At 41.0% G+C, this 72,089-nt stretch overlaps 1 protein-coding gene across 1 annotated transcript; it reads left to right on the top strand.

The window, feature by feature from the left end:
• The first annotated feature begins 41,786 nt into the window (after window positions 1-41,786).
• aqp1.S (aquaporin 1 (Colton blood group) S homeolog) lies at window positions 41,787-52,483 on the top strand. Its single transcript, NM_001094741.1, is given in 4 exon segments — window positions 41,787-42,324; window positions 49,116-49,280; window positions 50,980-51,060; window positions 52,019-52,483. Coding segments are annotated over 4 exon segments (825 nt in total). The 5' UTR covers window positions 41,787-41,919; the 3' UTR covers window positions 52,193-52,483.
• Window positions 52,484-72,089: the final 19,606 nt, after the last annotated feature.

The following is a 72,089-nucleotide window of genomic DNA, read 5'->3' as shown; positions in this document are numbered from 1 at the left end:
AGTTCTATGACCCAGTGAAAATCTCTAGTTCTCCCTCAGGATGAATTTTTTACTTACAAGGTGCAATTATACAAGATTTGTTTGAATAATCCATTAGTCTACCAGCTTTTAGATTTTTTTTTTTATTAGGGTTGGTACTTACTGTACACAGTGATGTAATAATTAAATTTTTTTTATTGAAATGATGTTTTTTCATATTTTCCAGAAATACCATTTTTATACTGTGCATGGACTGGACTATATTACCCAGTTAAGCTCCTTCTATTAAAAATGTCTCATAATTTCACATCATTCAGACACACAAGGTAGGGGCTTCAGAGCAGCCTGGTGGGCTCCAGCTGTAACTATACTCTGTGCTTATAGCTCTATCATAGATTGGAACAACAGGGCTGCCTTGACCGTGGTTTTGGGCTGTGCACCTTCCTCTGGATTATTTATCTGTTGCAAGTTGCAAAATACAGCCGTGTCTTGGGGTGCAAGCACTGTTTGGGGCAAATTTACTAAAGGGCGAAGTGAATAACGCGGGTGAAAATTCCCCAGCGTGACTTAGATTTACTAACGGCCGCCGGCGTTACTTCGCTAGCAAAGGAGATAGACTCTAGCGGTACTTCGCTCCCTAACCCCTGGCGAATTTGCGCTCTGGCGAATGGACGTAACTACGCAAATTCACTAAAATGCGGATTTTACTGAACGTTACCTCTTGCGCCGGACTTGCCTTCACCACCTCAGACCAGGCGAAGTGCAATAGAGTAGATAGGACTTCCTCAAAAAAATAGTTGAAACTTTTTCAAAAACGCTGGCGTCTTTTCCTTTTTCAGGGTGATAGGCTGAAAAAGAGCGTATTTTTTTGGGGGGTAACCGGCTTCCCCCCTACATTTCCTAACATATGGCACATAAACTATAGACAGGGCTCATGTGTAGGGCAATATAACAACTTTATTTTATTTCATTAAGGTTTCCCGGGCTTGTGTAATGTAATGTATTTGCTGCAACATATATGTCCATTCAACTTTAACTTCCCGCCGTATGCAAATTAGCCAACGCTAGCGCAAATTCAATTCTCTTGGCACAGTAACGCTAGTGCAACTTCGCCAGCGTTCGTTGCCCTGGACGCAACTTCGGATTTTAGTGAATTAGTCTTGTCCTGGCGAAGTGTTGCGATGTGAGCAAAGCCATCGCTGGTGTATTTTTGGAGATTAGTAAATTTGTCCCTTTGAATGAACACCATGGGGCGCATATGTTGTCTTCTGTAGTAGCTAAATTGAGCCCAGACAATGCCTTTGCTCATAGCCGGGTCAGACGAGTTTTGTAGAAATGTCTCTTCTCCTATATACTTTTGGAAGTCTAACCTGAAGGACGGTTAGCAAGAGATTTGGGGTGATTTATTTGCCTCCCCCATCTTGAGACTTGGAGTATACATGTTCCACAGTAAGCCTTTGAGAAAGTCAGAAGATGAAACGCGTCAGGCTGTGACGTCATCAGAGTGCGTCTGGGACTGTTGGAACGCCAGCAATTATACCGACTGATTTTAGCGAGTCCAGAACATTGTCACTTTTTATATGCGATTTTAAGCTGTGTAACATGTAAGAATAATCTTAAATAAAAAAGGGTTTTACATTGTTTTAAGTACATTCTTGCAGAACTACTGGTGGCTGAACACTGGAGAGAGACAAATGTAACAAGGCTTGTAGTAAATGAAACGCATGTGACTATCCACCCTAGAAGGGGTCATTGTTTAAGAAGATTGGTAAAGGGTATATAAACCCAAAGGTGAAGGAAACAGAGCATTTCCTCTCATTTTGAATCAGATAAAGGTGTGCAAATAGAATCTGGAATACTACAATTTATTAGGTTGTTTGGTTCTTGTATTGTCTATCCTCAAGCTGTTTAGATCTGGTTCATCTTTCAATTTGGTGCAACTGTACTACTGCCGAACAGAGGCAACAATGAAAAGCAGAAATCCCTGCCAAAGCTCAGAGGTTTGGACTTTATAACACGCCCGTATCACCTCCTGTACTTGGCCACCGACCCCTTGGTAGCTTTCTATTGCAGGTTATGTAAGAAATATGTTCTCACTGCCGAATCATTTCGGCTAAACTAGAGGTGACCCCTTCGGAGCCCTGAGGTCGAACGGCAGATCCTGAAATCTCTTGAAAAGGAAATTCCCCTGCAGACAAAGTTAAAGAGAATTCAGGAATGTCCGTCCAGAACAAAAGTAATATGCTTTAAACATCTGCGCTTACTGTCAAAGCATTAGGGCAGAGACACAAGCTCAGATTCGGGGAGATTTAGTCGCCCGGCGATAAATCACCTCTTCTTTGGGGCAACTAATCTCCCTAAACTGCCTCCCGCCAGCTAGAATCTAAATCGCCAGCGGGGTGGCACTTGGAGCACTTTGTTTTCCAAAGTCGCCCGAAGTTTACTTGTGATGCAACTTCGGAAAACAAAGCACTCCGAGTGTCATCCCACAGCATTGCGGGGAGATAAGTCGTCTGAAGAAGAAGCGGTTTGTCGCTGGGCAACTAATCTCCCCCAAATAGGATTGTGTGCCTTTACCCTTAGGGAGTTGGGGCTCATACTAATACAGGTTTATTTCTGATACCGTTTAAAGCCTGTTAATGGACATTGCAGGGGCAGAACCTGCTTTCTGCTTTGATAAAGTCTTAAATCAACGGCAAGCTCATGGCAACTGACACATTTAGCCATTTATCTACATCAAACATCTGGAAGGACATAATGTGCAGCTCACCAGGGGCTCATTCCTGGGGCTACAATATGTTAAAGGAAAACTATACCCCTCAAACAATGTAGGTCTCTATAAAAAGATATTGCATGACACAGCTCATGTGTAAAACCCTGCTTCATGTAAATAAACCATTTTCATAATAATATACTTTTTTAGTAGTATGTGCCATTGGGTAATCATAAATAGAAAAAATAAGGGCCGCCCCCTGGGATCGTACGATTCACTGTGCACACAAACAAGCCAAACTAACCATACTTGTTAGGTCACATGAGCCAATTAACAGACAGAGTTGTGTCTTTTGCTTCCACACTTCTTCCTGTTACAGTTAGAGCTGCAGTATTTCTGGTCAGGTGATCTCTTCCTGCTACAGTTAGAGTTGTAGTATTTCTGGTCAGGTGATCTCTTCCTGTTACAGTTAGAGCTGCAGTATTTCTGGTCAGGTGATCTCTTCCTGTTACAGTTAGAGCTGCAGTATTTCTGGTCAGGTGATCTTATCCTGTTACAGTTAGAGCTGCAGTATTTCTGGTCAGGTGATCTCTTCCTGTTACAGTTAGAGCTGCAGTATTTCTGGTCTGGTGATCTCTTCCTGTTACAGTTAGAGCTGCAGTATTTCTGGTCAGGTGATCTCTTCCTGTTACAGTTAGAGCTGCAGTATTTCTGGTCAGGTGATCTCTTCCTGTTACAGTTAGAGCTGCAGTATTTCTGGTCAGGTGATCTCTGAGGCAGCACACAGACCATCACCAAATGGTGGTTCAAGGCAAGAGATGTAAAAGGGCAAGATTTACTTAAATATATATTCCAGTTTGATAAGATTCTTTAATATGTCACTTCATTTGCTATAAACTCTCTGTTGCTCAAGTATTAATTTTGGGGGTATAGTTTTCCTTAAATGTTGGCTTTGCTGATTTATTCTAATAATAACTAAACCCTGAAATCTCTTTCTGTACTTTGATGCAGAACAGTGTATTACTAAACCATGTTTTTCCCCAAACTTGGGCAATATACTGCTTATTATAACATAATTATATGGTTAAGACTCCCCTGCTTACTTGTATGTTACAATCAGTGCCTTCCTGGTCTTCCATTTAATAAGATCAAATCCTGACTAAAACTGACAGTTTAATAAATCCCTGCTTAAGAACAGTAATAAGAGACTTTCAGCAGAGCGCTCTGCTCTCTTTTTTGGCTTGTGATTCTCAGAATGTGAAACCCAACGTACTAAATATGTGTTTTGTTTAAACTGAATATTATCATAGAGGTGTGGTCATTAATCCATTGAGACAGATGCTCCACTGTTACCTTGTAGCTTTAACATTTTTTTGTCATCGTTGCCCATTTTGTTATGGCAATATCTTTACATTACTGTAAACGATTTTAGAATGAATTATGGGACTGTGTATTTCCAGATGGACAAGCCCTTCAAAGCCCTTCATTCCTCTGCACCTCACTACATCTCATCTCTTGTTTCTCTATATGTTCCTGACGAAATCTCCGCTCCTCTCAGAGCAACCGCTTTCCCATGTCAAACCCTTGTCTCTTGCTGCACCTTATATATGGAATGTCATTCCTAAAACACTCTGGAGAGAATCCTCCTTCATTGTCTTTAGAACTAAACTCAAAGACTCCCTCTGGGAGCACCTGGATAACACCTGAACTTGGAACTGGCACTTATATATCAGTGTAACAAACTGTAACTAGTGATGGACGAATTTATTCGCCAGGCGCAATTTCGTGGTGCATTTAATCGCCTGCTGCAAAACCCGGGAATTCGCTGCGAAATTCGCCCATCACTAGTTATCACTGGTAACCGCCGCGAAAATGCAAAAAAACGGATGCCGGCATCAAAAAAACTGAGGGTTATCGAGGATTAATTAACCCTCGATATTCGACTAGGAATTAAAATCCTTCAAATATCAAAGTCGAAGGATTTTGCGCAGATAGCTCGATCCAACGATCGAAGGAATATCCTTCGATCAAAAAAACTTAGCCAAGCCTATGGGGACCTTCCCCATAGGCTAACATTGACTTCGGTAGCTTTTAGGTGGCGAACTAGGGGGTCGAAGTTTTTTTTAAAGAGACAGTATTTCAAATATCGAATGGTCGAATAGTCGAACGATTTTTACTTCGATTCGAAATCGTAGTCGTAGTCGTAGATTGAAGTAGCCTATTCGATGGTCGAAGTAGCCCAAAAAAAACTTCGAAATTCAAAGTCTTTTACCTTCGAATCCTTCACTTGAAGTTAGTGAATCGGCCCCTTACTGTAACCTACAGCACTTAATACCCCTCTAAACTGTGTCTGTAATTTACCCTCCCATTTAGACTGTACGATCCTCCATCCACTGAGCGATTTATCTGTATTGTAATTATATTTTATATTTACGTGAATTGCATTTCTAATAAAGCGCTTATTGTTACTTTTTATTTCAATGACCCCTTGTTTGTTACTCCTAATTTATTGTTTTGTTGTACAGTTCTTTGCCCTGTTGGAGCACTATACAAATAAAACTATACATATAAACAAAGGTGCAGTCATAGACTGGAATGGCATGGAACCCATTCTGTAAGCGTCTTCTTGAATAGAAAGGATAAAAGAAAACCTTTCGTTGGAGGACATTCACCTTCAATGATTCACTGGGTGGAACGGAAACCCCAGTCCCTCACATGATATTTCCTCAGAGCCTTACAGACATGTGATGTCATTGTTTATTATGTGAAACTGGCGTTTTTGTCTTCCAAACCCTTTTATTTTAGTTCTTTAGACGTCACATCTCCTAAATGTTCCATACTCCGTATCACTGTTATTAAATTGCATTTTTTTCATCTTGGAAATGGAGGAGGAATGGAAGCAGATTTTCCTGTGTCCCTACAAAATTTCCGCTCAATTCCGGCTTCCTCAGAACTGCAGTAGCCATAACTCCCTGGTGGTCTTGGGCCTTCAATTCATGGCCACCAAAATGAATGGTCAAAGAGAGGGCGCTGATATATATTGTGAGTTCAAGGACACATCCGTTGCCTTTTGTAGAACTTTTTATAGGATTTAGCCAAAAGCTTTGAGTTCAGATTTGGTTCATCAAAACATGGCATCATTTAGCCACCTTTAGTTGACAAGCTTTTATTGTATGAAAAAAACGTTATATTTAGTTAATAACTATCTCAACTTTGAATATTAGGGGTTCAGTTCATTTTGATATTTGGTACTTATGCGGAGGATTTTGTATTCGGCTTTAGTAGGTTTTCTTCATGTATAAATGTATGTATGTATAACTTTATTTGTAAAGCGCTGTTAAGTGCATAAAAGTATAATATATATAAGTATACATGGGGGAGACAAATCACATAATAAATATACAGAAAATCATAGGACAAAGAGCTTAAGCGCTATGTGGTAAGACATAGTGGGAAGGAGGTCGCTGGCCCGTAGAGCTTACAGTCTAAGTGGATGGGAGGCTAACATACAGGTACAAATTGGAGATAAAAATTGCACAAGGTAATGCATAGTCAGTAGGGACAGGACTAGGCTAATGTTCTAGTAGTCCAAAAAGGTAGACTCTTAGTTTTTCTAAGCTGACCAAGCTCTTGAACATGTAGAATTCTCTATTATATGATGCCATGATAAATGATTCCCCCAATATGCTTTGTCTATGCAATGCTTATACGTAGATGTTAAACTTGAAACCCCACAATTTCTCCCATTATGATTTGAGACATATCATCGGACTGGCCCACAGGGATACCAGGAAAACTCCCGGTGGGCCCAGGTGTCAGTGGTCCCTCATGTTGCTAAATATTTGGCCAATTTCATGGCCAATTTCATGGCCATTCTCTTTTTCTTTGAGAACAAAGAGGCTAAATAGATGGAATAATAGATTATATTATGTACAGAAAAGAGACTAGGAGAATAGAGGAGGTTTTGTGAGGAGAGGAAGAAAATAGTGGATGGGCCCCTGGTGTAAGTTTTTTTGGTGGGCCCCTGGTGTCCCAGTCCGACACGGGTTTGGTGCCTTACAGCTGACTGTCAGAAAGGTTTCCAGTGATGGGAAATTCAGTCATTGTTTAAGGGGCTGATGTATAGTATTTGATTCCTTGCAGCATTTGATCCCCATGTGATCCCATCTTTTGTCCCACTTTCCAGGGCAAAGTGGCAAAACTGATCTATAATGGTGGTTTCAAATGACAGACTGAAGCTTTTCATTTCTATTTGTTTCATACAATGTTGTCATTTCCAACAGTATCTTGCATATGATCCCCTCCTATTTAGCTACTCAAACTCAAATATCTAGAGCAGTGATCCTCAACCAGTAGCTCATGAGCAACATGTTGCTCCCCAATCCCTTGGATGTTGCTCCCAGTGGCCTCAAATCACGTGCTTATTTTTGAATTCCAGGCTTGGAGGCTGTAGGCTACCAGTCCACATAGGGACTACCAATAGCCAATCATAGTCCTTATTTGGCACCCCCAGAGACTTTTTCATGCTTCTGTTGCTCCCCAACTATTTTTACATCTGAATGTGGCTTACAGGTAAAAAAGGTTGGAGACCCCTGTTCTAGAGCATATAAACACTTCTTGTCTCAGCCAACAAACAGTGGAGTGCTATTGTAGAACTTCTCATAATATTAATGGTAACACCATACTTACACTAGAAAACATAAGTATTGAAGTGTGAATGAGCCACAACATTTGTCAATTTGTTGGTTTGATGGGATGATGACTGTTCCATTTAGTTTAAGACTTTCTTTAATATAGATGTTACAAAGTCAATGTAATGATTGGAAAGGAGAGGGAACCTTGGGTCACGAGCCAGGAGATAAAAGACTACCAGCCTTGTGCTTGCTATGAAGGCTTGATACGTGTTTAAAGCAGTGCGAGGTGCACACGTTCCTGCTGTCGGGGATAAGGAACCTTAATTGACTTTTTGGGATCACCATTGTGGAGCAGGCTGTGTAAGCAACAGCATCCCTTCTCAGCAGGGACTTTGTGAAAAGACTTCCTATGAACAAATGATCTCAATATATTTGTTTGCATTGGCCAGTTCAATGGAACCCAACCGTGAATAACTTGCATAAACCGAGGAAGTTATTTTGTGTGTACAGAAGCCGTTGTCTTTTCAGCGCGCGTCACATCACGTTGCCAAGCGTATTGCAGGTTCATTTGTTTCCTTTACCTCATAGTGTGTAAAATATCGGAACTAGTAATTATCATATTTATCAAAATGTAACTTTTAAACTTATTTGGATGTGGCCTGATTGAGTTGCACATAATTTACTGTACAGCACTGAGAAAAATAATGGTGCTCAAGACTTGTGCCAAAATAGTCCTATCAGATGTAGCTAGCTCTAGGAAGGAGAACTATGCTGGCCTCAAATACTGTTGATCTGGGGTGGGTACAAGTAAAAGTCTCTGGAGACTTGAGCAGTTCAACTACATACAAGTACAAGTACAGTTCATAGTACACATAGAGCTATCACGTCAAACCACTAGTCCTCAAGTTGAAAACTGAATGTCCCACACAGTAGCTGAGAAATTTGAGGGAAGATACTTATACAGGTATGGGAACTGTTATCCAGAATGCTTGGGACCTGAGGTTTTCTGCATAAGGGTTTTTTTTTCCCCATAATTTGGATCTTCATACCTTAAATCTGCAAAAAAAATCACTTAAAAATTAAATAAACCCAATAGGATTAATAAAATCCAAATTATTTGATTAAAATAGAGTCTATTGGAGATGGCCTTTCCATAATTCTGAACTTTCTGGTTAAAGGGTTTCCGGATTACAGGTCCTATTACTGTACTAGATGGAAATGTAAGGGAGAGAGATTATTAGGGCCAGGGGTTTCATATATCTGTGATATAATGACCGTTTAGCTTAGCCAAAAAGTACGAAGACCTGTACTTGAAACAATGCTCTTATTAATACCCCAGTCCTACTGTGTAGATGTCCAGAAAATATGCATTGCTCACGAGTAAATGTAGCAATAGACGTTACAATTACTTTCTGCAAAAGATCAATAATTAAGGTTCGAATGGTAAATTTGGATTTTCGAGTTGAATTTTTGGTCAAATCTCACAAATCATACATCGACCCTGGAAATAACTAAAATTCGATTCGATTGCGTTCAAATTAGATTTTAGTTTTCGGGTCAGTAATATTCATTCAAATATTAGACGTTTGAGTTTTTTCTTAAATAAGATGTCATTCGAGTTTCTAGGTCATTCGAGGTAAAAAAAACTCTACCTTTGATAAATCGGCCCCTAACTGTTAAGGTGGCCATAGATGCAAAGATCCGCACGTTTGGCCACATCGCCAAACGAGCGGATCTTTCCCCGATATGCCATTAACAAACATGGCTATATCGGGGGTAATCTGATTGTTTGGCCGTATGGCCAAACGATTCGATTACGATGTGCCATGGGCTCCGGCGGGATCGGTCGGGTCAAAATCAAACCTGACCGATCGACCAAACGACCGATCTCCGCCGGACGAAAGATGTCGGCATACGCCACACACGATCCGAAAATCATACGAATCCTCGATTCGTACGATAGGATCCGTGTGTCTATGGCCACTTTTAGAGCTGAATTGTCAGATATACAGACAGAAACAATAGAATTCTACTTGTATCTGATGATTCAGCTTTAACAATGGCTGATGTGTTGGTGCCTTCAAAGGGGTTCGATCAAAATCTTCCGGCCAGTCCGACAAGCCGACCGATATCCAAGTCTTCTGCTGATATTGGTCGGCTCCTCTCCCACCATACACGCACCAAATGTTTGTTTCTTACGATATTATTGGTGCATCTATGACCACTTTTGATCATTGAGAATCTATGAGCTATGAGATGTTTGTTCATTTACATGGATAGAATGCATGTATTGAAAAACAGATAATATTTTTATCTTTATAAGCCTTATCTTCTCTTCTTTGGATGATCAACATTGGGGGTAGTGATGTGCAGGTCAGGTAAAACCCACACAACCTACAAAACCTTAAACCACTCCCAAACCTAACCTGCAAAATGTTGCCATTGAAGGACCCGCAACTGGCTCGTACTCACGTCTTCTCTTGTGCACTTTTGGTTCTTAGGGAGCGGAGTAGAATTGTACTTTCCAGCCTGACCTGAACCCAACCTGAATCTGCAATGATTGGCCAAATTTCAACCTGAACCCGCCCAACCGTTGGTCAACACGTGTCATCATTTGTTTTGGGTCAGATTGTGAGTCATTGGCTAAATAAGATGGACATATATATATATATATAAATTACAAGCAAAGAAGATTAGCATTTCCGTGTCTCAGCATGGAGGTCTATGGCACATAGAGGCATAAGAACATTTTCAGGGGGGTTCAGAAAGAAGGCTAATTAAATGGAAGTGATATATGCATTATACATATACTCAAGTTCAAGCATTTGAGGAGCATGATATACAGAGCATACAAGGGAAACTCCATCCAAAGTGAACATTGATTGCATTGCCATACCCAGATTTTTTATTAAAGCTGCAAGATGTTGAAATACCAAGAATGCATGTCCACTACTCCAGACTTTAGTGGTGATAACCGTTACATTACATTAAATTACATTACTCCAACTAAAACTTGACTTTGCTGATGGTGATATTAAGTTTGCCTATGTTCCTTATAGGTTTGTGAAGGTCTGGAGCCGTTTCTACTCTACATAGTGAAGGACAAGTCTTCGTTTGTCCTATGGGCTAACAAGGTGTCAAGGAAACCAAACATTTTTTCCTTATTGAATCTCTTTCCAACATTATGACAAACAAGCTTTGTACAATATCAGGCTTTTCAAATCACCGGCAAAGAGTTGCTCCACAGCTTTTGTTTAATCAAACGTCATTTCATTTAATCTACAGCAACATTTGGTATGTGCTAATCAGTCCATAACACATTTTCCATTTCCAGACTTTATTCCCAGGCACAACATTTTCCTGAGCAAAGGAAAGTTATCTGTCAAAAAAAGGTTCATATATTTCATAATTCCGATTTTTGACGTCACACCACGGCCTTGGCATTTGGGATGCAGCAGAGAAATTCATAGACTTATTGAAAGAACAATACTCAGGGAGATCCATTTTTTTACAGAAGACCAACGCCTCTCTGAACATAAGCTGGAAAGGACAAACTAAAACAATGCACTTCCTTCATTTTATTGCTTTTTATCTTCATCTGGTGCCAAGCAGGGCCGATGTAGGAAATCCCAATAATTAACCGCTGATGTTTATAACTGGGTTCCCATGAGATCTGAGGCTACTTGTTACATGTTTTTTCTAGGAAGTTGCTTCTTGAGACCTTGTCTGTAGGTCACATGTAAATGACAATTTTGGCACAAGTTAAGTGAGGGGTTTTCACTAAATCTGTCTGAATTCTCACAACTTTCTGTGTTTGTCCCTGATAATGTTTTTTTATGGCACCTATTAAAGCATCTCTGGGAATTCTAAACTGGAACGCCAATGGGAAGTAGAAAAAATAAACTAATGTTGCTTTGAAGGTAGAAGAAATGAATTTCTGAAATACCTAAAGGAGTGCGTAAGTGTAACTTCCAAATTGGTGAAAACAAAGTATTGTTTGCGGAACATTTTTGGACTGATACATAATTTACTTTTCTCCGTAATGGCATTTAGGGAAAGTTTTATTTAGGCTGTTGTTGTGATTGTGCTGTTCCATAGAACAAGTGTCTTAAGTGGGTTTCATTCTGATTGGCCATAGACATGGAGTTAACGGCCAGAGCAGCAATCAGTGGGGAGTAGTGATGGGCGAATTTATTCGCCAGGCGCGAATTCGCGGCGAATTTGCGCGATTCGCCACCAGCGAATAAATTCGTGAAACGCCCGCGATAAAAATTCGCCGGCGTCAAAAAAATTTTTTCCGAAAAAACGGACGCCGGCGTCAAAAACGGGCGCTGGCGCCAAAAACGGGCGCCGGCGTAGAAAAAACGGGCGCCGGCATCAAAAACGAGACGCCGGCGCCGCTTCGCAAATTTTTCGCCGTTTCGCAAATTTTTCGGCGAACCGAAACGGCGCAAATTCGCCCATCACTAGTGGGGAGTCAAGAGCTCTGATTGACCGGATGACCTGGACTGACAAGGAAGCTAAAGAGGTGAATTGGGTTGGTTGGATTAGAGACATATGGTGTCCCATTACTTCTGACAGCAACCTTGTTGAAACGCAAAATATGACGTTGGAGGAAAAGGACAGAAAACGTTGAAACTGTTGGAGAAGTTGATGTCTACTCATAGGTAGATAGGTGCCTTATATTTACAAATACAGGTATGGGATCTGTTATCCGGAAACCCATTATCCAGAAAGCCCCCATTTACAGAAAGGCCATCTTCCATAGTCTCCATTTTATTCAAATAATCTACATTTTTTAAAAAATATTTCCCTTTCTACTGTAATAATAATTAAAAAAAAATAATCCTTATTGGAAGCAAAACATACCCATTGGGTTTATTTAATGTTTACATGATTTTCTAGTAGACTTAAAGTATGGATATCCAAACAAAAGAAAGATCCGTTATCCGAAAAAACCCCAGGTCCCGAGCATTCTGGATAATAGGTCCCATACCTGTACACATTTTAAACTGTGGCCTGATTTTAGATTACTCTTTTTTCCCAGAGAGAAAAGATAATAATAGTCTTCCAGAACATAAAACTGCTAGTGATGGGCGAATTTATTTGCCAGGCGGGAATTTGCGGCGAATTCCCGCGATTCGCCACCGGAGAATAAATTCTCCAAACTGGTGCAAAAATTCGCCGGCTAAAATTTTTGACCGGCAAATGTGCGCCGGCGTAAAAAAAAAAAAAACAGACGCCGGCATCAAAACGAGACGCCGGCAACGTTTCGCAAAATTTTTCACCATTTCGCGAATTTCGCTGGAAATTCGCAAATTATTTGGCGAAGCAAAACTCCACCGATTCGCCCATCACTAAAAACTGCCATTTTCAAGTTTAAACTTTGAATTGATAGATTGTTTTAGGCAACTCTTGTGGTGAAACCAACTACACTAGGAATAATTATCTCTGCTTGGCTCCAGTGCTCAGTAAATTTGGTGGTTGGATGTAGCTTCTACATTAAGGGGCAGATTTATCAAAAGTCGAAGAGTTTCTTTTTAATTCGAATGAATAGTGATGGGCGAATTTGCGCCGTTTGCTTCGCCGAAAAATTTGTGAATTTCGCGAAACGGTGAAAAATTCGCGAAACAGCGCCGGCGTCCGTTTTTTCGAAAAAAAATTTTTTGACGCAGACGAATTTCTGATGGGAATTTTCGCGGGCGATTCGTGAATTTATTCGCTGGCGGCGAAACGCGCAAATTCGCCGCGAATTTGCGCCTGGCAAATAAATTCGCCCATCACTACGAATGAATGACCTCGAAATTCGAATAGTATCTTATTTAAGAATATCTAACTCAAATGAATATAACCAACCTGAAAACTCGAATCAAATTAGATTAAACCCGAATCAAGTTTTTTCTCCGAAAAAAACTCTGATGTCAGGAAGTCTATTAACATCTTCAAATGGGTCACTGGACCTCTTCCATTGACTCCTACATGCACTTGGCAGGTTTTAGGTGGCAAATAGTCAAATTTGAATTGTTCCTAGGGTCCAGGTATGATAAATCTTGAGTTCGAATTCGAGTTTGGATTATTCCCAACTTTTTGTGAACTTTGACTAAAGATCCAACTGGAAAATTCGAATTTGAATTTCCAATTCCAACCTGAATAAATCTGCCCCTAAAATTTTTAAACTGCTGCTACCACTGCCCTAGGGGTCAATAATGTTATTAGTCTTGCCATATTTCTGCAGAAATTCTAGAAGCCACAGGAGGCTCCAAATGCATTTAAATAACATCTATGTTAAAAGAAATTAGCTTTTTTGGGGCAGGGATTTTTAAATGAATAATAGTCATCAAGGGATTAGTCTTTACACATTCAATAAAACATTTAGTAAAATCCCACTTTGCTATGTGTTAGAGCTGCAATATAAGAATCTCGTAGCCAGTGACCAGCACTACTGCCCCACCATCAACTCTTCATTGTGTTGCAGAAAAGTCAAGTATTTGAAAAACATGCGGCATACGGTACATAATGTAAACATTGAATGTAAATGTCTCTGGTCACTCCAAATGGACTCTTGCGAAAATATTCAATAAATAAAGGAATATTTCATGTGTTTTGAATTGGCATGAATATATATTATGCCATTACTCTCTAAATGTACTTTCCAAAAAAACACACTTTGGTGTATCTTTGGGTACTTAGAGTACTTTGCAGCAAGTTTGCATGCCATTCATTTCAATAGCTCATGACGTTGAAGAGGCAAGACATATCAGATGTGTGGAACTTGTTTTCTTTTCATTGGAGCAAATTAACTAATCTCTCCGACCTACTGTACTGTGGTGCCAACCCAGACTGCTGCCAGCAAGTGCTTAATGCCAAATCCCAGCACGGACATCTCTTTTGGACTCAAATGTAAAAGGGCTGTAGTGTAAAGCAATGTACTGTAGTGTTTGAGGCTTTGGCTTCTGGGGCTTCGTTGCTTGTTGGTCGAAGAATAAAGTGGCAGTTGGCTGCGGTACTGGATGCATGAAGCACAGAATAGCACAGCTCAAGGCTGGAGATCAGTACCCTGGTTACAAAATGTTGTTTCTCAGTACAGTTGCATTAAGAAAGTGATCCAAGTCCCTTATAATATGCATATCTAATCTGTATAGTATGATATATCTTTATAGCATCATCTTAGTTTTTAATTTGTAGGGGTTGTAGTATGGCAGAAAGACTAGTTTCCTTTAGAAGAACAGTGATTTTATGTGAGGTCTTAACCCTGAGGTTGGTAGCGTCCAATTGAACAGGATGAGATGTCTTTCTCTTGCAACTTAATACCTGGTGAGTGGTTTGGAGACCCATTGATACTTGTTAAGGTGGTCTCTATAAATAAAACCCTTGGTAAGGAATCCACCAGCAAATAAACTCTAGTGCATTTTTATGGACAAGTGGGATGCAATACTTTCACAACCATTATCTGCTGCAGACTAGACAAAACATCTGAGACAATGCTAGGAAGATGGCCATAATGCAAAGGGAATATATTTTTAAGATCTTCTGGTACCATGTGAGTTGCATAAGTTTTTCCTGACCACCCTTTGTCTTGCTGTAGAAACTGTGGAGCACAGGGCACTCTTCCACACATCTTTTGGGACTGCTCTATCATTCCAACCATCTGGACAGTGGTTGCTCTTCTTAGCCGAAATTTCTCTCTCCAAGTCCTTACGGTTGTTCCCGCTTTATTATTTAGCAAATCTTTGCCAAAATTATGCAAAAGTGCCAAGTTCTGACCAGTCTTGCCAGTCACATGACAATAGCATCCAAAATACATCACCTATGCTGAATTACTTGAACTACACAATTTTCCAACCAGAACTACATGACCCTCTGCTTATATCTTGAATTTCTCCCATGGAATTGACTTGAAGCATCCATCTGGTTATTGTTGGTGATATAAAATCCTTTATTTGTACTATATCTGGTTTATTTTATCTGGTCAATTGCCATGCTATGACAATTGACAAAAAGAAACTCTAGTGTGTGTTCCAATAGAAGGCCACTAAGAACGATCCATGTTAGGCTGTTGCCAAATGTTGCCACATTGATGATCATCAATTATTCTTGATTTACATACAAGTTTTGGCTCGGTGTTGATGCTTTGCTTATATATATTGATAACTGCCTTGATAACTGGAATTGAAAAGATCAAATTTTCTAACTTTGGTTAAAAAACTTGAAACCAATTTTTTGGCCCTTTGCACAATGCCTGTCACGTTTGGCACCGTATATCCAGAACCCGAGCTAAGCTCCCTGGTCTCGGCTCTAACGTCTGCCTTTAACCGCCGCGTTTCACCTCGGGAGGAGCCCTCGGCTAATTGGATGCTGACAGGTCTTAACAGAGAGAGGAGCAAAGCTAAAGGTTCTGGACGAGCAAAGGGGCACGATTGTCTCACCAGCATACTGGGAGGAAGAACACCACCAGGAACGGGCAGGCCGGGTCAGCACAAGCAGATAGAATGGTCAGACAGGCCAGAATCAGGATAGAGAGCACAGAATAGTCGATGGACAGGCAAAGGTCGGATTGGAGAGATCAGAATAGTCACAGACAGGCAGGATCAGGATTGGAGAGATCAATAGATCAGTCAGGATTCACAAGGAATAAACACCCAGGGCCGGAAATAGGGGTAGGCAGAAGAGGCAGCTGCCTAGAGCGCAACAATTGGGGGGCGCTGGGCAGCTACCTCTTCTGTCGACCCCTAGACCAGACCCTTCTGGAACTCTGCTTGTACTATTCGCCCTGCACATGCGCAAGTTCGAGGCGCGTTATGGTGCATGCGCTTGTGGCGTTACTGTGCATGCACACACTCGCGGAGTTACTGCGCATGCACATGCTCACTGAGTTTACTGAGCATGCGTGCGGGAACTACGTTACTACGCATGCACGTGTGATGGGGAAAGGAGGGGGGCGAGCTGGCTGGGCTGCCTAGGGCGCCCGGCCTTCATGGCCCGCCTCTGTAAACACCCAGGAACTTCTAAATAGAACCTAACAACGGGCAAGGTCCTGTAATCTGAATGGGCTTTTTATACACTTGAATTTCGCGCCAATGCGCCAGCGCAACTGCGCCTTTAAATTACGTAGAGGCGCGCCGCACGCGCCCTAAGGGAATTGACGCCTGAGGGGAACGGAGACATGCGGCGGGCATCCCTGCCGAAGACATGGTGGGCGCCCCCGCATGCCGGAAAAGGAGCCACTGGACCACCAGGGTAAGCGTGATACTTCATTACAATGCCTTTTTTTAGCTAATGAGACTGTGTTAGCCCACAGCATTTTAAGAAAGGAGTTTATACTTTACACAATAAAATGACCTGAATTCAAAAGTTTATCTTTTTCTTTGATTTAAAAATATGCTCCATGTTTTCCAGGATTAAATACCATCAAAATTCCATCCCTTTTTCCAAACCAATATGGCCCCTGTCAAAACACAATTCTGAAGGTTACACGCTTTTTCCATGTTATTGTCATAGAACTGCAAGTGTCAAATCGTGCTGCCACCCTCAATTACAGTGGGTCACATTAAACCAGATCCCTAACCTACGTCGCCCATCTCACAGGATAGTTCACATGCCTGGAAACCTCGGCGCTCAATAGGCGAACACATCTCAAACAGGAAGCTTTTTGGGTTAATGTGTCCAATTAAGTAATTCATCCAGAAACTATCATTTATTAATGGACCATCAGATTCATTAAAATGCATGGTACAAAAGATTCATGGGAGCAGATAACGAGTTTCACAAAAGTGGCAACCATTAAAAAGAAAGATTGGGCAAATATGTAGGACAAACTGAATGGGGTGGGGGAGTTGCAAGAGATTTTGTAAAACATCTGCCAAAATATTGGTTAGGGGCTGGGGAAAGTACTATAAAGAAAACTGAGATTTATATAACAAAATAAAGGTAAAATATACAAACATTTTGGATCCACTGAATTCAGGATTTAGCGATATCCTAGACCTTTTTGCAGCATTCAGATTCAGCCATTTCTTACAATTGAACTAGACCAAATCTAAACATTCCGAAGGTGGCCATAGACATAACAATTATGATCTTTATTGGAAAAGATCTTTCCCAGAAAGATCATTGGTTTCAATACACACGCGTAGAGCTGAATGGTCAGATATACATATAGAAACAATAGAATTCTACCTGTATCTGACTATTCAGTACTAACAATGACCGATGTTTGAGTGCCTTCAACTGCACCCGATCCAAATTTTCCATTCAGCCCGATCGACGAGCCAACTGATATCCAAGTCTTCTGCCGATATTGGTTGGCTCGTTTCCCACCATACACGCACCGGATACCATTGTGCGTCTATGGGCACCTTAAAGGGGAAGGAAACCTAGTCGGCGCAAACCCCCCACCCCCCCTCCCGTTTGTTGCCCCCCCTCCCTCCTCCCCCCTGGCCTACCCGTCCCACTGGGCAAATGCCCCTAACTTGTTACTTACCCTTCTGCGCAGGTCCAGTCCACGGAGTTCACAGACGACATCTTCTTCCACGCGATCTTCTTCCTGCTTTGAACGGCGCATGCGCAGTAGGATCATTTCGCCGGTACGATCTACTGCGCATGCGCGTGACTTTTGGCGCATGCGCAGTAGATCCGTACCGGCAAAATGATCCTACTGCGCATGCGCAAAAACGCCGTTCACAGCAGGAAGAAGATCGCGTGGAAGAAGATGTCGTCTGTGAACTCCCTGGACTGGAGCTGCGCAGAAGGGTAAGTAACAAGTTAGGGGCATTTGCCCAGTGGGACGGGTAGGCCAGGGGGGAGGAAAATTTTTTTTTTAAATTTGAATGCAAAAATTAGAGTTTGGTATTTGGTTGCAATGTTTGCCAGATAATTAATTGGAACGTATAAGTCCACGTGACTCTCAGGCTGCTTACTTTCCAAAGTCAGAAATCGTACAACTTTCCCACAAGAGACGTTCAGATCTGAGCAGACGGCAGCATTTTATGCTCTAATAAACACTGATGATTTACACTATGTAAGTGCTGTATGATTGCTTGGTTTAAATGTATAAAAGTGATGCGTATGACAAATACATTTTAAGGCCAGCACCAACTCACCCTCGTCCAACTGGAACTCAACTTGCCCACTGCAGCACAATTGTTATATACTTGTGCCCGACATGAGACTATCTCTAACAAGGGGCAAGGCAGGCACAAGGGAGACTTTCAGCAGTTGGGGTTGGGGCAACAGCAAATTTTGGCTGTTGGAAAAGGGGGTTGGAATGAGGCAACGGAAGGCATGGAATACTTAGCTGAGGAAGAGTCAGTCCTGCCACTCGGAGGAGCAGTTGGTTGGACCAAGCCCACCCTAATCGCAGGTTTCGGACTGACCTGTACTGCACCCAGGGGTGTAACTACAGAGAAAACAAACCCTGTGGCTGCAGGGGGGCCCCAGTAGGTATAGGTGCCCCATGAGGTCCTAATTTTTATACATTTTTTATAAATATTGCTAAAACAGGTCAACCTCTAGACATTTTGGGGGTCTGAAAAATAATTTGCTGTGGAGCCCCATAATATCTAGTTACGCCACTGACAGCACCAGTACAGTCATAAAAGTAAAAACTATGAACAAACTCACTTAATATAGAGATCGGAACAATCATGAGTTCATGAGACATGAGTTGGGATGTTTTTCTGCGGTTTTCTGCTGATGCTTCAGGAACATCAGAGATGGGTCTATGGAACTTGTTACCCCTGAAAGCCAGGACATGGGTGTGATCTTGAAATACTTGGAGTAAGTCACCATTGGCTACATCACACATCTCTTGAAAGGTATGTCTATATTACATAGAGAGCCAAAGGAATTGACAACTGAATATCCCTAATACAACAGGAATCTGCTACAGGTTAGAATGGCTCATAACTATTACCAAGAGAAGATGAACAATGTGATTACCAATCAGATGGCACAAAGTAATCTGTCAATGAGATCCAACACTTGTACATTCTATATCTAAGCAAATTGACAAATAGTTTCACCACTGAACTAGACATTTGTTGTAGCTGCGCTACAGAATATTTCTGCAATATAGATGAAGGTAGCACTTGATTGTTTGCTTATCTGGATTTAATCACAATATTTATAATATTTATGAGTCCAGCCAATGTTATTGTTGTACTAAGCTGTCACACAGGACTTTAGGGAATTTGCCCTGAAACAAATTATGTCAACAAGAGCCTGTTCCAAAGCAAATGTACTAAATTTGAGGTGCACCGTCAGGTGCTCCCCAGTCAGAGTGGCAATGACAAGTGTTTCCTATTCCATTGGTGTTTGCTCAACTCTGTCCTTATTCCCATGAGAGGACAAAGAGTAGTGTTTAAAGTTGGTAACGGACAAAGCTAGCACAAGCATGAGCTGCGGGACAAACATAGGATATAGAAAACATAAACTGTCCCCCCATGGGGATGCATATTGTATGTATATTTTGCATTTGGCCCCTGCTTGATATTTTCCAATATTTCTTGACTTAGACTTTTCAAAACATCTACATATTATCTAGAATCAGAAACATGGACCATCAGCCAGTATGGAAGCCATTCTACAACACGGTTGAACAAGTATGGTGGTGGTCATATTGATGATGAACAAACTGGTGGAGGCATTGGGGATTCTTCTAGGATTTCTTTCTCTTAACTTTGTCTTCTTGGCTCTAGTTCCTTCCACACATGACCACATGCATTGGCATCTTTGCTTTGTATATCCTGTACTTGGGTACTGTGTATTGGCTGTGTTTAGTTTTCTTTATCTTTCTTCTGTCCCTTTTCTTGTCATTTTTTTCTCAGGCACTCCTGTTGTTTTTTTTATCCATCTCCTTTTCAGTTCTCCTACTCCTTCTGGAAAGTCTAGTCCTCATTCTAGCTCTAGAACCCAGACAAAAAGCTATGAGATGGATGGAACTTTGTATCTCATCAGAACTTCTCTTCAATAAAAACTCCTCTTTGAAACAAATTTGAACTATAGAACTTAAAAAGCTGGCTCAAAATATGTGCCATGCTTCTCAGGACCTAAAATCATCCAAATAAAACCCTTTCTGCTTTCAGTAATCCTCTGTGTATGGCCAGGCTTGGCACATGTGCAGGACCAAACTATTTGGAAAAGTTCAGGTGGATCTTCTGTTGACGATTTCATGGAAAAAGATAGAAGATGGCAACTGTCCAGCCTGACATTATTATCAATAACGTATTTATAGAGCACCAACATATTTCGCAGCACTGTAAAGTAGATGTGTTTATAAAGCTATTACATGAATTACATACGTAGAACATATGAAGTTACATACATCACAACCAATACAGGTACAAAAGGTGAAGAAGGCCCTGTGCAAAAGAGCTTACAATCTAAAAGGAAGGGAATAAAACACAAGGTGTGGGAGTGAGCAAGATCAGAATTAAGTGTGTGAGAGATGTAGTACTATATGTGGTATTGCATTTGGTAGTTCAGCAGAATGAGTGTAGGCTTCTCTAAATAATCTTTTGAAGGCAGAAAAGTTGGGAGAAAGTCAGACAGACCATGGGAGAGAATTCCAGAGGAGGGGTGAAGCCCTTGTAATGTCTTGAATGCGAGTGTTTGAGGAGGTAATGAGAGAAGAGTTGAGTAGCAGGTTAGTAGAGGAGCGTAGTAAGCGGTTGGGTGAGTATATAGAGATGAGTTCAGAGATGTAGCAGAGTGGGGCAGAGTTATAAAGTGCTTTGAATGTCAGGGTCATTAATTTAAATTTTATTCTGAAAGGTAGCAGAAGCCAGTGTAGGGATTGGCAGAGTGAAGTGGCAGAGGAGGAGCGGTTGCTGAAGTGTATAAGTCTGGTGGCAGTGTTCATTATGGACTGAAGAGGTGACAGTCTCTGGAGGGGAAGGACAATTAATAGAGAGTCTAGACGTGATATAAATAAAAATAAGAATTTTGGCAGCATCTGGGTGATAAATGATCATATTTTGTATATGTTCCTTAGTTGGAAGTGACATAACTTGTTTACTGACATAAAGGTATTAAAGTTACTGGTGGTGCTTATTAGTGATGAGCAAAACTGGCCCATTTAGTTTCACCAAAAATGTAGCAAAATCAAGTGCATTGGTTCTGGGATGGCAATTTGTTTCTAGGTTTTGCGTGAATTTAAAAAAATATTTGCTGCTGGCAAAAGGTTTGCTCATCCCTAAAGCCAATCTCCCCGGTGAGTTTATCTTCTTTTGTCCATTAAAGCCATACCCCAAATTCATGAACTTATACTGAACCCACAGGAGTTTGGCTGGTTGGTGTGAACGTTCATCTCAGCTTGTGTGTGCATTTCCCTTGAGAACTTTTACGGAATTCTAGTCAATGAGCCGTCATTTAATTTGTTGTAGATTTAATACTTTCTCCCTTCCTGGTAAAACTTTCAAACCCTTGAAGTCAAGTATCTAGGAAAAAGTCACTCAATATTTCGTTTTGTCCTTGCAGGGGAGGCGCCGCTACTCTGGCAGCAGGACCCGTATTCAAATGAGCCCAGGCATTGTTTTCCTTCACCCGGCTTCTTTATGTGTTGGTACGGTGGGTTCCTTCTGGGAACGGCCGCTCCCTTCTTTACACGCAAATACTTCCACATCTTGCCAAAATATTAATATCTCTCAACACTTTCGCCTTTCTTTTTATTATAAAACAATGCCAAGGACGAACCATTGTGAATATTGTACACATTTCCGTTACGCATTCGTGGAAAAGGAAAATCTCTGTACAGTCATGTGCACTTGGGTGCCAGGCAGCCCTGCAACTATTAAAGTGGAGCAGGGTCTGACTTGGGTGCCAGAACTTACACTCAACATTTTTTTTCCCTAATAAACAATCTTTCTCACCCAATACTCTTGCAAGATGTGCAAAAACCACATCTTGCATACAACATATGCGCTGATGGCCAACAAAAAATGTGTCTCTTCAATTGTCCAGCAAAAGGTGTGGGCTATTTTTTCCATTTCTTTTTTTTATTAAGCACCTAGGCATGGGCCCACGGGGAACCCTATATATAAATATAGTACTGTCAGGGGAATGGCAGCTGTATAATTAATTCTTACCTTAAGGAGGTAAGTACAGGGAGTCTTTGTGTCCCCTAGTCTTCCCTTGCTTGTCTATTCTGAATAATTGGCAAATTTGGGCATTCCAGTGGATGCTAATATTGTGTCCATCTCAGGCAATGCTGCATACTGAGAGCTGCTACTAACACTAAACGTTGTGTCTTGGAGGGCAAGGATCAAATTCAACTGGGGAAATGCTCAAGAATGCAAAGGAAATATCTACTAAATAAAGGAGCGTCTTTGTTTTATTTACAGTTTTAAATTGTATACTGTTGCAAGCAGGGCCCTCATCCTGACGGTCTCATGACACTTTGGAGTTGTAATAACTTTTAAAGGAGAAGGAAAGCTACTGGAGCAGTTTATTGCCAGTAGAATAGCCACAATAGTGCAAGCTATAACACTATTCTGCCGAATGTTTACCATACTTGAGTAAACAGCTCTTGAAGTGTTCTGTGTTTGTTTAGGATAGCAGCTGCCATATTAGCTTGTGTAACATCACTTCCTGCTTGAGTCTCTCCCTGCTCGCTTATAGCTCTGGGCTCAGATTACAGCAGGGAGGGGAAGAGGGAGGGGAGAGAGGAGCAAACTGAGCATGCTCAAGCCCTAGCCCTGGAGGTTTATGCTGAAAACAGGAAGTCTGATACAGAAGCCCATGAGTACACAATAGAAGGAAAGAAATGTGCTGTTTCTTTTGACAGAGGACTCAGAGCAGCATTACTTTGAGGGTTTACTGGTGTATTTATATAGACCTTTCTGATAAAGCTTACTTAGTTTTAGCCTTTCCTTCTCCTTTAAAGGAACCGTTCAGTGTAAAAACTGGGTAAATATATAGTATGTGCAAAATAAAAAATGTTTCTGATATAGTTAATTAGCCAAAAATGTAATGTATAAAGGCTGGAGTGACTGGATGCTTGACAAAGAGTGGAGATCCGTTTGAAACGTTGCATTATGCTGCTGTCCTAAAAGCAATAAAGACGCTTTTATTAAAGTGGACCTGTCACGCAGACACAAAAATCTGTATAATAAAAGTCCTTTTCAAATTAAACATGAAATCCAATTTCTATTTTTTATTAAAACATTCATAGCTGTTATAAGCTCATTTAAACATCTCAGCTGTCAATCAAATATTGTCTGCCCCTCCTCTATGCCATGGGCATAGAGGCGGGGCAGACAATTACTTTCACTTTCCATTCAGCACTTCCTACATGTCACTGCTCTCCCCACATTCCCCCGTTCTCTTCATCATTTAATTGTGTAACCAGGACATGGGGATGGACATCAGGTCCCACATTCTGGTGCACAAACAAGATTCTGAGATGATACAAGACTTGTCTTAATAACAGTGTCCAAAAAATGGCTCCTGCCTGCTTGTTATAATTATGAATTCCCAGACTGAAGGAAACAAGATTCAAATAATTTATATAGTGCAATTAAAGTTCATTTTGCTTGACTAATGTGATAAAATAGGATTCTGAATATTTTTTTTTTGGGTGATGGGTCCCCTTTAAAACGGGAGTGCTGTCTACTGGATGTGTAACATAATAGCCAGAACACTACTTCCTGCTTTTCAGCTCTCTAACTCTGAGTTAGTCAGTGCCTATAAGGGGGGCCACATGGGACATAACTGTTCCTTGAGTTGGCAATTGATCCTCAGCATTCAGCTCAGATTCAAAAGCAACAGTTATGTCCCATGTGCCCCTCCCCTCAAGTCACTGATTGGTTACTGCCTGGTAACCAATCAGTGGAAACCAAGAGAGCTGAAAGGCAGGAAGTAGTGTTCTGGCTATTATGTTACACATCCACTCACTCCAGCCTTTATACATTACATTTTTGCATAACTAACTATATTAGAAACATTTTTTATTTTGTACAGCCTATTTATTTATGCAGTTTTTATTTTTACACTGAACAATTCCTTTAAGGATATTCACTGTGAATATGTTTTGTTCTTGTGTTTGTATCCCTTTACTTTGCAAAGCTCCTCAAGAGATGATGACCATGCCATATAAATTATTCGAAATATTCTCTGTATTCTGAATGCCTTATTCTGCCAATCCTAAATGTCCCCTTAACATCCGAGTGGAATTTATTGGGCGTTACCCAAAATAAATACAGAAATGGAATTCGTTTTTAACATTTCATCAACAAGCGTGCCCAATCCTGCTGTCTGTCTCCTTCTGGCCCTCCGGATGCACTTTGGCTGCAACTACAGGAAAACAAAAAAATAAACAAGAAAAAAACAGAAGAAACCTCATGAGAAGCCTGAAGGGAATAATGAAATGAAGACCATTATCTTGTGGTGGACCCACTATTTCCAGTTCTCATCTTGATTTTACCACCTTATTCTTTCCATGTCACACTAATGTTGCCATCTCAGTGTTGTGCTTTGTGTCCATATCCTCCCTATTCCGGTTTACTTCCACTGATAGGATGTCTCACAATGCATGGGTTCTTATGTGTGTTGTATTTTTACAACTCAGAACAGAAGTGGTAAAGGAAACATTAAAAATGAGGGAAGCCCGTGCTGTTTTTTTTTAGCACTGCACCTCGAATATTGTATTTTGGTTGGAAGGGAGGTAAAAAAAATATTGATTGTCTGTATCTCCAGATAGGAAGAAATGCAAACAGAGGAAAAGAAAAGGCCTGTCATCGGGCAGAAGGAATTTGTTGTTATGAGGTGACAGTTAGTGAGTGCAAATGCGCCTTTCTGAAATGTTCACAGAGATCGAGAAGAAGCCTGGAACGAAAACAATCAGCTCATTAATAAAAGAAGAAATGTGACCAATGCTAAGCAACTGAAGGACAAGAACGAAGGAAAAAAAAAACGAGGGCTTGACGGAATTGGTCGCCAACCAAGTAGGCACAGGAGAATCATTACCGCATCAAGTGGCCTCCATAAAATGACAGTGGCGTTCTGCTGTTTCCCCTTAAAGAAGGAGGCGGAAATTAAGCAATCTGATGTAATTGATAAAGAATGTAAGGAAAAATCACACACACACACTTACGGAGCTTTGGGAGCCCAGCCAAATTACTGTCCAGTGAGGGTCTCCAGCAGTTATTCACATGAGAACATACTCTAGATACTCCATCTATGAAGTGAAAGCAGCGCATTTTAATGAGATAGCAGCCAGTGCAAAATTGCACACACTTCTCCTGCCTGTTAGTCTTCCTCTGTATTAGTCTTATAAGCCTACCTTTAGCTTCTCCTTTCTTCGGGTAGTGGTGGACTCCTATTTGTAGTCCACCACTACCCGTACCACCTCTCTTCTTCTCTTTTCAGTCTTCCTAACAATTTTATCTGCCATCATATCCTACCTCTTCTGCCCACCATACCCTCTTAACCTGTTACTTATTGCTTTCTCCTTTCCACCTTCTTCTGATCTTCTCCTTTTCTGCAATGTTCTACTGATATTCACATGCCATTGTCTACTAACTTTACTGCCCACTGCCCTCTCTCATCTGTTGTACTTGCTATCCTCTCCTCCATCTACTGCTCAGTATATTTGCCTATGGTATATCATCTGCCTACCCTAAATGCATTGGTTCAACCAGCTTAGATGAATACAGAGTGCATTGATACAAGGGAGGCTTAGAATTAACATGCTAGAGGAATCATCTTGGATTCATTTATTATGTTCTATCTACACACTCAACTGTCTTTCAGCTAGAGAATCACACTCTTTGCCATTTACTGCATCATTAAAAGCAATTTGTAACCTATAAACCTGCCCAACAATGTGCATGCAATTTACCATGGTGCACAGTGCAGGGGGGCAAGCAAAACTCAGAAAAATAAAATGTTTTGCACATTTTACTGAGCTTTTGTGCATTCTACAAAAGGGATGGAAAACTCTTGGTCTTCATCTGTTGAGAACTACTGTATGAAACTAAAAGCTTGTTGAGAGACTAAATATTAAAGAATCTTTACTGGTAAGACCATTGCGTGTAGCATTGAGCTACGCCAATGTTTACCAATATGTGGGACTTGTCCCATAGGCAGACCTAGAGCCTTGGGTGGGGAAGGTCAGTCTGAAGACCATTTGGAATAGATTGCATATTTGCTGTCATAGATACTACTGGAGTCCCCTTTTGGAGGTCTACAGTGGTGAGATTGAAGGGGAAACACTTTTATGACGTCCTAAATAGTGTTGGAACTATGGGCTGATACATCCATGATCTTGTGTTGGTAACATTGTTATGAGCTAAGGGGTGCCCTAACCAAACATTGGATGTGACCTGTAACAAATAAGTCGGAAAACAACCTTCAAAAGTACCGTAGAAAGCCTAAACAAAGGCTTTTCCAGTACTGATGCTGAGCATGCCTATTTTCTTGTGTATCTACTCATTACAGACCATGGTCCATTCTCTAATCTCAAGCCTTGCCTGGCAAGGAGTTTTTAACTTAACTCAAAGAGCCTAACTAACTTTAACAGTGGATTGAACTAAAGCACATTGGGAAGCTTTGATTATTGCATGATTAGTTGACCTTTTATTTCTACAAGTAGTATATTATTCATAATGCTCTCAGAGTTTGAATTTTAAGAAAACGATTGTAAAATGTTTTAAATTCTTTCCACTTATTTTACATTTTAAAAATCCTACCTGCAGATTTTATAAGGCTGCTCCACTAAAATTAGTCTGACGTGCTATAATCAATTTGGTGAGCAGTATATCTAAGAACATTGACAATATATTTATAACAGTTTTTTTTTGGGGTTGTTATCCTCCTTCTTACAAATGCAAGATCCTTCCCACAAAAGAATAACAAGCACGGGGCAGTAAAACCCTTTCTGGGTTTTATTAGATCTGTTTAAAAAGGTCTGAACCCTTTACAAAATCCTTTACTAAGTCAACGTTGACTCCCAAGCAACATCAGTGAAAGAGATAATGGAATTCACATACGGTATTCTTGCCCTCAGCAAAGCAGCCCATAAATCTGCATGAGAAGATACAATAGTTACTTGTGTAGAACCTCATCTTTGGGGCTGCAGTTTATTTTGCAGCTTTTGTAAATGGATTTAACTGCTGGGCTCCTGGCGGGTAAATGTTTCATTAAGTCGCAAAAGATGAATGTTTTCGTGATGGTTTACGATAATGCAGTAAAATCAGTTTTTTTTAATTAACTTTATTGAAATAGGCTGTAATTTGAACATTTCATGTATAGAGATGTAGTTCTAGTTTACCACCATTGCATTCCATCAGTTGTTTCCTTGTGTCCTTTTCTAGGTTTCCTGCTCTCAGAACAGCAGACATATTGATTATTGTAATAAGAATTGGTGAACAGAATTCAGGGGATGGCAGATAAATGCAATTGCTGAGAATTGTTACTGTAAGGTTTACAAGTAGTTTGGGACTTGTTGTCAGATCTTGTGTGGTTGTTTCTCTTACCTGTCTCACCAACCAACTTTCTCACAATCCTCTGTGTCTCTATTCAGCTCTACTCTCATATGGATACTGTCTGTTTCTAACCCTCTTGTCCTGTCTAATGTCTCTTGTCCTTTTCAAATATTCGGCCTTCCATTCCCTTACATGGTAACATAGTAACATACTAAGTTGGTTGAAAAAAGACACACGTCCATCAAGTTCAACCTTTTAACTCTATTTTAACCTGCCTAACTGCCAGTTGATCCAGAGGAAGGCAAAAAAAACAAACATTTGAATCCTCTGCAATTTGCCTCAGAGAGGGAATAAATTCCTTCCTGACTCCAGTGGCAAGTGGCACCCCAGCCCCTCTGGGAGTTCCTCACACAGGCAGTTTCCTTCCTGCTCTGTGTCCTGCTCTGAGAGACCTTCCTAACAGCCTCACTAGAACTAAATACCTTTCCACAGGACAGCTTTCCTGTGGAAGGTGAGCTCCAATCCATGAGCTGGACTATTGGATCGGAGTACCTGGTTTGCCTGTTCTTTCCAGAATACTCCAGCTTCCAGGACCTGGCAACCAAAGCCTTTAAACAGAGAACCTATTCTCTGCTAATTAACACCCTTCCTGGTGCCTACCTCTCCTACTATGGTGAACTTAAAGGGAAAACACATCTTTTCCCACATTGTTTTGGTCACTCTACCACACCCTGTATTCCCTCACTTGCTAAACACCATCCAACCCCTTCTTATACCTATCTAATGTATCAGCCTGTACCCCTGATTCACTTCCCAGCTCTCCCTGTAACACCCCTTTCCCTCCTCTAATCTCAATGGCTCCCTCCTGTCTGCTGGGAGGAGCTACTGGTGAATAAAGCATCCGACCCTTCCTTATACCTATCTAATGTATCAGCCTGTACCCCTGATTCACTTCCCAGCTCTCCCTGTAACACCCCTTTCCCTCCTCTAATCTCATTGGCTCCCTCCTGTCTGCTGGGAGGAGCTACTGGTGAATAAAGCATCCGACCCTTCCTTGTACCTATCTAATGTATCAGCCTGTACCACTGATTCAGGGAGACAATTCCACATCTTCACAGCTCTCACTGTAACAAACCCCTTCCCAATATTTAGGCGGAACCTCTTTTCTTCTAATCGGAATGGGTGACCTTGTGTCAGCTGGAAAGACCTACTGGTAAATAAAGCATTAGAGAGATTATTATATGATCCCCTTATATATTTATACATAGTTATCATATCACCCCTTAAGCGCCTCTTCTCCAGCGTGAACATCCCCAATTTGGCCAGTCTTTCCTCATAGCTAAAATTTCCCATACCTTTTACCAGCTTAGTTGCCCTTCTCTGTACCTTCTCTAATACAATAATGTCCTGTTTGAGTGATGGAGACCAAAACTGTACGGCATATTATAGATGGGGCCTTACCAGTGCTCTATACAGTGGAACAATGACCCCCTTCTCCCGTGAATCTCTGCCCCTTTTCATACAACTCAAGACCTTATTTGCCCTTGATGCTGCTGACTGGCATTGCTTGCTACAGACAAGTTTATCATCTACAAGGTCCTTTTCCATTATGGATTTCCTGCTGACCTTTATTATCTCTACTGCCTGCCATCCTTCTGCTACCTCTACCCTTAACCTTCCCATGTGATGTATTTTTCAGAATCTCTGACCTGCCTTCCTCACCCATAGTCAAGTGCTATTGCTACACTTTTGGAACTGCCCCCACACTACGAGGACAGAAGATCACCCAATGTACAAATCTGGCAGTCAGCCACCTAATTTGTGTAGCAAGGACTTAGAAACTGCATATTTGGTTATACATGTGTATATAAGATGGTGTCAAGGTTAGGAACTGCAACTGTGGTATAGTAAGACAAGATGGTATCAGTATCATATTATACTAAATCTGTACAACCTGCTCCTTTCAGCTGATGATGATATACAACTCCTACATTGGCTGACAGGGCATGCTGGGATCTGCAGCCAACCAAAACATGCAGTGTTGTAAGTTGCATACAACTGCTTTATCTAAAGTGGCCCAATCCCCGCTAGCATTCAGGATTATTTATAATGAGTTTATTGTACTAATGATACAATAGATTTAATTTTGAAAAACACTATTTTTAATGTCCAAAATATTTTGAAGCCTGGCTCCTAAACGACTCATTAGTGCTGAAAAAAAGTGCCAGAAACCTATATTTAGTGCTCCATTAAATGCTCGTTATGTGATATTTCCTAATGCTTGTCAAGGTTATGTCTGCGAAAGGAAAAAGGAAGGAGTCTAACCGTAATCAGAGCAGTGTCTTGCCTACTTTACGTAATTTACCTCAACACTCCTTTGTTTATTTCAATTTTAATCCTTTAGGGGTTCTTGAGAAAGTTAAGATCTACGCACGGCACGGTGAATACTCCACAGGGACCTTATGTTTTCAGTAAAGGACAGGCAAATCATCTGAGGATTCTTTCTGCTGGCGGCTAAGGTGGGGTCGGAATGACCTTGTATCATTAAGAAAGGAACTTTACTTTCCATCAATGTGGGTCTTTATAGTGACAATAGCTTTAAAACTCATCAACAAACCTTATCACGGTGCTAATTAGTTTGCTGGTTTCCCTAATCTAGAGAACGTCTCTTACAATCAGTCTGGAACGGCCAAATATATTCACAGAAAAGCTGTAAATTACAGGAGTGGGCATGAGGCTGGGGCACTGGAATTAATGGTGTTGTCATGGAATCAATTCAGAGATCCTTAGAGTCCAAATATAGGAAAGAAAATTGGATATGTCTTTCTAAGGAAGTGGTTCTTAAACTATGGGCTCAGCTTGAGTAATTATTGTGAGATTAAGGAGGGGGTATTTTAATTGCCATTCCTAGATCTTTTGGAAAGTCCAGCCTGAAGGACATTGTGGTGAACAGTAGTCTTCCCTTTGGTAACACCTCCAGGGGTTTCCAGATTCTAATTAGGGTTATGCTGGGGTAGATTGTAATTGGATGGTCATGTTATTATGAGTCTACAACTTTGTAAAGAACTAAGGGCTGGAGACTGAGCAAATGGTGATGGAAATCTCTGCTCAAGGGTACTGCTAGTGGTTTATGGAGTAGTAATGGCACAGTGGTTTAGACACAGCTAGATCTGGGTTCAGTGCCTGGTAGTGATTCCTGTGTCATCCCTTGTGGCTTTTTCCTTGGGCAGGATACTTTTGCCTCTGGCACCAAACAAAAAAAGGTCATCTCTAGGGGGCAGGTGTTATTTGTGCCATGATAATGGTGTACACAACAGTGCTTACATATGAATAAATCATTAGTTCTAGCTGAGACAGGCATGGAGTGCTTTTGGTCAGCAGGGACACCAAGTGATGAAGGTACTCATCCAAGTTCAGAAGAAAAGGGCAATGGAATTCCAATATGGGCCCAGTAAGAGTTTATGATCCTTTATTCACAGCCAGGACCCAACCTTGAGCCAACGTCTTCCCTTGTGTCTTGCTTGTTTTTAATTATTTGTGTTTGCAACTACTGATGCCAAAATTCTCCTTTTTATTATCTCTGTTCCCTTGGAAAGAACTTGAATGTGACAAGCGTGTTTGCGTTCATCTTCCTCTGCAGTGACAGCACTGGAATGTCCCAGTAAGGTTCCAAACTATATCTTTTGGACACAATACATGCAACATAACTTGAATATAGAAGTTATCTCTAGAGATCCCTAGTCTTGGGCAACCAACCCTAACAACCACAGTACCTTCTTTGCCTGTGCAGAGTTTTATTGCGTATCCTTCAACACTACTCAAATGCAGACCTAATATTAAAGCCTAAGAAGTACCTGGTCCACCTGGACTCAAGATGGGCCACATCATTTGGGATTGTGGTTGTACCCACCTATAAAAGGGATTAACAAACTGAAGGAGTTCAAGTATACTCCATCCTCCACCCTTTGTTACACATGAGCCACATTTAAATATAAAAAGAGTTTGGGAGCAACACATGCATGAAAAAAATTCCTAGGGGGAGCCTAATAAGGTCTGTAATTGATTATTTTGTAGCTCCTATGTGGACTTGGAGGTTATAGACGGGTCTGTTTGGCAGTACACATAGTCTTATGCCTTCAAAACGTGCCTCCAAGTCATGAATCCAAAAATGAGCACATGAAACTCTGTGGCTGACTTCCCAAGATGGATGAAAAGGACCAGACTGAACTTCAGTTAGGGCGAAGTTTCTTTATAAAACAGGTTTTTTGCTGCTAGCTTTTCAATTATAACATAGCTTAGTAATGATTTGTTTGTGGCCTTAAAGGACTGTGGGTCAGCAAGAGGATGGGGTACATTTAAAAAGATGGTGATAAGAGCAGGGGAAGGGGACATGGAAGCACTCATCTTTCAAGATTGTTGATGAGGTTACCCAATAACACCATCATGTGTTTCTTCTACTGAAATTAAAAAGCATTTTTAGAAATTCTAAATGAAAGCCAGCCTTGTTTTTTACATGCAGTGGGCTGATAATTATCCTATGGTACTGTATGTGTTAGGTCCAGATTGTAGTAAAATGATCATACAAATAAGTCTATGGAACACTTGAGTGGGTTGGTAGCCATAAAAATCCATTGTAGGCGTTTATGTCTCTAAAGGGATTTATTTTTGATGTTTGTGGCCAAATCTTTGAAGAGCCATACTGCTTAAAGAACATTCTTATCAAACATGACTAACTACTGCCTCCAAACAACTAAAGGTCTCTATTATTTAATTAGTCATCTGGTTTTGAAGCAGTTGCATTTGCATTTTGCATTCGTAAGTGACGAACAAAAAAATGCAACTGCTTCAAACCAGGTGACTAATTAAATAATAGAGACCTTTAGTTGTTTGGAGGCAGTAGTTACTCATGTTTGATAAGAATGGCTCTTCAAAGATTTGGCCACAAACATCAAAAATAAATCCCTTTAGAGACATAAACGCCTACCCACGGGTGTGCTCCAAAGGAAACTGGACATAATAGTCATAAACCAAAGTCACAAGAGATAGAAAGTCCTAAGGGGGAAGAACATTCCTCCTTTATAAAGACATTCCTCAAATAATAACTCAGGCAAAGTTCATTAGATCTTCCTCTGCCAAAGGAACAGCAATAAAAAGAGAGTTAAACATCACAGCAGAACAATGTTATTATTCCATGTGGCAAAGCACCTCCAGGTAATGAAGGTTACAGATTGTTCACAGTCTTAATTAAGATAAGGGACTGAGGGCACGGGGAAAAGTGTAGGCAAATCTTGGAATGCCATGCTGACCAACTGTGGAATTAAAGAAGACTTTAAGTTAGACTTTCTAATATCTAGAAAAATGTCCTTTCTGAGTCTTGACCTTTTCCAGTGTTTTATAACTTACAATTTGCTTTTAAAGGCTTCAGTGTTATTTCTAGTGCAGAAATGAACAGAAATTTAGATTTAGACCTCCATCACAAGATAACAAACAACATCTTGGTTAGCATACAATAGTTCAAAGGACTATGGCTGTATATTGGTGGTGCTCTATCCAGAAACCTTGCTGCTTGACTTGGTTCCCTTGTTCCATATAGTAAAGAAGTAGGATGGCACATACTGTTGCAATCATGCTAAAACATAAGTGTTTTATTAGTATCTCAAAACACAACGTCCTTTATCAAGTGTTCTCAAACATGTAATTCAATCCACAGGTATATAAGGTACAAAGGTGAAGTGCTCCGCCTTGCTAATTACGTGACATCACAGTGAGCATTTGCATATTAACATTTTGGTTACAATTTAGATTCATATATTTTTGTAGAGCGCTTGAAAACTTGCTAAGAGGTTCGCCAATTTGCTAAAGCCACTTCGGAGCAGGTGAGCAGTATAGGTGACAAAATCTGCAAGGGAATTAAATAACACAAAAACACTTGACTGGGAAAAAAAAGTTGCACTTGGCACAAAAATCTAATTTTTATTCAAATTTATGATTGAAAAATATTGATTGAAAGAATAGTTACTAAATCTGCCTTAAATGTTTTGTGGGACTTTCCTTTCTGCATTACACAAAACTAATTCCCTGTGTGAGAGATGGTTTGTAAAGAAGCTATTAGAGGTCATTTCATTGGATCATTTTGTAAACTGAAAATTGATGGGGTCCCTAAAGGTGGGGTCTCTTTCATCCAACGCTGCTCCGTGCACTTCCGTATAGTTTTGTTTGTTGTCAGTGTGCCCATATTGATGTGGAGGAACCCTGGAGTTACCTTCAACACCTTCAAGTTGGTGGTATATATATGGCCAATGTAGAGGATTTGCATGTTTTTTTTACCCGTCAACTGCAATTTCATCAGCGTTCAGTGGTCTTTGGATGGAAATACCCTATTAGAGCAATCGTGGCTGCCACCATTGTGCTTCCACCCAAATAGAATACTTAAAGGGATACTGTCATGGGAAAACAATTTTCAAAATGCATCCGTTAATAGTGCTGCCGTAAGACGCGCCGGGAGATTTCTCCGTTCTTTTACTTCCCGTCGTGTCTCTCCCCGGCTTCTGGGGCACAGACGGGGAGCTTCCCGGCAACATCGCGTGTTCCGGTCGTGCGCAAGGGACGATGGCGTTGGTTCATTCACATTCATCACGAGCATCGGGATGCTCGAGTTTTGACGCCGATCGTCATTACGACATTTTTCGGCACGCGATGCGATGATTTTTGGGTTTCAATTCTCCTTTAAAAAGGCCTTCCTCCATTATAACAGTGGCCAAGCTGGCTTCAGTTTACAGACCCTGCTGAAACATTATTTACTGTTGGAATCTCCTGGTTCTTGACTTCTGCCTGTTTTGACTTTGATTCTTGCCGCCTGCCTCGACCCTCTTGCCTGTTTTGTGACTACTCCTTGCTTAATCCTTGCCGGTACCTCTTTATGGACTTATTACTACCAAACGCACCAATTGCATGTTGGTTTCCGCAGCAGAAAGCCCAGGGCCCCAAAAGGGCATTGGTAGTGATGGGCGAATTTATTCGCCAGGCGTGAATTCGCGGCGAATTTGCGCGATTCACCGTCAGCGAATAAATTCGCGAAACGCCCGCAAAAATTCGCTCTAAAAAATATCCCGGCGTCAAAAATTTTTTCCGCCGGCACCGAAAAAAAAATGGGCGCCGGCGTCAAAAACAGGCGTCGGCATCAAAAAACGGGCACGGGCGTCAAAAACGAGACGCCGGCACCGTTTCGCGAATTTTTCTGCGAAGTGAAACGGCTCAAATTCTTCCATCACTAGGCGTTGGTGAACACCGGAATCCGAAGGGTTTCCCTTGTGCGTCTGAGCATACCAACTGCCTTCAAGGTTCCTGATTGACGAGTATGTTACAGCTGCTCCAGCAGACTTCTGCACTGAAAGACATTTTTTTATATTTCATTTTAAAATCTAACATGTGGCTAGACATATTGTCAGTTTTCCCAGGTGCCCCCAGTTATGTGACCTGTGCTCACATGACTGCTGCACTGCAAGTAGGAATGATATCACCCCCTCCCTTTCCCCCCTAGCAGCCTAACAACAGAACAATGTGATGGTAACCAGATAACAGCTCCCTAACACAAGATAACAGCTGCCTGGTAGATCTAAGCACAGCTCTCAATAGTAAAATCCAGGTCCCACTGAGACACATTCAGTTACATTGAAACTGCACTGAAAGCTGTTTCTCAAAAGAGCAAACAGAATTTTTTATATTTAATTTTGAAATCTGACATGGGGCTAGACATATTGTTAGTTTCCCAGGTGCCTCCAGTCATGTGACTTGTGCTCTGGAGTGATATCATCCCCTCCCTTCCCCCCAGCAGCTGATCATCAGAACAATGGGAAGGTAACAAGATAGCAGTTGTCTGGTAGATATAAGAACAGCACTCAATAGTAAAATCCAGGTCCCACTGTGACACATTCAGTTACATTGAGTAGTAGAAACAACAGCTTGCCAGAAAGCAGTTCCATCCTAAAGTGCTGGCTCTTTCTGAAAGCACATGACCAGGCAAAATGACCTGAGATGCACCTACACACCAATATTACAACCAAATACACTTGTTGGTTCAGGAATGAAATTTTATATTGTAGAGTGAATTATTTGCAGTGTAAACAGTGTCATTTAGAAATAAAAACGACACCATAAAAATCTTAACAGAATCCCTTTAAATATGTTATACTGAATGTTTGTATAAGGATTAAAGAGGTTATATATCTTCCTTTTAATTACCAATTAGTAATAATGGATCATAATTTTTATGAAACTAATCTTTTTCGATTGATGGAGACCTGGCAAAAAGATCCATTAAACCGTGGAACCGTCAGCAGGATCATATATGGAAATCTTTCCTTAGGGTTTTATGTATTTGTAAAATAAGAAACAGGTAAGGAGCCGCATCTTGGCCATACACCTGTGTTTTCTTCTCATGTTTGGGAGCCTACATATCTTACTCTATGGTTCATGTTCTTGTCTATCTCCTGGCTTTAACCCCCTTTTTTCAATCTCTTGTATGTTGCCTTAAAGGGATACTGTCATGGGAAAAAAAAATTTTTCAAAATGAATCAGTTAATAGTGCTGCTCCAGCAGAATTCTGCACTGAATCCATTTCTCAAAAGAGCAAACAGATTTTTTTTATATTCAATTTTGAAATCTGACATGGGGCTAGACATTTTGTCAATTTCCCAGCTGCCCCTGGTCATGTGACTTGTGCCTGCACTTTAGGAGAGAAATGCTTTCTGGCAGGCTGCTGTTTTTCCTTCTCAATGTAACTGAATGTGTCTCAGTGGGACATGGGTTTTTACTATTGAGTGTTGTTCTTAGATCTACCAGGCAGCTGTTATCTTGTGTTAGGGAGCTGCTATCTGGTTACCTTCCCATTGTTCTTTTGTTTGGCTGCTGGGGGGAAAGGGAGGGGGTGGTATCACTCTAACTTGCAGCACAGCAGTAAAGAGTGACTGAAGTCACATGACTTGGGGCAGCTGGGAAATTGACAATATGTCTAGCTCAATGTCAGATTTCAAAATTGAATATAAAAAAATCTGTTTGCTTTTTTTGGAAATGGATTTCAGTGCAGAATTCTGCTGGATCAGCACTATTAACTGATTCATTTTGAAAAAAAAATTTCCCATGACAGTATCCCTTTAAATGAAATTTTAGTATGACGTAGAGAGTGATATTCTGAGCCAGTTTGTAATTGGTTTTCATTTTCTATTATTTGTGTTTTTTGAGTTATTTGGCTTTTTATTCAGCATCTCTCCAGTTTGCAATTTCGGCCATCTGGTTGCTAGGGTCCAAATTACCATAGCAACCACACATTGATTTGAATAAGCGACTGTAATATGAATTGGAGAGGCCTGTTGAGTAATAAAAAGTAGTAATAACAATACATTTGTAGCCTTACAGAGCGTTTCTTTTTTAGATGTGGTCAGTGACCCCCATCTGAAAGCTGGAAAGAGTCAGAAAAAGAAAGCAAATAATTAAAAAACTATGAAAAAGACCAATTGAAAAGTTGCTATAATTAGCCATTGCATAACATAGAAACGTTAATTTAAAGATGAACCACACCTTTATCAAATGATTTAAAACATGTTAAATCCCCCCAGACAAATGGTTGTGACTTGTGGAAACATCAGACAATAAAACTATCGCCTGGAACCCCTGCCAACGGGTTGCGTTAATTCAAGTTCCCTTCCAAACACGTATTTCAGTCAAGTTGTTTTCAGATTGTTCCACCTACACAAAGACTTTTTTCAATTGTTTTTTTTCAAATCTTTTATTTTTATACCGGGTGCTTCACCTTTAAGTTCATTTTTTGTGTGTTCTAGAATGTCTAATTCTAAGCAACTTCTCAGTTGGTCTTCATTAAATATTTTGAATAGTTTTTTAATTATTTGCCTTTATGGTGTGACTCTTTCCAGCTTTCAACTAGAGGGTCACCGACCCCATCTAAAAAAAAAATTCTCTTTAAGGCTACATATTAGTTGTTATTGCTACTTTAGATCTTTCTATTCAGGCCTCTCCTATTTATATTCCAGTCTCTTCAAATCAGTAAATGGTTGCTAGGGTAATTTGGACCATAGCAACCAGATTTCTGAAACTGCAAACTGGAGAGCTGCTGAATAAAAAGCTAAATAATGCAAAAAAAACCCCAAATATAATAAAACATTAAAAACAATTGCAAATTATCTCAGATTATCCCTCTCCGCATCGTACTAAAAGTTAATTTAAAGTTGAACAACCGCTTTAATGGTATTACAAATTTAATGACAACTACATTTCCGGTAAATTTGTAATACCGGCCCCCCGGCCTTGGCAGGTGTTTAACTGGTTAGGCCTGTATAATACCGTCTGGGTGGCAACCCTAAAACACACATAAGAAATAGAATGTATCAATTTATAACAGTTAAAGAGTCGGCGACCCCTACCCTCCCAGAGCTGCTTTAGAAGGTGAAAAACTAAACTTTACACTTCAATATTGGAAAACGGTCACAAATAGAAAACAGAAAGTATTTGGTAAAAGTCTTTATTTCTGGTTAACAGTCTGAAAATAAATGGACTGAAAAAAAGCGATTTAAGGTGAAAAAACACGGCAATGGGGTCGGTATGAGACGCTGCGAGTGCAGTTGGACAGAGGGAGTTGTTTTTGGCTGTGGGGACTGCGGGCGACTTACTTGGAGACTCCACTGTTTGGAACAAGTTGTGGTGAAACCCCAAGTGTCAGCGTCTAGAAATACTCGGGTCATATAAATAGTTCCAGACAAGGGAAAAAGCGCGGGCTGTAATGGTATATAAAGTTACCCTGGTACATTCACCCACACTATCACCAATATCTCTCTCTCTCTCTCTCTCTTTCTGGCACCTTCTCTGTCTCCCTCTCTCCTATTCCTCAGCCCGTATCTCTCTCTCTGCCCTTATTCTCATGATACAGTGTATGAGGGAGCCTGCCATTAACCCTTTCCCCACAATCACATTCTATGCTTCCAGGCTTTTATCTAGACTATACGAAAAAGATATTGCCTACTAATGCTCTGCAGCCTGGCAGGGAAGGGGTTAAAGTACCAACTATTCGTTCCCCTTGGAAGCAATTGCTTTACTAAAGCATCAGTACCAATACTGGGATACGAGTGATATACTGACTGTATGGGTTGCAGTTTCGCTCCCTTAACCCTTTCAGTGCCAGTGATGTCCCCTGTTCACTGGCCCAAATGTTACTCTGTTTCTCAGTTCCATTTAAATCAATGACATTTTTATATTCCATTTCAGCCTTCCATCCAAGCTAGCAGCCAAAGGGTTAAGAGACACCATAGACTTAGGGGCACATTTACTAAGGGTCGATTATCGAGGGTTAATAAACCCTCGAATTCGACCCTCAAGGTAAAATCCTACGAATTCGAATATCGAATTCGTAGGATTTACCGCAAATCCTACGATCGAACGATCAAAGGATTTTAATAGATCGATTGAAGGATTTTCCTTCGATCAAAAAAAACATAGAAAACTGATGGGGAAGGTCCCCATAGGCTAACATTGGTGCTCGGTAGGTTTAAAGTGGCAAAGTAGGTAGTCAAAGTTTTTTTTAAAGAGACAGTACTTCGACTATCGAATGGTCGAATAGTCAAATGATTTTTAGTTCGAATCGTTCGAATCAAAGTCGAAGTCGAAGGTCACAGTAGCCTATTCGATGGTCGAAGTACTTCTAGTAAATGTGCCCCTTACGTTTGCCTGCTGAATTGTATTCTGTATATAGTCTTATGCACAGATTATGAGCAAATTTAGGGGCTTTTCCTGCTGAATTGTGCTTAGTACAGGGAATACCTATGCTGCCATAGTTTTATGGGATCTCTCTGTACAGACTATGAGTAAACTTAGGGGCTGTTCCTGCTGAATTGTGCTTAGTACAGGGAATACCTATGCTGCCATAGTTTTATGGGATCTCTCTGTACAGACTATGAGTAAACTTAGGGGCTGTTCCTGCTGAATTGTGCTTAGTACAGAGGAATACCTATGCTGCCATAGTTTTATGGGATCTCTCTGTACAGACTATGAGTAAACTTAGGGGCTGTTCCTGCTGAATTGTGCTTAGTACAGGGAATACCTATGCTGCCATAGTTTTATGGGATCTCTCTGTACAGACTATGAGTAAACTTAGGGGCTGTTCCTGCTGAATTGTGCTTAGTACAGGGAATACCTATGCTGCCATAGTTTTATGGGATCTCTCTGTACAGACTATGAGTAAATTTAGGGGCTGTTCCTGCTGAATTGTGCTTAGTACAGGGAATACCTATGCTGCCATAGTTTTATGGGATCTCTCTGTACAGACTATGAGCAAACTTAGGGGGCGGTTCCTGCTGAATTGTGCTTAGTACAGGGGAATACCTATGCTGCCATAGTTTTATGGGATCTCTCTGTACAGACTATGAGCAAATTTAGGGGACTGTTCCTGCTGAATTGTGCTTAGTACAGGGAATACCTATGCTGCCATAGTTTTATGGGATCTCTCTGTACAGACTATGAGTAAATTTAGGGGCTGTTCCTGCTGAATTGTGCTTAGTACAGGGAATACCTATGCTGCCATAGTTTTATGGAATCTCTCTGTACAGACTAAGAGCAAACCTTAGGGACTGTTCCTGCTGAATTGTGCTTAGTACAGGGAATACCTATGCTGCCATAGTTTTATGGGATCTCTCTGTACAGACTATGAGCAAACTTAGGGACTGTTCCTGCTGAATTGTGCTTAGTACAGGGAATACCTATGCTGCCATAGTTTTATGGGATCTCTCTGTACAGACTATGAGCAAACTTAGGGGACTGTTCCTGCTGAATTGTGCTTAGTACAGGGGAATACCTATGCTGCCATAGTTTTATGGGATCTCTCTGTACAGACTATGAGCAAATTTAGGGGACAGTTCCTGCTGAATTGTGCTTAGTACAGGGAATACCTATGCTGCCATAGTTTTATGGGATCTCTCTGTACAGACTATGAGCAAACTTAGGGACTGTTCCTGCTGAATTGTGCTTAGTACAGGGAATACCTATGCTGCCATAGTTTTATGGGATCTCTCTGTACAGACTATTCGAGTTATGTTGTCCTTGTGTAACAAGTCACACCTCCAGAAGATCAATTTTTCATTGAGAAAATGAAGACTTTGGAATTCTGGTATTTTGCAGCAGGAAAGAGTGAGGGGCAGAAGCCAAGAAGTGCCAAAAAGGCCACTGAGTAATGTGTGAGGATGAAGGAGGACAGGTCAGTTGCAGACGTTGTGTCAGGGGTTAACACCAATTAAAAGAGCTGCTATAACCCAATACTGAGCACCAGATCAAGGCTGGCATTAAGCACCGCAGCACCCTCTCCCTTCATGGGGAATACATTCCCAGAATGCTCTGTGTGCCGAGAGTATTGCTGACAGGCGCAGACTAAATAAACAGGATTCCCCAGCAAGTAGAGCATTCTGCCCTGGTGCAAACACATGCCCATGTTAACCCATAACATGCTGGAGAGAAAACACTGGTCTCTCTCTCTCTCTCTCTCTCTCTCTCTCTCTCTCTCTCTCTCTCTCTCTATATAAACTGTAACCAATCTACTTATTATGAACTCACACTTTTATTTATTTATAAATACTATGTTATTCAGAGATTAGATTGTAAGCTTACTGGGGCAGCGGCTGATATATATATATATATATATATATAAAGGAATATGTTGGTGAACTTTAAATAAAGAACACAAATTTTTAAAAATTATAATTGAAATGTATATTTTTTTATATGATTTTGCCAGTGTATAGAGAAGTGCAGACTCATACTGTACATTGTATGGAGTAAATACTGTTAGTAAATAAGTAACTTGGATGCAGGTGGGAGTAGGAAGGAGTAGCTGGCAGCTCAGGATGGCTTACTAACAACAGCATTGATGTAGATGTTCCTTCCTCCCTTTGTGCAACTCCCCTCTCCTCCTACAGACCACCCAAGTCCCTATAAATTGCCCTTCGGCTGCACTCTTCCCCTCAGACCTGAGCCAGGGCTCCACAGGGAAGGAGCTGAGCTGAGACAGAGGCAAGGAGTTGAGCTGAGACAGAGACAAGGAGTTGAGCAGAGACAGAGACAAGGAGTTGAGCAGAGATACAGAGAAGGAGCTGAGTAGAGACAGAGGGAAGGAGAGAGGATGGCCAGTGAACTGAAGAAGAAGGCTTTCTGGCGGGCAGTGATTGCCGAGTTTCTAGCCATGATTCTCTTTGTCTTTATCAGTATTGGTTCTGCCCTGGGGATCCAGTACCCCATACCCTCTGACCCCACCAACGCCACCAACACTGAGAATCGGCCGCAAGACATTGTCAAGGTTTCTCTGGCATTTGGGCTGGCCATTGCTACGTTGGCGCAGAGCGTTGGCCATATCAGCGGAGCCCACCTGAACCCAGCTGTCACCCTGGGCTGCTTGCTCAGCTGTCAGATCAGTATCCTCAAAGCTCTCATGTACATCATTGCCCAGTGCGTGGGAGCTGTCGTGGGCACCGCCATCCTGTCCGGCATCACCAACCAGATCAGTAAGAATTCTCTGGGACTCAACGGTGTAAGTAACTGCTCTCATTGTATTTCATATTTATCTGTATATAAACACTTGCACCTGCAAACTGCCATTACTCACATCATTGCCTCGCTGTCTGACTGTCATCTATCTATCTATCTATCTATCTATCTATCTATCTATCTATCTATCTATCTATCTATCATCTATCTATCTATCTATCTATCTATCCATCTATCTATCTATCTATCTATTATCTATTTATCTATCTATCTATCTATCTATCTATCTATCTATCTATCTATCTATCTATCTATCTATCCATCCATCCATCCATCTATCTATCTATCTATCTATCTATCTATCTATCTATCCATCTATCTATCTATCTATTATCTATCTATCTATCTATCTATCTATCTATCTATCTATCTATCTATCTATCTATCTATCTATCTATCTATCTATCTATCTATCAGTCTATCTTTCCATCTATCTATCTATCTATCTATCTATCTATCTATCTATCTATCTATCTATCTATCTATCTATCTATTTATCCATTGATCTATCTCTACTGTACAGTACAGTGACATTTAGACAACGAGTGACCAATAGCAGCTGGTTTACAGGCCCCTCCCACATACACATATTACCTGTGCGCAGCTACAATCCATCCAGTCCAAGTCTCTTTACAGTCAAAGCTGTTGTTAGGGGGTCACAGTAAGACCCAACCTGGGACCCCTCAGTGCAGTATTTGTAGAAGCGAATAGTCGGGCACAGTAGGGTGAGATGTTACTTTTAATCATTGTTGCCCAACCTGCAGCCCATTAGCACCCAGGAAAGCTGAAGCTCCTACTTTAAATAATTGGACCCCGCAAAGTTCTCCTCCACCTCTCAAGATGCCCCTGCCCTTACTGTAAACTAATTGTTTCATATAATTATTTTTTATCTTATTTATAATTATTATTTATAATTATTTATCTTATTTGTGCCACATGCTGAGCATCCTGTGTTAGCCTTGGGCAAGTTAAGAATAGCTGTGAGTCTGTACAGAGTGTGTGTTGTGCAGTATGGCAGCTGCTCCTTGCACTGATATGAACCTCAAGTTCTCAGGGGAAAAGCCCATGTGTTATTATGCAGTCGGCCAGTGAGAGTCCAATTCACTCCCAATAGCAGTGAGAGCAGCATTGCTTGGGAATTGACTTCTTTATAGGGAGGAAAGCTCCGCTCTAGACATAATATAGGACACAATGAAGCTCCAGCACATCAGGAAGCACTAGGGAAACTCTTATTATATACAGTCTGACCTTAGATCACCCCTCACTCCGACAGTATATTATAGTCAGATATAGAGAGCTGCGCTGCTATTATAGCAATTGTATTAATATTGTATTAATGATGGGGGGTATTTCATTGTTATCTACAGGGTCAACCTGCACTACAGTTGATAGTCTATGCGTTACACAATGGCTGTATATGTACATTAGCATGTGCGTGTGACTTCGCTCATTGAATTCAATTGAACTAAACTCACAGGTTTGATTCAACAGAATCCAGTGACATAAGCCACACCAGTCAGGTGCCATTATACAGAAAAAATAGGCCCAGTTGCCCTGTTGGAAATATACTATAGAGAAATTACTCAGAGAATACTCAGAGAATACCTGCTCATTTCTTATTGGCTGCTGCTCTGCTCAGGAGACAGTAGCTCACCCCTTTGTATAATCCTAAGAACAAACTCTTACATTAAAATCACTACAGTTATTATTATTCCTTCGCTCTCCTAATATTTCTGAACTGCAACTCCCATCATTCTTAGAGGGGTGGGGAGGCTGAAGGGACCCACAATCCCCTCCTGTTCCTTCTCACCTGCACCAGCAGACGGACCTTATGAAATTAAAGGACAGGTGACATTAAAATTACCTTTACTCTCATAAAGATAATTTGAAATTGGGCTTGATTTTTACTGTTTTTTTTTTTAACTGTCACAGACCCAGGCATCAAAAAGCAGGATGAACCTGAAGCTAAATATGTATTGTTAGTACACAAGATAAACTGTCAGTCATGTGATGGGGCAAAACAACAAGGCACTGGCAGTGACAGTTCTAGCATGTGACCCGGGCCCCTGGGACTTTCTTTTCTATGGGCTTTAATAGTAAAAGCTGAATGGGTGCCTCTTTGGTGTATCAATAATTGTAGGTAAAATTATAGGTTTTTTTGATACAGACATATCATTATCTTTGGTATTTCAATAATGAAAATTCCTTAGTATGAATGGAGAGAACGAACCTGAGCGAAAGCCAAGTAATTGTGTCCCAAACTTTATTTCTATTTCTTTAATGTGCCCAAAGAAACTCTTTATCCACACCCCAAATTTAGATCTCATGCACATGAATTTATTCAGTGGCCTCGGGTATAGTAGGGAGAGATGGTGCCTATAGTAACAGTGGATAATAGTCTCTGGGAAGGGAGTGTGACTGTGGGATAGCAGGTATAGTAGGGAGAGATGGTGCCTATAGTAACAGTGGATAATAGTCTCTGGGAAGGGAGTGTGACTGTGGGATAGCAGGTATAGTAGGGAGAGATGGTGCCTATAGTAACAGTGGATAATAGTCTCTGGGAAGGGAGTGTGACTGTGGGATAGCAGGTATAGTAGGGAGAGATGGTGCCTATAGTAACAGTGGGATAATAGTCTCTGGGAAGGGAGTGTGACTGTGGGATAGCAGGTATAGTAGGGAGAGATGGTGCCTATAGTAACAGTGGATAATAGTCTCTGGGAAGGGAGTGTGACTGTGGGATAGCAGGTATAGTAGGGAGAGATGGTGTCTATAGTAACAGTGGATAATAGTCTCTGGGAAGGGAGTGTGACTGTGGGATAGCAGGTATAGTAGGGAGAGATGGTGTCTATAGTAACAGTGGATAATAGTCTCTGGGTAGGGAGTGTGACTGTGGGATAGCAGGTATAGTAGGGAGAGATGGTGCCTATAGTAACAGTGGATAATAGTCTCTGGGAAGGGAGTGTGACTGTGGGATAGCAGGTATAGTAGGGAGAGATGGTGTCTATAGTAACAGTGGGATAATAGTTTCTGGGAAGGGAGTGTGACTGTGGGATAGCAGGTATAGTAGGGAGAGATGGTGTCTATAGTAACAGTGGATAATAGTCTCTGGGAAGGGAGTGTGACTGTGGGATAGCAGGTATAGTAGGGAGAGATGGTGCCTATAGTAACAGTGGGATAATAGTCTCTGGGAAGGGAGTGTGACTGTGGGATAGCAGGTATAGTAGGGAGAGATGGTGCCTATAGTAACAGTGGATAATAGTCTCTGGGAAGGGAGTGTGACTGTGGGATAGCAGGTATAGTAGGGAGAGATGGTGCCTATAGTAACAGTGGATAATAGTCTCTGGGAAGGGAGTGTGACTGTGGGATAGCAGGTATAGTAGGGAGAGATGGTGCCTATAGTAACAGTGGATAATAGTCTCTGGGAAGGGAGTGTGACTGTGGGATAGCAGGTATAGTAGGGAGAGATGGTGCCTATAGTAACAGTGGATAATAGTCTCTGGGAAGGGAGTGTGACTGTGGGATAGCAGGTATAGTAGGGAGAGATGGTGCCTATAGTAACAGTGGATAATAGTCTCTGGGAAGGGAGTGTGACTGTGGGATAGCAGGTATAGTAGGGAGAGATGGTGCCTATAGTAACAGTGGATAATAGTCTCTGGGAAGGGAGTGTGACTGTGGGATAGCAGGTATAGTAGGGAGAGATGGTGCCTATAGTAACAGTGGATAATAGTCTCTGGGAAGGGAGTGTGACTGTGGGATAGCAGGTATAGTAGGGAGAGATGGTGCCTATAGTAACAGTGGATAATAGTCTCTGGGAAGGAAGTGTGAGATAGCCCTGGGCCTGCTTCTGTGTTACTCGCATTCTTGCATTAGAAGCCATAGAACCCAAAACAGGATTCAGTCAAAACACAGAGAAGAAGGAACACAACGTGATGCATTAGCACTGGGCTTGTTGGATACACAACCTTCCCTACTGAAACTTTTTTCTGTAACAGTTTTTTTTGTATAAATCCCCATAATAAATATATAGGGAACGCTAAGGTTATAGTCGGCCGGGGGAAGAAATATGTGGCATATGACTGCTGGCAAATAAATCTCCTGATCTGCCTCACATCAAGTCTATTGCACTTCTGGATGAGCAGGAGTCTCCTGTTATTCCCCACTGTTGCTACTGTTGCTACTGTTGCAGGTTTCTAAATGTTTCGGGAGCTTGGGTTACGACTCTGAGTGCCTGCTACTTTGTTCCTCTAAATATTTTTGGAACATACTGGGGGGCGACTGTAATTCCAGTATGAAATGTATGTCTAACCTGCTTATGGGCAAATAGAATAAAGTTGGACTTGGTGGACTTGGACCACATTGTCTCCCCACATTACTCACTGCACTCATGGCCGTCTTCTTTCCTTGCTTTGTTCATCTTGGCTGAATGCAGATATGTTGGTGTGGGGGGCCAATAGTATTTATATAAATACTACTTTAAGTGTTATGATCTATGAGGAAGAGACCATTGAGCAGTAGAATATTTGGAAGAGAAAATATTGGGCATGGGTTTAGCATTTGGTGGTGTAGTTGACAGACAGTGAATCAGTTGATGCTATAGCAGAATTCTGCAATGAAATCCATTTTTCTAAATCTATTTTCTATTTAATTAATACAATTTGATATGGGGCTAGACATGTTGTCAGTTTCCCAGGTGCCCCCAGTCATGTGACTTGTGCTCTGATAAACGTCAGTCACTCTTTACTGCTATACTGCAAGTTGGAGTGATATCACAACCCCTCCCTTTCCCCCCAGCAGCCTAACAACAGAACAATGGGAAGGTAACCAGATAACAGCTCCCTAACACAAGATAACAGCTGCCTGGTAGATCTAAGAACAACACTCAATAGTAAAATCCAGGTCCCACCGAGACACATTCAGTTACATTGAGTAGGAGAAACAACAGTCTGCAAAAAGCAGTTCTATCCTAAAGTGCTGGCTCTTTCTGAAAGCACATGACCAGGCAAAATGACCTGAGATGACCTACACACCAATATTACAACTAAATACACTTGTTGGGTTAGGAATGAAATTTTACATGGTAGAGAATTATTAGCAGTGTAAACAGTGTAATTTAGTAGTAAAAACTACACTATAAAAATCATGACAGAATCCCTTTAATAGCAGGAGTAGAGGAAAAGGTCCCAAGGGAAATGGATTTATAGAGAAATATTGTATTTTGGAGGAATAGTAGAGCATACCCTATGGGTGTAGAAATGGTATGATCCACCTATGTGCCAATCTACACATCAACATTTTACATTTATACTTGGCCCATTTATCTTGTATAAAGGAGCAGACCCAACTGAATCATTTGACACTTATAGAAAAGGGGGGGACCCCTACATCAGCCAATGGGTAGGCAGAGGCGGTGTTTTGCCCCCCCCCCACCTTGCCCCCCACTGTTACTCTTGGAATTAAGTCCTGATTGTGTTTTCTTTTCATTCCTCCGCTCAGAAAGCCCAACACAAGTTGATTGCAAGTGAAGGATGCAACATGTCCCGGTGCCAAAAAGTCATCTTTTTTATTTTTATCTTTTTTTTTTATTTTTTGTTATTTTCAGAAACCTGTTGACCCAGCGTCACACCCGTAATGTGCTTATAATGAGCTTTTTTTTCCCTTTAAGGATAAATGGTGAAATACTGTACCTATCATATCAACTAACATTTAAAGGTTATTTTAGGGGAAAAAAGGAAAAAGCAGCCTTTGCTGTAGCCTTTGTAGCCATGAATGGGGGCTCAGCGCATGGATTTAGCTGCCGAGGCATTTCATTCAGACGCCGCCCCTTCCTTGAGGAAGAAAGCGAAGCTTATCCTAATTCTGGCCTCGTGCGTGTGATAAACACAACAGCCCTAACACTTTCTCTAGAAACCTCAACAGATTCTTCCCCTTGAGAATAAAAGTCATTTTGTGCACAGATCTGCTTAAAGGGATTCTGTCATGATTTTAATGATGTTTTTATTTCTAAATGACACTGTTTACACTGCAAATAATTCGCTCTACAATATAAAATTTAATTCCTGAACAGCAAGTTTACATGCTTAAAGGGGATGTAAAGACAAAAAAAAATAAAATCCCATTTTTACTTTCTTTAATGAAAAATAAACTTATCTCCAATATACTTTAATTTAAAAATGTGTACCGTTTTTATAAGAAACCTGACTGTATGCAGTGAAATTCTCCCTTTGTTTCACGTTCTCTGACTGCTGCAGATAGGAAACTTCAGATGGTCGCTAACTACTCTGCAGGGAAACGATCATACTTTCAAATGGATGCAAAAAGCCCCGCCACCTTATTTCCCAGAACTCAAGCAGCTTTGTTTGTTTCCCTGTAGAGCAGCCAGCGACTGTGTAGAGATTTGTATCTGCAGACCCAGTGTAGTCTATATATTCTGATTATTAATCCGTCTTGCTGTATCGGCTTCTGGCAGATATTATTTGACTTGTGCTGTTTTGATCATTTATGACGCTCCCTAAACAGCCCAGACCACACTGAGCATGTGCACAGTCTTGGTCTTGCAAAGATGTATAACAAAGTTACAAGATGGTGACCCCCTGTGGCCAACTTTGAAAGCATAAATCATTTGTTTAATTAGGCTTGTGGTGCAGTAAGTTCATGTTTATATTTAGTATACAAAATACAGCCTTTCTAGCATTATTCTGTTTTAGACTTTACTTCCCCTTTAATCACTGGGACAAGCCGCACTTGTGCCGTTACTGACTGTTCTTTACTTTCCAGCTCAGCGAAGGAATTTCTCAGGGACAAGGCCTGGGGGTGGAAATCATGGTGACGTTCCAGCTGGTTCTCTGCGTCGTGTCTATCACAGACAGAAGGAGGAATGATGTCTCTGGATCGGCACCTCTTGCCATCGGACTCTCGGTGGCGCTGGGTCATCTCATTGCGGTAGGTTTATTTGGGATTGTGTGGGGTATAACTTGTGCATCATTTCTTCCAGCCACAAGCAGAACCTTGTACTTACCTGCAATTAAAGGAGTGCTTCACCTTTAAATTAACTTATAGTTAGTGATGGGTGAATTTGCGAATTTCCCACGAAATTCACGAAACGGCAAAGAATTAGTGAAACGCATTTGTGTCAATGGGCGTCAAAATTATTTTTCCACGGGTCAATTTCGACGCACCAATTGTTATACCGGCCTGATTTTTTGCCATCGAATTTTTGCCAAAGTTTCGCGAATGTGTTTCGGCGAAACGCATTCATTCACCTCAAATTCTCACCTGCCAAATGTATTGGCCCATCACTACTTATAGAATGTTATAGAATAGTTAATTCTAAGCAACAATAAAGCTACTGAGATATTCCTAAGCTACAATAGGCCTTTATTTTTTCTTTAATATCGTTTTTGAATTATTTGCCTTCCTCTATTGACTCTTTCCAGATTTTAAATGGGGGTCACTGACCCCTTCTATAAACAATTGCTCTGTAAGGCTACACATTGCAAATTGTCTCACAATATACCTCTCTATATCATTCTAAAATTTAACTCAAAGGTTAACAAACCCTTTAAAAGGGTTTTCCACCTTTGCCTTAACTTTTATCATGATGTAGAGATTGCAGTTGATTCTAATTTTTTTTTATTTATGTTTTTTGAGTTATTTATCTTATTATTCAGCAGCTCTCCAGTTTGCGATTTCAGCAATCTAGTTGCTATGGCCCAAATGACCCTAGCAACCATGCCATGATTTGAATAAGAGACTGGAATATGAATAGGAGAGGCCTGAATAGAAAGATGAGCAATAAAATAAATAATAAATTGGCAGCTTTACAGAACGTTTATATTTTAGATGGGGTCAGTGACCCCCATATGAAAGGTGGAAAGAGTCCAAAGAAGGCAAATCATTTAAAAAAAAACTAAAAAAAAAATGAATAAGGAAGACCAATTGAAAAGTTTCTTCGAATTGGTCATTCTAGGACATAGTAAAAGTTTTAAAGGTCAACCATCCCTTTTTAAGGCTGTGAGATGCACCATTACCAGGGTAATTGACCAGAGCTCCACAGCTTCTGGCAGGTGTATTGCCAACCAATGGGCACGGCTTTCTAAACGGTCTATCAACTACTTTGTAGCAGAAGAACATCAGAGCAGCCTCTTTCTTTCTCCTGACAACTTCTTCCTTGACTACTTGGTGGTCAGATTGGTGGGAAAATGACCAGCAGGTGGCGCTGTTGTAACAAAATTCATTCATATTAACAGTACATGTATCCTTTAATATCTTGGAATTAAAAATAAATAATGAATGTACATTGCAATAGTGCACTCATCAATTTTACATTCACTTATTTTAAAGGTTTACTTATTCTTTAAGCACTTAAAGTGACCTTTATTAAGACCACAGTAGATTGCACCCCAGGTACCAATCATTGGACAGGACTTCCCTAGTTCCAAAACAAGTGCAAATCGACAGAAAATTTCAATGGAGCAGGCACTTAGAATAAAGGTAATCTTCCACCAGGTTGTTCAAAAGAGTAGAAAAAGTTTATTGTGTCCTCAGCCTTACGCGTTTCGTGTTTACAAACACTTAGTCGACAGAAAGCTTGAAAAGACAAACCTATTTTGAAACATTCTGTGTTTTTTCTCTCTCGAAGATCGATTACACTGGGTGCGGAATGAACCCAGCGAGGTCTTTTGGTTCAGCTGTGGTCGCCAACCAGTTTACCAACCACTGGGTAAGTGCCATGAACCTAAGCCTCCTGTATGTTGTGCAATATAGAGATCAGAGTCAGGTAGGGTTTCCTACAATTCAGATGAGTCTGGATATCCCTGTAGCCAAACACCCAGAACTCACTGTTTTAGTAGCCCATTCTTGTGGGGATGGAGCCTGTGGGAAAATCTTTGAAACCCCATTGGCCTGCTGAGTGCTTCTTACCCCCCATCTTCTCTCTCCAAGCCATGCCTCATTGCATTGCCCATTCTACTGCTCCATATCCATTTCTTGTGCCCTCTCAATATCACGCCTCACTGCATGGCCCATTCTATGGCTCCATCTCCATTTCTTCTCCTAGGGTTATCTAGTAAGGGGTCCTGTTGTCCATTAAGCTTAATCTTCTGACCTTCATCTCTGACAATACATCTGATATATTACGAGCCAATAAGAAGGAAACTAAGCTTGACCAATATCAACAGAAACTAAGGCCACTATGTCCTGGACCCAAGTGCTTGTTGAATGAACACTAAGGGAATTAATTTTGCACCTTTAAGTGTTCTTGCACTATAATTAATGACCAGTAAAAGTGAAATCAGTGGTGTAACAATATGGGAAGCAGAACATATAAGAAGACAGGAAGCCTTGGTGGTGGAATTGGTTTTCCTCTCTTCAGCAGTATGACTGACTCCTCTGCTCCATGTTCCTATCAATCCTACATCCCTGTTCCCAGTATCTCCTCACCCCCACATAGACCTGCCACCATGCCTGGACAGACCCACCCATAAAGAAAACTGATTATGATATTTGTTATGGTATCTATCATTGGCTACTCACTTTAGCCATGTGTACCTTCTAATGCTTTGATTGACTGCAGGATTGTTCTGGCCTTGCCTACTCAAAACTGAGGGCCCAGATACTGCAATTCCAATAGTTGTTAAACATTAAATAATCAAGTGCTTTGTTCCTCTTCTTCCCTTCAGATCTTCTGGGTTGGACCCATGATCGGGGGCGCTGCCGCCGCTATTATTTATGACTTCATCTTGTCACCCCGGGTCAGTGACTTCACAGACCGCATCAAAGTATGGACCAACGGCCAAGTGCAGGAGTATGAACTAGATGACGACCACGCAAGGGTGGAAATGAAGCCAAAATAAATTATGAAATACTCGGGGAGGAAATAATGAACACAGAGGAAAAAGATAAGAGAGTATCCGTTTTATGGACTTTTTTTGTAAAAAGAAAAAACAAACAAGAAAATCCTATATGCGTTTTTACTGCAGTTTTCTTTACCTCTACAACTTACTGTAGTTCAAAGAGTGTGTCTACAGTGACTTGCCACGCCCACTTTTTCCCCTGTACTCAATATGGCCGCCGTCCAATTTTACTGAAAATAGAGAGATTTTATTATTAAAACCATAAATATGAATAAAGTTTATGACAAAGGGCTTTCTTTTAATGTATATCATCAAGAGCAGCACATGTCCTCTCAGGCTTTAGTTCCCCTTCGACCTGTACGTTGCCAGATAGGAATACTGACGGTGAAGCATCTGGCACACATGAATAGTGTGTAACAGATGCAGCAAGTCACCACAGAAAATGAATCTGTATTACTCCAGTAGGAGTTGGATGAAAGCCTCCTTCAGTACTAATTATAGTTACAGTTGGACTAGACTTAAGTGAAGCATCTGGGGCAGCCGCTGATTCAGGCTAACTTGAAGCATCTGGCATATACAGAATAGAGGGCAGGGAATGTGGGTTACACAGAGCTATATGACTGACAGCCAGTAATGGCTATTGTCTCTGGGCATTCTATTTAATCAACGTTCGTTATGGTGTAATTTTTCTTCTTCTGAGGGAATAGATGTAGTGCTTGCTTGGGCTTCATTTACTTAAATTAGCAACAGAAGCAATTAGCAAAAAAATAGCAATATTTGTCCCAAATTTCTCCAGCTGAAACTGACTTATCAATTGGTTATCAATTCTACTGGCCCATCTACATTTCTTCTTCTCTTTCCAAGCCATGCCTCATAGCATGGCCCATTCTGTTGCTCCATCTCATTTTCTTCTTCTCTCTCCATGTCACACCTTATTGCATGACCCATTCTATTGCTCCATCTCCATTTCTTTTTCTCTCAACAAGCCCTGCCTCATTGCATGGCCCATTCTGTTGCTCCATCTCTATTTCTTCTTCTATCTCCAAGCCATGCCTCATTGCATTGCCCATTCTACTGCTCCATCTCCCTTTCTTGTGCCCTCTCCATGTCACGCCTCACTGCATGGCCCATTCTATGGCTCCATCTCCATTTCTTCTCCTCTCTCCATGTCACGTCTCAATGCATGGCCCTTTCTATTGCTTCATCTTTATTTCTTCTTCTCTCTCCATGTCACGCCTCACTGCATGGCCATTCTATGGCTCCATCTCCATTTCTTCTCCTCTCTCCATGCCACGTCTCAATGCATGGCCCATTCTATTGCTCCATCTTTATTTCTTCTTCTCTCTCCATGTCACGCCTCAATGCATGTCCCATTCTATTGCTCCATCTCTATTTCTTCTTCTCTCTCCAAGCCATGCCTCATTGCATGGCCCATTCTATTGCTCCATCTTCATCTCCTCTCTCCATGCTACTCCTCATAGCATGGCCCATTCTTTTGCCCCATATCTGATTTCCCTTCATTTTCTTCTTCTTTTGACACATCATTCAAAATATATGCCAGTACCTAATGGTAAAAAGACTGACTATATTATACTCATAATTAACATTTAACATAAAGCCCCCCCCCATTTTGGTATCTCTAACACAGTTTAACCAGCATATTGTATTCCTTTATGTGTAGATTATTGCTACCAATATCTGGTATTATCAAGTACAAGGACATTGTAAATACCCCCATGTGTTTTGAATAAAAGGAATGCCAGTAAAACATTGTGGGCTTGTTCTTTCTCCTTTTCTTTCGCTAGATGTGGTTATTTTGTTGCACGTCCCAGGATAGGAACAGAAAGACACGCACGGGCTGATAAAGCAAAACAGGGATCCATTATATGCGGCCAATTCCTGCTTTGTGTCAGAACATCGGACCCTGAGAGATCAGTAGCCTTGTGTGACATTCACAGATCCAACTGTCCTTCAGATGTAACTGCACCCAAGTTACTCCTATGTGCTGCCATACAGACATACTTCCCAGAGATTATTATCCACTGTTACTATAGACACCATCTCTCCCTACTATACCTGCTATCCCACAGTCACACTCCCTTCCCAGAGACTATTATCCACTGTTACTATAGACACCATCTCTCCCTACTATACCTGCTATCCCACAGTCACACTCCCTTCCCAGAGACTATTATCCACTGTTACTATAGACACCATCTCTCCCTACTATACCTGCTATCCCACAGTCACACTCCCTTTCCAGAGACTATTATTCCCCCAGATGTTGGGTGCAGGTGTATTTTGCAGTGGAACAGGGTGTACAGGCTTTGTACTCTGATAACAAGGTTGGTTACTTGGCTGAAAGGGAGGTGGGGAGGTTTAGTATCAAACATGACTCAGGGTGTAAACTTCAACTTTTTGGTTTTCAATTTTTTTTTTCCACTGTAATTATGATGACTTAGGGCAAGAAGGCAAATTTACACAACTTTATCCATTTACATGTTCAGTTTTATTACTGTTAATTAATTAAATTCTGTTAATTTGCTCATATTCTGTACAGAGAGATTCCATAAAACTATGGCAGCATAGGTATTCCCCTGTACTAAGCACAATTCAGCAGGAACAGCCCCTAAGTTTGCTCATAGTCTGTACAGAGAGATTCCATAAAACTATGGCAGCATAGGTATTCCCTGTACTAAGCACAATTCAGCAGGAACAGCCCCTAAGTTTGCTCATAGTCTGTACAGAGAGATCCCATAAAACTATGGCAGTATAGGTATAGTTGTTCATAATTATGATCCCCTGCTGTATGGAAAGTCATCTCTAGGGGGCAATAGATCACAAATAGAAATAGGATGTATTTGTGTGAGGCTGAGCAGTTGCAATTATTTATTAATTAGGTTTAGCGTCTATTATCTAGAACGCCCTGAAATATGGGAATCACCTTTCCTATTGTACATCATATGTGACTGATTTCTGTTTTCTCTGTAATAGAGATAGAAACCCACATCATTATCGTTTCTTTTCGTTGTTTGGATGTTTTCTATTAGCTTTAAGGTAGAGTTCTCCATATTATGGCAAGATCAGGAAAATCCAAGGTTCCAGGCATTCTGGATAATAGATATCACATGTTAAACAATGTACAAGCTTTGTAATTTGCAATATATATATATATATATATATATATATATATATATATATTAAAGGATACATGTACTGTTAATATGAATGAATTTGGTTACAACAGCGCCACCTGCTGGTCATTTTCCCACCAGTCTGACCACCAAGTAGTCAAGGAAGAAGTTGTCAGGGGAAAGAAAGAGGCTGATCTGATGTTCTTCTGCTTAGGAAAGATTTGAGAAACGTTTCTTTTTTTTTCCTAAGCAGAAGAACATCCTTATCCTTTAAAATGTCAAAGTCTTTATTTAAAAATAACTTACAGAATCCATCGTGCGGGGCTCAATTTCTCCTCCCTGGCTATCTCCTCTAAGGAAGGCAGGGAGGAGAAATCGAGTGTTGCACGTTCGATCACACGATCACCTTTTCTGAAGAGGAGCGCAAACCGAGATTCGGTAAGTTATTTCTAAATGAAGAAAAAAAAAATTGATGTTACTGATCCTTTAAGCCCAATACTTTAATTACAGGTATGAGATCTATTATACAGAAATCAGTTATCCAGAAAGCTCTGAAATACAGCAATGCTAATAAAAAAAACATTATTATTTTTGATTGTTTTTCTTTTTTTTGTATCTGTAATAATAACAAAATGAACTGCACCTGATAACAACTAAGCCATGTTGGGGTGAGTATCTTAGTATTTAAATGTTTTTCATGTATCGGCCAGATTATTTTTCGGGTTTCACAAGGCTGAAAACCGAACAGAAAGCTCAGACCCGAACAGGCCTTACAAAAACCGAACTGTTCTGGTCAAAACCGAATAGGTGGCAACCCTAGATCAAGTCCAACTTCAACACTTCCCCATTGTCTAGGGCCACCAATCCCTATTTCTGTAGGGAAATGAGAGCAGAACAGGCCTAAATATTGGCTAGCTATCTGTTCTCTGTATATTATATAATCTGGACAAATAAATGACCCCAGCAAGAAGCATCACTTATTTCCCATGTCCTTGGATTCCCTTTAAATGAAGTATCCTACTAAGAGAAGACCTTTAGACCTTACAAGCAAAGGGGAAGTCCAATCATCCTGAATAGTTTCCTCTGCAGTAATTTAGTGTCACAAGTTTCCATAGAATGATTGTCACATTGAGGCAGATGCTGGTGCCAGAGTCAGGTCGCTGTTTGCTCTGTGAATCACACCCTATAATTTCAACTTTATGAGGTTTCAGAGGAGTTTCCTCCTTCCAAATTAAGATCCAAAAGACAATTTTGAGCCATAAGAAGTGGGAGTAGTGTCAGTTTTGCCTCTGTGACATAAATCTGCTGTGTCCCCCTCCGTCCCTTGAGTCTAATGGATTTGGATACAGCCCAGCCCTGTATGACTTCAGTCTCCAGCCCTACTCGGCAGAACATTCATTTAATTGCAGCTATAGGAGACGGACTTGGGTATCGGGCTCAGACAACTAAAGTGCACTAAGTAATAACAGATTCTAAGGGTGAGTCAGAATTCCTGCAGGAAAGGGATGTTCTCCATAGAGATCAAGTCTAGGAAAAGTCAAGTCAGCAGCATGGCTTCTATTTACATTTCTATGATATGGGGATCCTGAAAAACAGACATAGCAAGTCCTTATTTCAGTGCTGGTGAGCACACTACCTGCCAAATACTCCTGCACAGCTCTACAGGCTGCTTATCACATATATATATATATATATATATATATATATATATATATATATATATATATATATACAGTTCAAAAGTACTTTCTCTGTTGTTCGTTTGTGGGTCTTTGGTCAAATAATTGTGTATTTTGCTTCAAGATGGACCAGCACACCAAAGTGTTATATCACCAAATTTTATTGAGCCTAGGGTCGGACTGGGTGGCCCAGGGCCAACCGGGACCGCTGTCCAGGGCCCCCCTCCGGACCCCCTGGCCTCCATACTTGACACATGCACACAAGAAGGCGCACATGCGCGCACGGAGTCGCATGACGCGCATGTGCGCACACAGCCGCACAGCACTGCGCAGCTTTGCAAATTTTTTTTAAGGCCCAGGAGATCCAGAGAGGGGGTCTGGCTCGGCAGGGGCCCATGACGGCTGGGTCCCACCGGGTTTTTTGCCGGTATTCCGCCAGGCCAGTCCGACCAGAGATGTAACTAGAGGGGGGTGGGCCCTGTCGCGGGACGTGCAGCCGGGCCCCGCCCCCTCCGTACGTCTGGAAACGCCCGCATTTCCCTTAGAAGAGAGTGACTTGTGAGCTGCTGGGAGGGCCCCGAGGTGGTGCGGACCCTGGTCCAATCGCACCCCCTGCTCCCCCGGTAGTTCCGCCACTGAGTCCAACCCTGATTGAGCCATCACTTGTGCATCCAACGTTTCGGCCCTCATTGGGGCCTTTATCAAGGATAAAGTGCTAGTGATAAAATAACAAATTATATACCCCAACTGATGTCATTACCATAACTGTTATACAATTGGTGCAAATTTCTCAGTTGCTTATGTGGAAATGCTTTGACAATCCCACCACTAGGTGTCATCATAATACCTGAAAAAGTCCGTGCAAATAAAAGTCCAAAAGAAATACAACAATTGCTTACTTAGTTTCCAGAACAGGCAGATACATAATAACATCATATATATATAGATATATAAAATATATTAGAAGTAACCTTGAAGTTCCATGACCCGTATAAAAGCACTCAGACTTCGGCCTCGTAGTTTTATATGGTCATGAACCTCCTTAGTGACTTATAATATCTTTATATTTTACAACAGGGCGTACTGTATTCACTATATTATATAAACTCACAACATCAAAGTCATAATAATTCAGTGCCGTCTGGTATCAAGCCAGAGAGAAGTAGAATAGAAAGGCAAACAGAAAAAAAGACCAACTGCAAAATGTCTTAGACTGCTAATTTTGATATCAAACTAAACGTTGAATCGAATGTTTACTTCCCCTTTAAAGCAAAGAACAATTTATATTACTAAATGCAGGCAAGATGATACACAAAAAGAAATTGCCAGAGCTTGGTCTAAACCACAATCTGGAGTTGACAGCTACAATGATAAAAAGGCAATATTTGTACACAAAAAGAAGAAAGATTGCTAGCTCATGGTTTGTCTTTAAAAATAATTATTACAAAAACGAAGGTGTAAGTGCCACACATTGACCAAAATATGTAAGCTCACGTGCTACATGAAGGCCCTCGTTGTAGGTGAGTCCTACACTACTATCCATTAGTATTATAAGTATGTTGTGCATAAGCAGAGAGTTTTTTAGCCCCTGCCCAATTACAAACACCTGAATAGATTTCCCTGTTTTAAAGGCTAAATGGCAACTATGGGCAATATTTGGCTACAATTTGTACAAAAAACTGTGTGTCAGACACAAGATGATCCTCAGGACATTTTCGTGAGAATACTGCCCTCCTGTGGTCTCTTATGTTTTTGCAACTAGCTGCATTTTTAGAAGTCACTTTTTTCTCAAGTTATATATTATCATTATTAATTACCTGTGCTGCTGTTTCTGGTCACTGAACAAATTGCCAACAACTTTTCAATAAGGGTCTGAAAAACTCAACTTTTCTGCTAAAAAGTTCATTTTGATGATATATGCCATGTTCTTTCAGTACCAAGTACTAGAGATGTCGCGAACTGTTCGCCGGCGAACTTGTTCGCGCGAACATCGGGTGTTCGCGCTCGCCGGAAGTTCGCGAACGTCGCGCGACGTTCGCCATTTTGGGTTCGCCATTGTTGGCGCTTTTTTTTGCCCTCTCACCCCAGACCAGCAGGTACATGGCAGCCAATCAGGAAGCTCTCCCCTGGACCACTCCCCTTCCCTATAAAAACCGAAGCCCTGCAGCGTTTTTTCACTCTGCCTGTGTGTGCTGAAGAGATAGTGTAGGGAGAGAGCTGCTGCCTGTTAGTGATTTCAGGGACAGTTGAAAGTTTGCTGGCTAGTAATCGTTTTGATACTGCTCTGTTATTGGAGGGACAGAAGTCTGCAGGGGTTTGAGGGACATTTTAGCTTAGGTAGCTTTGCTGGCTAGTAATCTACCTTCTACTGCAGTGCTCTGTATGTAGCTGCAGTGGGCAGCTGTCCTGCTTCTGATCTCATCTGCTGACTGCTGCAATAACAGTAGTCCTTGTAAGGACTGCTTTTATTTATTTTTTTGTTGTTTTACTACTACTACTACTACTACTATAAGAGCCCAGTGCTATTAGTCTAGCAGTGTTGGGGAGTGGGACTGGTGTGCTAATCTGCTGCTCCTAGTAGTTCAGCAGCACCAACTTTAATTTTTTTTTTTAATATTCATTTTTTTTTATTTTACTTTTTTTATTTTACTACCGCTGTAGTAGTGTATAAGTTGACCTTTTAGGCATTATTTGCCCTGTAGGCATTATTTGCACACTGTTTTCTTCAACCCGCCATCTAGCTGTGTGACCTTGTTCACATTCTGTCTAAATATCCATAATATTACCGTCTCCAGAAAAAACACCGGAGTGACTTTTTTCAAGCAGCCATAATATATTTTACGTAATCCGTATCCACCGCTGTAGTAGTGTATACGTTGACCTTGTAGGCATTATTTGCACACTGTTTTCTTCAACCCGCCATCTAGCTGTGTGACCTTGTTCACATTCTGTCTAAATATCCATAATATTACCGTCTCCAGAAAAAACACCGGAGTGACTTTTTTCAAGCAGCATTCATATATTTTACGTAATCCGTATCCACCGCTGTAGTAGTGTATACGTTGACCTTGTAGGCATTGTTTGCCCAGTTTTTTTGGCCGCAGCCACTGAAGCACAGAGGCCAGAAAAAATATGCCATATAAATGCTGAAAATAGTCATTTTTTGCCATACGTTGACTCAACGTATATGGCAAAAAATTACTATTTTCAGCATTTATATGGCATATTTTTTCTGGCAACTGTGCTTCAGTGGCTGCGACCAAAAAAACTGGGCAAACAATGCCTACAAGGTCAACGTATGGCAAAAAATGACTATTTTCAGCATTTATATGGCATATTTTTTCTGGCAACTGTGCTTCAGTGGCTGCAACCAAAAAAACTGGGCAAACAATGTCTACAAGGTCAACGTATGGCGAAAAATTACTATTTTCAGCATTTATATGGCATATTTTTTCTGGCAACTGTGCTTCAGTGGCTGCGTCCAAAAAAACTGGGCAAACAATGCCTACAAGGTCAACGTATGGCAGTTGTTTAAAGAGAACAGTAGATTACTAGCCAGCAAAGCTACCTAAGCTAAAATGTCCCTCAAATCCCTGCAGACTTCTGTCCCTCCAATACAGAGCAGTATCAAGCAGATTACTAGCCAGCAAACTTACTATCATCTGTCCCTGAAATCACTAACAGCTCTCCCCCTACACTATCTCTTCCAAGCACACACAGGCAGATTTTTCAGATACATTTTTGCCCTTGATCCCCCTCTGGCATGCCACTGTCCAGGTCGTTGCACCCTTTAAACAACTTTAAAATCATTTTTCTGGCCAGAAATGTCTTTTCTAGATGTTAAAGTTCGCCTTCCCATTGAAGTCTATGGGGTTCGCGAACCGTTCGCGAACCGCTCGCATTTTTGCGCAAGTTCGCGAATATGTTCGCGAACTTTTTTTCCGACGTTTGCTACATCCCTACCAAGTACTGGGGACATGAATCTTTCTCCCTGTAGAAAACAGCTAATTCACCATAACTTTATCTTTAATACAAGCAGCACAAATCTGCAACTATGGGCAATGAATCAGGGTACAAAAACCTTAGAACAAGGGGAAAATATTTACTTCTGAATTGACAAGAGGCTTAACACTGTTACAGCTCACAGAGAGACCAACACAGGTGTACTGGGTAAGGAATAGATGCAACTGATACATAATTAATTATATATAACAGATAATGGGGAAAATAGTCTCTGGGAAGGGAGTGTGACTGTGGGATAGCAGGTATAGTAGGGAGAGATAGTGTCTATAGTAACAGTGGATAATAGTCTCTGGGAAGGGAGTGTGACTGTGGGATAGCAGGTATAGTAGGGAGAGATGGTGCCTATAGTAACAGTGGATAATAGTCTCTGGGAAGGGAGTGTGACTGTGGGATAGCAGGTATAGTAGGGAGAGATGGTGTCTATAGTAACAGTGGATAATAGTCTCTGGGAAGGGAGTGTGACTGTGGGATAGCAGGTATAGTAGGGAGAGATGTGTCTATAGTAACAGTGGGATAATAGTCTCTGGGAAGGGAGTGTGACTGTGGGATAGCAGGTATAGTAGGGAGAGATGGTGTCTATAGTAACAGTGGATAATAGTCTCTGGGAAGGGAGTGTGACTGTGGGATAGCAGGTATAGTAGGGAGAGATGGTGCCTATAGTAACAGTGGATAATAGTCTCTGGGAAGGGAGTGTGACTGTGGGATAGCAGGTATAGTAGGGAGAGATGGTGTCTATAGTAACAGTGGATAATAATCTCTGGGAAGGGAGTGTGACTGTGTGATAGCAGGTATAGTAGGGAGAGATGGTGTCTATAGTAACAGTGGATAATAGTCTCTGGGAAGGGAGTGTGACTGTGGGATAGCAGGTATAGTAGGGAGAGATGGTGCCTATAGTAACAGTGGATAATAGTCTCTGGGAAGGGAGTGTGACTGTGGGATAACAGGTATAGTAGGGAGAGATGGTGCCTATAGTAACAGTGGGGATAATAGTCTCTGGGAAGGGAGTGTGACTGTGGGATAGCAGGTATAGTAGGGAGAGATGGTGTCTATAGTAACAGTGGATAATAGTCTCTGGGAAGGGAGTGTGACTGTGGGATAGCAGGTATAGTAGTGATGGTACTGGAAAGTGTATAGTAAACGTGGAGAATTTATTTTTTCTAACTTTAAGGTAAGTTACTCTTAGGAAATACACAGTTGAACAGTCCTTGTTCCCCCCAGAATATAACTGGATTCCTGTGTCCCCTACACTATTTCTATTACTGTTCTTGGATTTGACTCCTGACCTTTTGGTTTGATGTAATTTCATTGGTGATTTATTTCTTTGTCTAATAATCATTATAAGGCCAATGCTTCATTAACTCCATATAAAGTCTGGTCTCTATCCAGTGAGGGACGCGCGTTTATCTGCCCAATTTCGACGGGAGATTTAAGTCAGACATCGCTATTCTCTGTGTTTTATTGATTGAGAACATGGAGTAATCTGCTCACCGCTCTGCCAGATTTTAATAAGTTCCTTAAAGAGATATCCCGTTAGCTAAAACGAGAGTATTCAACATGGAGTTTCCGTTTCATTGGAGAGTCATGGTACTGTAGATGGTCCAAGACAATATCATAGAAAGTCAAGTCTTTGCATGTAGATTATTTCCTTGCAAATTTCCTCTTCTTTTTCTCAGTTCTCATTCCCTTTCACTTCTTTCTTGCAATAAACTGTATGTTCCGCCATTGGCACTCCATCCATGAACGAATGAAATCCCTCTAAACATATAAATATAAATATAAACCTTTAATATAGGGTAATTATTTTCCCATCTTGCCTTTTCTACAGGCATCTTAATGGCTTTCTAACAGAAACTCACCAATCAGATATTCAATTGTAGAATTTTTGATTAACAGCGTAACAAACGCAATTACATTTCCTTTTTTTTAATTCTCCCCATGCGCCTAATTAGAGAGAATTTATGGAGAGGGGACCCTTTCTGTGACTTGATTAATGAGATCAGTCTATTTCTTTCACTCTCATGCCTATGCCCCGTGTTATGGAAAATTCTGCATTTCCATGGAGTTTTTATATAAGGGTAGACACTTGCTGCACTAATGCAAAGAATTCAAGTGGTTTAATAGAATATTTGGGAGAAGAGTGTAAGCCTTTGGCATCTAGAAGTGCAGAGAGGGATTTTTTGAGATATGCAAAATGCCCGTTCAATGCGGAGTAACAGACATGGAGAGTTCCAAACCAATTTGGCCAAGTCAGATTTAAAGAAGATTGATGTGGTCCCTAACTACACCCATTAATGTACCATCAGCCATAGTCTGGTGAAGGATCATGCTCCATTGATGCTACTTCTGGTTTCATGGTGGCCAGGGGTAGTTGATCAGGTTGTGTTTAGGGCAGTTGTGGGTTGGGTCAAGTAACAGTTCTTAGGGTCTGGGAGCAGAAGTTGTGTCCTTGTGGGGTTGGGTTTTCAGAAACTGGACCCATGTTCGACTCTATATTGGTAGTGACCAACAAATCTGTCCCTTTGTAGCCTTACAGGTCATGTGTTTCTTAGATGGGGTCAGTGACCCCCCATTTGAAAGCTGGAAAGACTCAGAGGAAGAAGAAGGTAAATAATTAAAAAAACTATACAAAATAAATAACAAAGACCAATTAAAGAGTTGCTTAGAATAAGCCATTCTATAAAATACTAAAAGTTAACTTAAATGTGAAGCAGCCCTTTAAGTAAGCTAGTGTTGATAGAGAGACTTTACACAATGTAGATGTGGGTGCAATCAGCTGTAGAGGTAGTGCCAGTAGCAATTGCGCTCTCTGCACTAGAAGAGACGAATTTCCTTGTTGAAAATCGGAAATTCGGGTCTTAGTTACCTGGAGCGCCATTTTTGCCGCCCCTGGCAACCAGGGGGGCGGTGCCGCCTGAGGTGAGTGCCTCAACTCGCCTCATTGGCGGAGCACCCCATAGTAGTGTTAACCTCATCCAAAGCAATTTTAATTACTCAGTTATAGTTCCTATTTAACAAGTACACTAACAATCTGCCGAAGAACCTGTTAAAGAGTTGGCTCTATAGATACAGATAAAGGATGGTAATTACATAAAGAGTAAATAAAGGATTAATGAACTTTATGTTCTAATTGAGCAGCCTGAGCGTTAGAGCATTACTAACACGAGTATAACATTTTCATTCCTAAAGACAAATGGCCCTTAAGAGAAACCCAACCATAATGGAATTCTCGCTACTCAATAACTCATTGAGCCTCATTTACTGATCCAGGAGACATGTCTGCCAGTGCTGCTATTATTTTATTCTTAGAGGTGTTTGCACTGGTGGCCATATTATTGGATATTTATTATTGGATATTTATTATTGGATGTAACAGTGGCATCAAAGGTTAGTGGTGTTTTTACAGCTTTCAGCCTAACTCATTTGGTGAAGTGTCCTTTTTGTTTGCCCCGAAACCCCACACTTGTCTTTGTTGTGTTTAGGTAAGATTTTGATTGCACCTAAATAATAAACTATTATATCTAATGGCATTTGTTCTAGAAAAAGCATATTCTGTGTCTGTTTTTTTGCATCTGTTTGACTTGAGAGAGCCTCCTTGACACCTGGTGATACCTAAACCGTTCCAAAGCCAAAAGAGTCAATTGTGACTGATAGAAGCCAGCCTTCAGCAGACTCAGCATTAAGTTCTGAATTCCAGCAGTATCCACTACCTGTATCAGGAGTTTGCTTTTGAACATGTCAACTCACCCGCATTTTATTGGGGGGTCATCATGATTTACCTGCTCCACCTGAGGAACAGCATAGTTACCAGCTGTCAATAATTTTCACCAGAATCTCAAGTTACCCCTGTCATTGCAAAGTCACCGGAATCATCAGAAGCAGTCACACCGCAAAGTGCCGTTTGAGGCGGGGTCTGGATTTAAAAGGGGAGTGATCTGTGTGGAACCAGACTACGGCTGGGGACGGAGCAGCCATGATTAATGGACACTGCTCTGAAGGCATCTGGGTTGACGCCTCTGCTTTCATTGTCCAGCTTGCAGTAGACTTTTTAAAGCAAATTGCACCTATTTTTGTAAATGTGCGCATGAGCAGAAACAGTCTGGCTTGAAAAGGATTTAGTTTCTTCCAGGAAATTACACAATGCTGCCTGGGGGCCACTTTGGGTGCTTCACAGTGTCAGGCCAAATGGACCCTCTGCTTCCACCTCCATCTTCTCCCCGGGAAGTGGTGGCCATCAACAGAATGGCTGGAATTTGGGTGTAGGCAGGCAGAAAAGGTGCATGTCTACCTCCTCCCTGTTATTGTTAACAATATGTGCCAATGACCAAGCAATTAAGGACTTATATAAGCCTATCCCTTGCTATTCACAGTTGCATGATCATCAAAGCTCCCAAGCCTGATCTCGCCTGTGTTTCCTGTGATTCCTGTGCCTGATTCCTGCCTCTGTTTCCTGAGTCCCTACATGGTTCCCTGTTCCTGTCCATGTCCTGAATGGGTCTCCACTTAGTGCCCTTGTTTCCCGCTCCAGGTCCCATTGCCTCTTGGATCTGCTGGTAATTGTCCTCTGCCTGTCTCTCTGACCATTCTCTGCATTCAGCCTGCCCCTCAGACTGGCTATTGGACTTCCCTTGCCAGCTGCCTGCCCAGACCTTTCTGCCAATTATTGGATTCTCTTGGTCAGCCTCTGACCACTGGCCTGGTAAAAGTACTTTTGTATATCTTCAACCTTACATTCACTAACTGCAAACAAACACTGAGATCCCCATCAACCCTTTATGGGTAACCTCTGGTGAAGAAATATAAGTGTTTACGAGACAAGACTCGTGTTAGGAATATCATGATCAGATGATCCTCCAAGTTCCTTCAAACTCCTTCATGAATAGCAGCCTTTACTCAAGTGATTATATTCATCTTAGTGTTAATTGCTAATGTTAGAGATGGCATGGGCAAAATCAACTGATTTTCCGATGCTTTTTTCTGTTTTTTAAATTGCTTAAATATTTGCTGAGGTTCCTTATCCATCAAGGCTTTTATTGGAGTTTTTATTTTGGTTCAGATTAAGCCTTGGAAATTATTCATTGAGAAATTCCTCTTAAATAACATTAATCTCCTTCAGCGTTCCATCTCAGCCTCTCTCTTGTGTTCCCCAGCACATATTTGAGGTAGAAACACAATGGGATCCAACTAGAGAAGGAAATCTGGCCCAAATTGGCTTTGTTTGCAATTTTACCCCAAGGTTTGTATAACAAATTCAATAAACTTCTTCTCAAAGAGTTTTAATGTTATTCCTTTTTTTTTTATAAACCACATTCCAGAGAATATTCGGCTTGACCATGTACGGCTAATGTGGTTTGCGCCAGCCCTCTTCAGTGCCATGAATAGAAAGGGCTCAGTAAATGCAAATTTGTTTTCTTACACATCTTGGAATAATGCTTCTTCTTTCTGTTCTTTGTTTGGGAATCAATCTCAAATCCACTTTCCCACATCGCACTTCATCATAGTTTCAATCAAGCTTTTACTTTTCAGAATTCACACCTTGCCAATACTTGTGATGTTCCTGAGCTCCGAGTTAAAGATGAGCGGCTACATTGTAATCCGGACGCGATGTTTGTCTGTTGTTCTTTTTATTTGCAGACTGCAGTACTGTCCTTGTCAAATGTTGCAGCAGTATTTTAGGGCTCTGATTGGATACAGGTTGGTCTAGCCCTGTGATCATTCTAATGTTCTGATTGGATACAGGTTGGTCTAGCCCTGTGATCATTCTAATGTTCTGATTGGATACAGGTTGGTCTAGCCCTGTGATCATTCTAATGCTCTGATTGGATACAGGTTGGTCTAGCCCTGTGATCATTCTAATGTTCTGATTGGATACAGGTTGGTCTAGCCCTGTGATCATTGTAATGTTCTGATTGGATACAGATTGGTCTAGCCCTGTGATGATTCTAATACTCTGATTATATACAGGTTGGTCTTGCCCTGTGACCATTCTAATGCTCTGATTGGATACTGGTTGGTCTAGACTTGTGATCATTCTAATGCTCTGATTGGATGCAGGTTGGTCTAGCCATTTGATCATTCTAATGCTCTGATGGATACAGGTTGGTCTAGCCCTGTGATTATTCTAATGTTCTGATTGGATACAGGTTGGTCTAGCCCTGTGATCATGCTAATGTTCAGATTGGATATAGGTTGGTCTACTATTGTGATCATTCTAAAGCTCTGATTGGATTCAGGTGGGTCTAGCCCTGTGATGATTCTAATACTCTGATTGGATACAGGTTGGTCTTGCCCTGTGACCATTCTAATGCTCTGATTGGATACTGGTTGGTCTAGCCCTGTGATGATTCTAATACTCTGATTGGATACAGGTTGGTCTTGCCCTGTGACCATTCTAATACAGGTTGGTCTACTATTGTGATCATTCTAATGCTCTGATTGGATACAGGTTGGTCTAGCCGTGTGATTATTCTAATGCTCTGATTGGATACAGGTCGGTCTAGCCCTGTGATAATTATAATGTTCTAACTGGATACAAGTTGGTCTAGCCTTGTTTTTCTTTTTAATTATAATAATATTTTATACAGCCTCTCCTACATTTGCATCTCTTTGCTACAAATATTGTTATTAAATGTATTTGTATTAAGTATGAATATAGAACAGTAAGAGAATTTGATTTTCCCCAATAATGGAATGGTATACAAACCAACTGTAATATTCTCAATCAAATATAAACAAAAATGTTTATGATATTTTTTCAATATATTAGAGTTTATCACTGGCAGACACAGAAGGGTTAACAATGAAAACCTTTGAAGAAACCAAGGCAGTCTGACATTGTTGTAGTGGAAATTGTATTATCTAGTCCCGGATGAATCATCCTCGGATAGAGAATGTAGAACATTTTAAATGCAACACACTTTGTTGACTCTTTGATTGTTCAGGAAAGCAGAGAGATATTCCCTTTCTCTGCTCATGAGAGAACAATCAAAATTGAAATGTATTTGTATAAATATCCGGGTCGCAGCAGACAAGGTTGATTCCAAGGGTGGAAATTGCTTGAAGAACCTTGTGCAGACCATCTCTGCTGATCAACTGAGTTCTTGGAAATCTAGAACATTCGTGTTTTTCATTTCCCACTGCTGCTTCTTAGGAAGGGATGGGAAACTGGATTCAATCTAACTTTCCCAGAAAGTCATGATGGTGAGTGTTGGGAATTGCAGTTGAAGAACATCATATAATAACCATCATTTCCCTTAAAGCTGTATGCATAACAATACAGGGAAATAAATATAGGGTTCATAATAACAAATGCCTTAACTGTATGAGCTGGGAAGGTAGTAAAATCAAGCACAAATAGAAGACCTACTTTGTTATGCCTCTCTTTAAAGTTTGGATATGTTTGTATGGGTTGCCAACAGATATTAGATACTGGGTGGTCCCCATGGAAGGTACTTCTTGGACTTGACCCCAGGACCTCCTGGCTGCTTTCTCTATTCACTAGGCCAGTAGAGAAACCCATCTGTGTGCTTCATTACTCCTGTAATGCAGGGTCTTTTGCATCTCCCCAGCAACCTTATTGGTTGGGTGGGGTCAGCTAATCAGGACTGACTCTGCCTTATAAAACCCTCAAAGAGGGTGTCTGAGCATTGGCTTTGCTTCTGAGCACTGCGGCATGTTCCCTGCTCTTAGTTTCCCCTACTCTAGCTCCTGTTTCCTATTTCAAACTTGCCTTGTTCCTTGTGCCTAGTCCTGTTCTTACTCCTGCTCCAGATTTGCTCCTGTTACTACTCTAGACTTTCACCCTGACCTGTTCTTGTCCCACTTCTGGTTCTTGTTCCCAGCTCTTGTTCTTAGTCCTGCTTTTGATCTATTCCTGCTCCTATTCTTGCTTCAACCTATTCCTGTTCCAGTCTTCACCTCCACTATCCCCCTCCAAACTTTTCAGAGTTTGCCACCCTTTTATAGTTCAAAGACTACCTAAAGCAACAACTAGACATTCAACCCAAATCTCATTGTAGCTGTCCTTCCTGCTGTTCCATCAAGTATTCATATTGGGTTATAAAAACACTTACATTTATCCTGAATGCCCATGAGTTTGCCCTTCTATCCACTGCATTGGGTCTCAAGAGGTTGTGCCACCCCTGAGTTTGAATACCTGAGATTGTAAACTTCTTCTGGGGCATTTTCCTCAATGCTTATTGTCTCAACTGATGCTGTCTATTTTCTTACTGCTACTCTGTACAAATCTGAAGATGTTAAAGTATCCGAGAAAATGTTGTGTAAAACATGGCCCAGCAATGTAGTGAGGCATAATAATGACTGAACACATGTCTGATAAGCTGCAGAATAACAAGCATGGCCGTCATGCATTTGCACAAAGCCAACCCATTAGTAGGTGTCTGGTGATCTTGGAGCTCCACACAGACCAACAGGAGGATTTTCTAGTGAAAAAAATTAACATAATCTTCACAGCCAGCTCCCGATCCCTGAAAATTCTTTTCACATCAGGATGTTCGGGAGAAGAATATAATCGTCTTTGCATATGTATATGCATAAAAGAAAATACAGTAAGTGCCTTATTGTATGTTTCATATAGCAAAGCAAGCACAATATACAGTATATCATTAGCAATCACTGGGGTATAGTGACACATGGCACAGAGAGGAAGGTGAGTCCACCGATGTCTGAGACCTGAGTTAAACAAGTGCTGGCAACACGTTGTGATTAGTATCTGCAAATAGGTCATTAATAATGATGATATAGATTTATGATGAGACACCAGCATTTGGCTTATCAGTTAACCTGTCCCCTACTGTCCTTAGTCCATCCCACATGTTGTTCTCATTGCTCACAGCCAAGGTATTGTCCTCCTCAGATACCAGCTCCAGATAGAACACTCAATAATGATATTTCAAGCTTAGCATGGTCCAGGTGGCACACCCTGGATGAATCAGTCAGTTTAAATTGATATGAACAAGTACTGATCATCTTTCCACCTTAGTCTCACCCTATTCACCCACCTCTGCTTTTTCTACTATTGACATTTCATTATTCCTCTGGATAATAACTGACTCTTCCCTCTCCTGCCCTAATCCCTAAACCCAAAATCCTTCAACTTCTCTCTAGAGCTCTTGTCCTATTCTGTCTATACTATACTTACTGCCCTCTCTAACTCCCTTTTCCTCTTTCTTTATTAAACTCTGCTGGTCACTAGTGATCGACTAATTTCTCCCGTTTGGCTTTGCCGAAGCTCGAAATCGACACCCGCGTCAATTTTGACACCTGCGTTAAAGTCAATGGGCGCCCGTATAGTGTTGATGTGCAACGGTTTTGACGTGAGCGACTTTTCCGTTGAGCATTCAGGATGCGCATGCACGCTATCCTTTGAGAGCGAGGGGGCGACAGAGGACGCCGGCCTTTCGGGCGCCCTCAAGACAAATTCGGCCCTGTTTGAACTAACCATTAAATGGGGCAGAAAAGTAACAAGAAGGATAAAGAACAAGTTTATCGAAGCAATAGTTCTAATGGACACCATGGCTGGTTTAATGGGGCAAATATCAGTGGCATGATGAATAATAGGAAGAAAGTGCAAGGAGTGGATCAAAATCTAGAGCAGGACCCTACCCAGTAGCTCATGAGCAACACGTTGCTCACCAAGCCCTTTGGTGTTTCTCCCAGGGGCCTCACAGCAGATGTCAAATTTGGGTTTCAGACTTGTAGGCAAGGTTTGAAGGCACAAAGACCATGTGTTCTGCAGAAGAGAACTGCCTGTAGTTTGACAGTCCACCAAATAACCAATTTCAGGCCTTATTTTATACCTCTAGGAACATTTTTTCATGCTTGTGTCGCTCCCCCAATTTTTTTTTATTTAACCCTTTAAGTGCCAGCAGAATTTCACATTTTGGTTACGCGAAATGCCAGCCGTTTTTAAGCATTTTGTGCTCTCTCACTTTAGGGGCATTTTCTGAGGGGAAACCTATAGTTTACCTAGGAAAATTATACATTGTTTTTTTCGGTAGAAACTGAGCTTTCTAAATCTGCCTGAGTTTTCATGTATTTCCACCTGTGCAAAAAAATTTATAGTGCTAAATAACAAAAAAAAATGAAAAATTACCATTTTTCATCGTATATCAATTTATACCAGAAAAATATTTCATTTTACAGATGAAAATCCAACGTATTTGGAAAGCCTTATGTCTCTCGAACGTGCCAATACCAGATATGTATAGTTTTAGGGAGATTTAAGATTTCTGTACAGCAAAAACTCCAGGCAGTATATTACTGAATTTTGAAAGCACTAAGGCAGAAAACGGCATGCTTTAGATTCCAAGGCAAAAAATCCTGAAACCATAGGTTTACCCCAGAAAACCATACATTTTTGAAAAGTACACATTCTGCCGATTACAAAATGGGTAACTATGTCTCTCTACTCCCAACTACCAAACAGAAAAGCTTGTCTGAACATAGCGGTTTTTCAAAATAAAATTCAAAATTTTGAAAAATCATTTCAAAGGTTTTATTTTGCTGCTCCGCATATCCCAAACTATATTACGTACCAAGAAAAAGCACCTGAAATATGATTGCCAGGGGTCCACTGAACAGTTTGATACCCATTATGCATAGGTTTACCAAAGTATCTGGCATTTAGAGACACAAATATGAAGTTAGCGCATCCAAATTGTTCAGGACTTTACTTCAGCTACTGAGAAATCAAAACATTGACTGCATTCTTTGTGGGGTAAAAACACAGAAATATATGTTTACCCCCCAAACCCATATATTTTTGGAAAGAACACATTCTACAGAATCTAAAATGGGTACCCATGCCTTTCTGCTCCAAACTACTGAGTCGCAAGGCTTTCCCAAAATTGTCAGTTTTGGTGAAATATCTGAAAATTGCCTCAAAGCTTCAACTTCCCAGCACCATATCACCCATGTATCATTACGTACTAAGAAAAAGCACCCTAAATATGATTGCCAGGGTTCCTCTGAACATTTTGGTGGCGATTGTTCATAAGTTTACCAAAGTATCTGGCATTTAGAGGCCCCAAAATGAAGTTAGCG

The sequence above is a fragment of the Xenopus laevis genome, chromosome 6S (assembly GCF_017654675.1).
Source record: "Xenopus laevis strain J_2021 chromosome 6S, Xenopus_laevis_v10.1, whole genome shotgun sequence".
Classification (NCBI taxonomy): Eukaryota; Metazoa; Chordata; class Amphibia; order Anura; family Pipidae; genus Xenopus; species Xenopus laevis.
The sequence above is the reverse complement of the archived record's forward strand: the minus strand, read 5'-3'. Positions and strand labels throughout refer to the sequence as shown.